This window comes from Chlorocebus sabaeus, unplaced genomic scaffold (genome assembly GCF_047675955.1).
Source record: "Chlorocebus sabaeus isolate Y175 unplaced genomic scaffold, mChlSab1.0.hap1 unalloc_scaffold_299, whole genome shotgun sequence".
NCBI lineage: Eukaryota > Metazoa > Chordata > Mammalia > Primates > Cercopithecidae > Chlorocebus > Chlorocebus sabaeus.
Genome location: NW_027327591.1, coordinates 267,549 through 320,804, shown reverse-complemented (window position 1 = coordinate 320,804; position 53,256 = coordinate 267,549). Strand labels below are relative to the sequence as shown.

At 48.2% G+C, this 53,256-nt stretch overlaps 1 protein-coding gene across 1 annotated transcript; it reads left to right on the top strand.

Moving 5' to 3' along the window:
• Positions 1 to 11,583: 11,583 nt before the first annotated feature.
• On the top strand, positions 11,584 to 52,032 carry LOC140711223 (uncharacterized). Its single transcript, XM_073014152.1, has 8 exons — positions 11,584 to 11,776; positions 12,176 to 12,264; positions 12,360 to 12,546; positions 46,428 to 46,495; positions 46,961 to 47,140; positions 48,087 to 48,274; positions 48,455 to 50,404; positions 51,711 to 52,032. Exons 1-5 carry the CDS (start codon positions 11,584 to 11,586, stop codon positions 47,066 to 47,068), a joined length of 645 nt encoding a protein of 214 aa, XP_072870253.1. The 3' UTR covers positions 47,069 to 47,140; positions 48,087 to 48,274; positions 48,455 to 50,404; positions 51,711 to 52,032.
• The last annotated feature ends 1,224 nt before the right edge of the window (positions 52,033 to 53,256 follow it).

Here is a 53,256-nt window from a genome sequence, read left to right as displayed (position 1 = left end):
TAATCTAGTCAAACTTTGGGATTTCTCAGGCACCTCAGGTTTGAAAGTCACCTTCTGTGTTACCCACCTCTCCCCTTGCCTTCCATCCTGAGCTCCAGGGCTACAATGAGAATAGTGGATCCTTCTCACTGCTGGTTGCGGCCTGCTCTGTCATGACCACGGATCCTGGGTCCATGCTGTCCTTGGCAGGAAGTGCCAAGGGAGGGACCCTCTCAGCTGCTGGAGTCAATCTGTGGCACTCTGTGAGGCTGGACACGAGGCACCCCTGCTGGCTCACTCTCTGAGCTGCTTACCAGAGCTGTCAAGCAGGAAGTCTGGAAACTTTACTCATCTGCAGGGCTGGCTACATATTTTGAGAAGCCCTGTGCAAAATACAAATGCAGAAGCCCTTGGTGAGAAAAGCAGTGGGAAAAGTTCAGTTATACCTACTCGACTATAAATATTTTTCTTGTAAAATATGTTATTATTTACAAAACATAATAGTACTGATAGGGCCGGGCACGGTGGCTCACGCCTGTAATCCCAGTACTTTGGGAGGCCGAGGCGGGCGGATCACCTGAGGTCAGGAGTTTGAGACCAGCCTGGCCAACATGGTGAAACCCTGTATTTACTAAAAATACAAAAATTAGCTGGGCGTGGTGGCACGCACCTGTCATCTTCTTCTCAGACACCCAACTACCGGCTCCCGAGCCGGGGCAGCTCCCTGTCAACTTTTCACCGCCCCCCACCCAGCCCCAAATCCCCGATCTAACCCCAAATCGCCGATCCAACCCCCAATCCGCGATCCAGCCCGGTCCACCACAGCCTTCGCAGCCTCCGACCTCTCAGACCCAGTGAGCCTCGCAAAGCCATTAGGCGCGCGCCTGCACCGCGGGGCCGCCGGCTCCCAGAAGCCGCTCCCAGGAGGTGCGCGCCGGCAGGTGGGGCTGCAGCCCGGGGCAGGCGCCGCTGGGCTCGCGGGTTCTCCTGCGCTCGTCCGGGCCGCCCGAGGACCACAGGCGCAGGATCGCAGGCGCGCAGCCCGCCCGGCCTCAGGAGGAGGGCCTGTCTGGCCGTGCGGCCCCACTTAATCTTAATAGCAAACAAAACTCAACAGTGTGCTGTGGTATATTCTACAACGATTCTACACAATTGTAGATTGCATTAGAATAAAGCTTTTAAAAATTATTTTCTTGGCAACAAATGGACACTCGAAATTTTATTTAATTATTATTATTCTTTTAAAACAGAGTTTCACTCTGGTTACCCAGGCTGGAGTGCAATGGCGCGATTTCGGGTCACTGCAACCTCCGCCTCCCAGGTACAAGTGATTCCCCCTGTCTCAGGCTCCCAAGTAGTTCGGATTACAGGCATGCGCCACCACACCCGGATATATATATATATATATATATATATATACATTTTTTTTTTTGTATTTAGTAGAGACAGGGTTTCATCATGTTAGGCTAGTCGTATACTCCTGATCTCAGGTGATCCACCCGCCTTGGCCTCCCAAAATGCTGGGATTACAAGCGTGAGCCACTGCGCCCGAGGAAAATTTTATTTTTTAATAATGCCAAGTGATTTCATTTTAAATTAAACTGCACCATAAATTGGATTATTGTCCTGCACGTAGTACCTTGCTCTTCAAACAAAAACATTTTTTAAAGACCAAATATATTGCATACATTTTTTAAAAAAAGCTCTGACTGGGTCATTGGCTTATGCCTGTAATCCCAACACTTTGGGGAAGCTGAGGGAGGAGGATTGTTTGAACCCAGGAGTTTAAGACTGGCCTGGGAAACACAGTGAGACCCTGGCTCTACAATAACCTTTCTGTAAAAGTTAGCCAGGTGTGGTGGTGCACAGCCGTAGTCCCAGACACTTGGGAGGCTGAGGCAGGAGGATAGCTTGAGCCTGGGAGGTTGAGGCTGCAGTGAGCTATGACTGCTCTCCAGCATGGGTAACAGCAAGAACCTGTCTCAAAAAAAATGTTCTTACTGTTTAAGAAATTATGAATGATATTTATTTTATGTTAAACCAGTGTATTTTATCTACAAAAGGAGTAAGAGATAATAATAGAGAAATTGGCACATAAAGGAACAAAAATGCTAAAAAAATTAAAATTTACCAATAATCCTATCACCTAAATTTATAATTGTTAATAGAATTAAATGTAGGATTTTAAAATAAATTGCTTTCAATTTACTTAAACATATAGATTATTTTTAGACCCTCTTCAGGCATCCCTCGTTGAGTAAGTTCCATGATTTACAGGCCTACTCTCTCTATTGTTAAACATTTTATTGTTCCAATGAATAACTTTTTTTTTGAGACGGAGTCTCACTTTGTCGCCCAGGCTGGAGTGCAGTGGCGAAATCTCTGCTCACTGCAAGCTCCGCCTCCTGGGTTCAGGCCATTCTCCTGCCTCAGCCTCCCGAGTAGCTGGGACTACAGGCGCCTGCTACCATGTCCAGCTAATTTTTTGTATTTTTAGTAGAGACAGGGTTTCACTGTGTTAGCTAGGATGGTCTCAATCTCCTGACCTCGTGATCTGCTCGCCCCGGCCTCCCAAAGTGCTGGGATTATAGGCGTGAGCCACCACGCCTGGTCAAATAACATTTTTTATAAACATTTTCACAGAAACATAATTTGGGCACATTGAGACATGTTTTCTTTTCAAAAAGTCCTACCACTTTAATTACTGTATAAAAAGATATTAGTGAATTTTCACACATATTGACTAACGTCCCTACAAAATGTTGAATCAATTTATATTTTCAGTACCAATCAGCAAATTAATGTCCATTATGCTTTCCCTTCACCAAAACTGACACTTATATTTTATTTTGCTAGACAAAAATACATACTATTTTAATTTGCATAAGTGTAATTAATAAAAAGATTACATTTTTTTCAGATGTATCATAGGGCATCATTTTTTCTTGAGTCTGGTGGGTGCTTAGTTCCTTTAAAGCACTAATCACGTATACATTAATTTTATGTGCGAAACAGTCATTAAATACAATTGGAAATATGGAAAAATAAATAGCTATATTAAGAAAAAAACAAATAGAGCTTCTGGAATTACAAAATTCACTAACAGAATTTCAAACCACAGTTGGAATCTTTAACAATAAACTAGACCAAGCAGAAGAAATAATTTTAGAGTTTGAAAACTGGTCTTTCAAAGTAACCCAGTCAGACAAAAATAAAAGAAAAAAGAACTGAAAAACAAAGCCCTTAAGAAATATGGGATTATGTAAAGTCACCCAACTTACAACTTATTGGCATTCCTACAACAGAAGAATAAAAAGTAACCAACTGGGAAAGTATATTTAAGGAAATAATTTAGGAAAAGTTCTCTAGTCTTGCTAGAAAGGTTGACATTCAGATATAAGAAATTCAGAGAACACCTGTGGGATAGTAAACAAGATGCCCATTCCTAAGGCATACAGTCATTAGAATAGCCTTGGTCAATGCAAAAGAAAATATATTAAAGGCAGCTCAAATAAAGGGCCAAATTACCTATAAAGTAAATTAGATTAACAATAGATTTCTCAGCAGAACCCCTGCAACCTAGAAAAGATTGGGGCCTAGCTTTAGCCTTCTTAAAGAAAAAAACAATGCCATCCAATAATTTCTTTTTTTTTTTTTTGAGACAGTCTCACTTTGTTGTGGGGAAAAGACAGAGAGCTCAGCCTGTAACTGTGTCTATATAGAAAGAAGTAGACATAAAAGACTCCATTTTGTTCTGTATTTGAGATGCTGTTAATCTGTGACCCTACCCCCAACCTTGTCCTTGCAAGAGACATGTGCTGTGGTGACTCAAGGTTTAATGGATTTTGGGCTGTGCAGGATGTGCTTTGTTAAACAAGTGCCTGAAGGCAGTATGCTGGTTAAAAGTCATCACCATTCTCTTAATCTCAAGTACCCAGGGACACGTACACTGCCAAAGGTCGCAAGGACCTCTGCCTAGGAAAGCTAGGTATTGTCCAAGGTTTCTGCCCATGTGATAGTCTGAAATATGGCCTCGTGGGAAGGGAAAGACCTGATTGTCCCCCAGCCTGACACCCGTGAAGGGTCTGTGCTGAGGAGGACTAGTGTAAGAGGAAAGAAGCCTCTTGGCAGTTGAGATAGAGAGAAAAGCATCTGTCTCCTGCCCGTCCCTGGGCAAGGGAACATCTTGGTGTAAAACCTGATTGTATGTTGTTTACTGAGAAAGGAGAAAACCACCTTAGGGCAAAAGGTGGGACTTGCTAGCACAGTGCTGCTCTTTATGCACTAAAAAGGTTTATGAAGATGTTTGCATATGCATATCAAGGCACAGCACTTTTCCTTAAACTTGTGTCACAGAGATCTTTATTCATATGTCTTACTGCGGACCTTCTCCCTACGATGATCCTATTATCCTGTCACTTCCCTTTTTCTAAGATGGTAAAGATAATTATCAATAAATACTAAGGGAACTCAGAGACCAGTGCGGCGTGGGTCCTCTGTATGCTGAGCACCGGTCCCCTGGGCCCACTTTTTCTTTCTCTATACTTTGTCTCTGTGTCTCATTTCTTTTCTCAAGTCTCTCGTTCCACCTAACGAGAAACGCCCACAGGTGTGGAGGGGCAGGCCACCCCTTCACTTTGTCACCCAGGCTGGAGTGCAGTGGCATGATCTCAGCTCACTGCAACCTCCACTTCCTGCTTCAAGCAATTCTCCTGCCTCAGCCTCCCGAGTAGCTGGGATTACAGGCGCCTGCCACCAGGCCTGGAAAATTTTGGTATTTTTAATAGAGATGGAGTTTCTCCATGTTGGCCAGGCTGGTCTCGAACTCCTGACCTCAGGTGATTTGCCTGCCTCGGCCTCCCAAAGTGCTAGGATTACAGGCATGAGCCAATGCGCCCAGCCGTGCAAGAATTTCATAACCTGCTAGACTGAGCTTCATAAACAAAGGAAAATAAAGTATTTCCAGACAAGAAAATGCTAAGGGAAGTCATTACCACCAGACTGACTCTAAAAGAAATGTTTAAAGGAGTTCCACTAGTGAAAATAAAAGAATGATACTTGCTACCATAAAAACATACATGAATACAAAAGGTACAGAACCTATAAAGTAATTAAATAATTGAGACTACAATGCAACAAGGCTATAAAAGGAAGAAAACCTAACATATCAATATTAAGCTTGAATGCAAATGGCCAAAATGCTCCACTTAAAAGACACAGAGTGGCAAATTGCATTAAAAAAACAAGACATTTCTGCTGCCTTTGAGACCCATCTCATGTGTAATGACACCAATAGGCTCAAAGTAAATGGATGGAAAAAGATTCATCACATAAATGAAAAACAAAAAAGAGGTATTGCTATTCTTGTATCAGATAAAGCAGACATTAAACCAACAACAGTAAAAATAAGAATACAAAGAAGGGCATTATATAATGATAAACGTTCAATTCAACAAGAAGACTTAACTGTCTTAAATATATATGCAGCTAACATTGGAACACCCAGATTTTTAAAATAAGTATTACTAGACCTAAGAAAAAGAGATACACAGCTGTACACTAACAGTGGAGGACTTCAACACCCCACTGACAGCATTAAGCAGATTATTAGTTGGGCAGATTATTAGGCAGAAAACTAACAATGAAACTGTGGACTCAAATTGGGCTCTTGACCAAACAGACCTAATAGACATCTACAGAATACTCCACCCAGAAACCATAAAATATACATTTTTCTCTTTTGCACATGGAACATTCTCTAAAACTGACCACATGCTCAGTCATAAAATAAGCCTCAATAAATGTTTTAAAATCACAACTATATTATCTTTTCAGACCATTGTGGAATAAAATTAGAAGTCCTTATCAAGAACTCTCAGAACCACAGAGGTACATGGAAACTAAACAATCTGCTCCTGAATGACTTTTGTGTAAATAACAGAATTAAGGCAGAAATTTTAAAAAAATTCCTGAAACAAATGAAAATAGAAACACAACATACCAAAATGTCTGGGATACAGCAAAAACAATGTTAAGTGGAGAGTTTTATAACACTAAATGCCTACATAAAAAAGACAGAAAGATCTCAAATTAACAAGCTAAAATAGCCAAACACACTAGAAAACAACAAACCAAACCCAAATCTAGAAGAAGAAAGGAAGTAACAAATGTTAGAGAAGAAGTTAATGAAATTGGGACCAAAAAAACCGTACAAGGAATCAGCAAAATTAAAAAGTCGGTTCTTTGCAAGGATACATAAAATTGATAGATTGCTAGTTAGATTATGCAAGAAAAAAGAAGATTCAAATAAGCACAATCAAAAACGACAAATGAGACATTACAAAGGATAACACCAACATAAAAAATGATCCCCAGAGACTGCTATGAATATCTGTGTGTGCATAAACTAGAAAACCTAGAGAAAATGGATAAATTCTGGAAACACACAAACTTCCAAGACTGAATCAGAAAGAAACCAAAAGTCCACTACGGCAGTGCCAACAGGAAATGTGGGATTGAAGCCTCCACAGAGTCCCCACTGGGGCACTACCTACTGGAGCTGTGGGAACGGGGCTGCCAGCTCGAGATTCCTGAATGGTAGAGCTATGGGAAGCTTCCATCCTGAGCCTAGAAATACCACAGGCACTCAACTCTGACCCAAGAGAGCAGCCATGGTGACCGTACACTGCAAAGCCAGAGGCAGAGCTGCGTAAGGTCTTGGGAACCCACCCCTTGCACAAGTGTGCCCTGGATGTGGGACATGAAGTCAACAATTATTTTGGAGCTTTAAGGTTTAATGTCTGCCCTACTGGGTTTCAGATTTGCCTGAGACCTGTTACCCCTTTCTTTTGCCCAACTTCTCCATTTGGGAATGGGAATATTTACCCAACACCTGTACTGCATTGAATACTGGAAGCAAATAACTTGGTTTTGATCTTATAGGCTCATAGGTGGAGGAACCTAACTTGAGGCTCAGATGAGATTTCAGACTTCTGAGTTGATGCTGAAACAACTTGAGATTTTTGGGGACTATTGGGGGAGGGTAATTATATTTTGCAATATGGGAAGAACATGAGATTTGGGGGTCATGGGGTGAAATGACATTGTTTGGACGTGTTTACCCTCCAAATCTCTTGTTGAATGTGATCTCAAATGTTGGTGGTGGGCCTAGTGGAAGGTGTCGAATCATGGGGTTGGATCCTTCATAAGTTGCTTAGCTCCATCCCCTTGGTGATGAGCGAGTCCTTGCTCTGTTGTTTCACATGAAAGCTGGTTGTTTAAAACAACCTGCCATGTTCCCCTTTTGGCTCTTGATTTCTCTCCTGATATATGATACAGTGGCCTTCCCTTTGCCTTCCTCCGTGATTGGATGCTTTCTGAGGTCTCATCCAAAGCTGAGCAGGTGCTGGTCCCATGCTTCTACTGCCTGCACAACTATAAACCAAATAATTTGTCTCTATAAATTAAAAAATATCTGAACAGATCGGTAGTTAATTATGAAATTGAATTTGTAATACAAATGTTTATCAAGCAGAAGCCTAGGACTAGATGAATTCACAGCTGAATTTTACCAAACATACAAAAAAAATAGATGGTATCAATCTTACAGCAACTATTCTAAAACATTGAGGAGAAGGGATTCCTCTCTAACTCCTTCTACAAAACCAGTATCATCCTGACACTAAAATCTAGCAAGGAAACAACAGCAACAACAAAAACTACAGGCCAATATCTGATGAACATAGATGCAAATATCCTCAACGAAATGCTAGCAAACCAAATCCATCAGCATATCAAAAATATAATTCATCATGATTACATAGGTTTTATTCCTGGGATGCAAGGACTACTTACCATATGCAAATCAATAAATGTGATTTACCACATAAACAGAATTTAAAACAAAAATCATATGATCATCTCAATAGATGCAGAAAAAACATTCAATACAATTCAACATCCTTGCCAGGTGCGGTGGCTTACACCTGTAATCCCAGCACTTTGGAAGGCAGAGGTGGGAGAATCAACAGAGGTCAGGACCAGCCTGACCAACATGGAGAAACCCCATTTCCACTAAAAATGCAAAATTAGCAGGGCATCATGGTGTATGCCTGTAATCCCAGCTACTCAGGAGGCTGAGGCAAAAGAATGGCTTGAACCCGGGAGGTGGAGGTTGCAGTGAGCCGAGATCACACCACTGCACTCCAGCCTGGGCAACAGAGCAAGACTCCATCTAAAAAACGAAACAAAACAAAACAAAACAAAGCAAAACAAAATCTGAAATCATATCAACTATTTTTTCTGACCAAAGTGAAAGAGTATTAAAAAATCAGTATAGGAGGAATTTTTTTCCCGACTGCCTTTGGCTCCCTCCCTCTCTCTTGTCACCACCTTTTTCTTCCTCCATCTACCCCAAAACTTTTTCCCCACCATTTTTTCCCCATTGTCTTTTTGCAAAGCCTTCTATACTCACCCGCTCACTACCGTTTTCCTGACCCATCTACCCAAAAACTTCTCCCCACCGTCTTTTCTCCCTCTCCCTGGCCACTTTTTCCCCCCTCCTGCTCTCATCACCCTCTTTTGCTCCTCCACCTTCCCAAAAACATTTCCCCCATCTTTTCCCAAAGCCTTCTCCCCACTCCTGCTGTTCGCCACCCTCTTTCCCCCTCCATCTACCCAAAAACTGTTTCCCCATCGTCTTTTTTTCCCTTCCTCCTTGTCACCCTCTTTCCCTTCTCCATCTACCCAAAAACATTTCCCCGCCGTCTTTTCACAAAGTCTCCTCCCTACTCCTGCTCACCACCCTCTTTTACCCACCTACCTCCCCAATTTTTGCCCGCTGTCTTTTCACAAAGCCTTCCCTGCTTCCCGCTCGCCCTCTTCTTTCCTCTACCCTGCTTGCCACCCTCTTTTTGCCCTCCATCTACCCCAAACTATTTTCCCCATCACCTTTTTCCTAACCCTCTTTCCCCACTCCCTCTGCCACCCTCTCTATTCTCCTCCCATTTGCCACCCTCTTTTCCCCTTCTATCTACCTAAACACTTCTTACCCACTATCTTTTCTTTCTGCATTTTCTTTTCTGCCCATTGTCTTCTTGCAAAACCTTTTCTCCTTCCCGCTCGCCACCCTCTTTATCCTTCTCCTGCTGGCCATTCTCTTCCCCCTCCATCTACCTAAAAGCTTCTCTCCTCTTTCTTTTCACAGAACCTTCTCTCCCTCCCTCTCTGCACCCTCTTTTCTCTTCCCACTTGTCAACCTTTTCCCCCCCCATCTACTCAAAATATTTTTACCAACCATCTTTTTTCCCTTTCTTTTCTCCCAACCTTATTTTTGCAAACCTTCTCTTTCTCCTGCTCACCCCTGTTCCCTCATCGCCACCCTTTGTTTCCCCCTTCCATCTACCCCAAAACTTTTTCCCCACTCTTTCCGTGAAACCTCTCTCCCTCCTGTCACCACCTTGTTTTTCCCCCTCCATCTACCCCCCAATTTTTTCCCCCCATCTTTTCCTCACCATCTTTAAGCAATGCCTTCTCCTGCTTCCCTCTACCCCTCCATCTATCCGAAAACTATTTTCCCCTTCCTACCGCTCCAGCCACACTGCAGTCTCTGTCACCACCAACCACAGCAAGGCGAGCCACGGTGCCGCAGACTACAGTCTCCAGCAGACTACAGTCTCCAGCACGTGGCAGGGGATAGCCCTCGTCCTGGTCCTCTAAGCCGGGCATGAAGCAGCTCGATGAGCAGACACAGCAGCGCCTGGAATGGCCTGACTCCTCTTCAGCACCATTTATATACTGAGGTTATGCATATGAGGTTTCTGGACTACACATTCCAGGATTGGATAAGAGAAAGCCCGGAGGCCTACTGGGATTGCACTTTATTATCATGTTCTGATTGGATAGAGCAAGTCTTAGGACAACCAATCAGAGTATGAAAATAAAGTCCAGCCCAGCGCGGTGGCTCAAGCCTGTAATCCCAGCACTTTGGGAGGCCGAGGCGGGCGGATCACGAAGTCAGGAGATCAAGACCATCCTGGCTAACACGGTGAAACCCCGTCTCTACTAAAAATACAAAAAAAAGAAATTAGCCGGGCGTGGCGGCGGCGCCTGTAGTCCCAGCTACTCCGGAGGCTGAGGTGGGAGAATGGCGTGAACCTGGGAAGCGGAGCTTGCAGTGAGCCGAGATCCCGCCACTGGGGGCGACAGAGCCAGACGCCGTCTCAAAAAAAAAAAAAAAAAAAAGTCCAATGAGAGAAGACCTAGAGGTTTCTCTCACCCAATCAGAACACGTAGTCCAGAAGCCCTGCGCATAACTCCCTGCGCATGCTCAGGGGGCCTCCCGCCAGTTTAGGCTCTCCTGGATCTCCCGCCCAGCCCTGTGTTCCCGGCTTAGAGGACCAGGAGGAGGGGGAGCTGGAGGCTGCAGTCTGCAACACCGCCGCTCGTCTTGCTCGGGATGGTGGTGGCAACAGAGATGGCACCGTGGCTGGAGCGTTAGGAGGGCGGCCAGAGTGTTAGTGCGGCCTGAGCGGTAGGAGGGGGCCAGAGCGGTAAGATGGCGGCCGGAGCAGGAGGAGGGGGCCCGGAACAGTAAGATGGCGGCCGGAGCAGGAGGAGGGGGCCCGGAGCAGTAAGATGGCGGCCGGAGCAGGAGGAGGGGGCCCGGAGCAGTAAGATGGCGGCCGGAGCAGGAGGAGGGGGCCCGGAAGAGTAAGATGGTGGCCTGAGGGGTAGGAGGGGCCCGGAGCGGTTTGATGGTGGCCTGAGGGGTAGGAGGGGGCCCGGAGCGGTTTGATGGCGGCCTGAGGGGTAGGAGGGGGCCCGGAGCGGTTTGATGGCGGCCTGAGGGGTAGGAGCGGGGCAGAGCGGTTTGATGGCGGCTTGACGGGTAGGAGCGCCGCGTGAGCTTCAGGAGGGGGTCCAGAGCCATAGTGAGGGGCCGGAGCAGTAGGAGGGTGGCTGGCAGCGGGAGCTGCTGTTGATCCGCTAGAGGTTTAGGAGAAGGTGGGGCCCGTGCCCGTTGCTGGCGGCTGAAGCCTTGGCCACTGCGGCTCGCTTGGCTGCGGTTGGTGGTGACGACGGAGACAGCAACCCTGTTAGAGAGGTAGAAAGGCGCAGGGTGGGTGCGCTCTTTGCGGCTGCACTGCCCGCTTGCGGGGTGGTGGGGAGCAGGTTTGGTGAGCTTTTGGGGCTGCACTGCCTGCTGTGGGGGGCTGGTGGGTGGCGCTATCAGGCGTTGCATCAGGCTGGCGGTGGGGCAGGTTGGCTGTGCTTAGGGTCTACATTGCCTGAGGTTGGGGGGTTGGAGGCAGGTTGTGTCCACTGCCAGCGGCTCGGGGCTCGGGTTAGGGGCCTTATTAGCTGCTGCACTGGCTGATGCAGGGGGCGGGTTGGGTGAGCTATCCTGGGCTACAATGCCAGCAGCCATGCCGACTGGCAGGCAGTTGGGGGTGCTTTAGGGGAACTGTCAAATGCTGCACTGCTCCTGGGGGAAAGGGGAAAGTGGGGTGAGGGGTTGGTTGCGTGCACTAACCCGGGTGTTGACTGCCCGAGACAGGAGCAGGTTGGGGTGCTATCTGGGACTGTGTTGCTTGTGGTCGGGGCATGGGGCGGGTTTGGTGGGGCTCTATTTGGTGCTGCAACGCCGGTGGCAGGGATGGGTTGTGGACACTATCAAGTGTTACACTGCCGGGTTTAGAGGAGTGGTTTGGGGGTGCTCTCAGGGTTACGCTGCCTGCAGCAGTCTCTGGGTGTGTTGTGGGCACAATCTGGGGGCTACGCTTGTTGGGCGGGGCAGGTTAGGGGTACTATCAGGGGGGCTGCTCTGCTGCTGCCAGCCTCCACCTCTGTGGAGGTGGCCGCGACAGTGGTGGCCTCTGAGGAAGGGCCCGGGCCGTTCTCCTCTTCCCGGACTCAAGGCTCTAGAGGGTGAACTTCTGCTCGTGTTGGAGCGCAGAGGGCACACAGAGTTTTTGCGGCAATCCCCTGAGCACCGCAGGGCCCAGGCACCCACCGTGATTCCCCGACCCTTGCCCTCTTGCTCCGTGTTGTGGAGACCATCTGGGAGCCCCAGTCATGGAGTAGTAGGCACCAGGGGGTCTCAGGGCCCTGTGGATGGAGGAGTCAGGAATGGGAACTGGTACTTTGGTGGGGAGGACTGGCTGGGTCTGAGTTTCCGCTATTTTTGCTCCCCAAGGAGCCCCGGGCACTGTGGTGTCTCCAGTCCCCACCCCAGGTCAGGCGGCCAGCTTGGTCCAGGAGGAGAGGCTGGACTTTGGAGGGTGGGTGTGAGTGCCTTCGCTGAAACTGGCCCCTGCCACCGAGTGGCCAGCATGACAACGTGAGGCTCTGACACTGCCACTTTCTGCATCCTGTTGTAGGTTTTTCTGGCTTTGCCTGCCCAGCTGCTCCAAGCCAGGCTGGTGAAGGAGGAGTCTCCTGTGGTGAGCTGGAGGTTGGAGCCTGAAGATGGCACAGCTCTGCAATTCATCTGTGGTTGTGGCGGTGACGGTGATGGAGACTGCAGCTCAACAGGAGCAGTGGGAGGATACCCATGGAGGCCAGGTGGTAGGAACCTTGGAGGGTGGACGGGTGCATAGAGGGTGACAGCAGAGCTGATTCCGTTGGCATCAGCGCTAATGGTGGCAACAGCAGCAAGTCTAGGGGCCAGGAAGGGGGAGTAGGAGAACTTTGGGGCCCAGCCCGGCCTGGGGTGGGTAAGAAGCTGCCGGTTCTGTACCACAGGCCTCAATGACAGTGGTGGAGGTGCAGCCAGGGCAAGGAGGAGTCGTTCCCCTTCTCCTGCAGTCTGTGGAGGGTGCCCTCCTGCTGGTGTCTGAGCCAGGTGTGAGTGCCAGCATTGTCTCATTCTTAACAGAATTTAGGGAGCGACTATTTGTGTATTTTTTTGTTTTTTGTTGTGATAACCCTTAAGGGACAAAAGGCTGCTTTGGCTGGGTTTCGGTGTGGTGGGATCCCCCATGTCAGACAAAGGGTGCTTTCCTGGCAAGGTGTGTGTTGGAGGGAGTTCACCAAAGGGAAGAAAGGGAACCTTCCAGGAGGGTGGCTGCTGTGGCAGATTCCCTGCTTCTGGGCACCCTTTGGGTCACCTGGTTTTCCCTGTGGAAGAGGCGAGGCTTAGACCGGTATCACTTGTATGGTCAAAGAGGCATCGTGGCTGGGCCAGTTGATTTGACCTTGCTGCTGCTTCAGCCCACCTGCCCATGGTGTCACTTTGGGAAAGTGGAACCTCAGGCCACAGGGGCAGAGGCTTCTCTGGCAGGCTGATTGCTGTAGTGGATTCTGTTCTGCCTGCTGTTCAGAAGGGCTTCTATGGCCAGGAACTGATGCTGGGACTCTCCTGTTGGTGTCCTGCTACCTCCGTGTTGTCTCTGGGTTCTCAGGGACTCTCAGATCTGTGAGGACAAAAAGATTTCCTGGCTAGTTTGCGTGGTGTGGTTGGGATCCCTTTTGCTACATGCCCCTCAAACACCCTAGTGCCTCTGGGGGAAAAGGGAATTTTAGATTTAATGGAGAATGTGTCTATGTTGGCTGTTTATTGTTAGCAAACTTCTGAACAATTCTAAGGTCATGGCAGAATGGTCGCCTCTTGTTGGGTAGACTCCAGCTCCATTGGAGAAGAGACGAGCTTACCTGGGCTGTGTTTTCTTGCTAGCCTGAGGGTTGGAAACACTAGGTTTTTGTCTCCTTTTCCAGTTGAGTTAGGGAAGTGCCATGCATTATCACGAAACAATTCCTTCAGTTCTGAAGTCCTTAGACTGTCATCTTACTAGCACTGTCCAGCATTCTCCTTTCAGTGAGATAATAAGGGAGGGTTCCTACTCTAAAGGGAAACGGAATGGTATTTTTATATTGTATGACAAGAAATACAAAATAATTCTGAAAAATTTAGTCATTCTCCTTTTAAATTTAGAAACCCCTTTATATTTATAATATTTAAAACTATTAAAAATTAAGATGTCATAATTAAGATAATCTTTTAATGTTTTATATGAATTAGCATTTAGCAGACGACCATAACAAATTATTTGAATTATGTTACATTAATTGCCAATTCAGATTTCTTTCTGATTATTACAAATCTGTTTGTAAAATTTTATTTTGTCATTTATTAAATTTTTGTATAATTAGTTGCTACATTGCAGGTGTAGGAACTTCCAACATTAAGCGTGATTACAAATACTTCAGTTTTCATGTCTTTTTATTAATAGTCTAAACTTATGAAATGCTTTGTGCATTAGTATTGGTAACTATTTTTAGTATGAATTATTATTTGAAAAATGTTAAGAACATAGCTTTCCCATATTATTTATCTTTTCGAGGTAGAGTCTCACTCTGTCGCCCAGGCTGGAGTGCAGTGGCATGACCTCGGCTCACCACAACCTCTGCCTCCTGGGTTCAAGTGATTTCTCCTGCCTCAGCCTCCTGAGTAGCTGGCATTACAGGCATGGGGCACCACGACTGTCTAATTTTTGTGTTTTTGGTAGAGAAGAGGTTTTACCACATTGGTCATGCTGGTCTCGAACTCCTGACCTCAGGTGATCCACCTGCCTTGACCTCCCAAAGTGCTGGGATTGCAGGCATGAGCCACCACGCCCAGCCTATTTTACATACAGGGTCTTCCTCTGTTGACCAGGTTGAAGTGCAGTGGTGTAGTCATAGCTCACTGCAGGCTCAAACGATCCTCTTGCCATGGCCTCCCAAAGTGCTGGGATTACAGGCATGGGCCACTGCGCCTGGCCTGAATTGTAATAATTTTACAGTTTGCCTCAAACAAGGGCTGACATCTGGGCAAGGTCTGCTGCGGGCCTCCCACATGCAGGCAGTCTCTGTGCTGCGCCCTCCACCAGCGCTGAGGGCCACTTGCCCACAGGCACCCCTCTCCTTTCCCCTCTGGGGAAGGCCAGAAGTGACTTTTGAGGTGACCTGAGGGACTTTGTCTGGAAAAGGGTGTGAAGCTGAAGCTGATGGCCTCAGTGCCCAAAGGGGAACACTTCACACTGGCGTTTGGAAGCCACAGGCCTGACAGTGGGTCCTGGTCTTGGGGGTCTCAGTCACCTGGCCACCCATTCCCCCCTCACCTAGCAGGCTGCCCACACCCCCTTCTATCTGTCTGTGCTCAGCCAATCAGGCAAGCCAAGGTTATAGCCCTCCCTGCCCTGGGCCCTGGCTCCATGAAGCACCATGGGCCTTGGAAGACCTCCCCAATTCATCCTGTCTCCCCAGTATCTTCCGCCAAGGCAGAAGTTTCCCTGGGCCCCTGCTCTGGCCGCTTCCTTGGCACAGTTTATAGCTGTGCCTGACACAGCCCACCTACCTGGCTTCTGTCCGAAACCTGCAACCAGGCCATGTGACAGCCGCTGCCTGTGCCCAAACATCCAGCCCCACCCAGGAGAGCCAGACACTCACACAATCTCACCCACACATCCTCACCTGCCTGGCCCTGCCGCGCCCCCACCCCAACCTCCCTCTAAACCTACTGGGGCAGCAGCTTCCCCTACATTCCTCTTGCTCCACCTCCTTGAGCTGGTTCACACACAGATTCCCATGCCCTTGGCAGGTTGGTCATGGCCCTGGCAGTTCTGAGGACAGGATGGGTACAGGACTGTGTGCACCATAGAAAGGTCAGGGAGTGCAGCCTCCTACTCTATGCCAGCTGCCAGCCCCTGGAGCTTTCCAGGCTGATGGGGACAAAGAATGCACCAGAGGGGATGGTGACCATTGTCCCCGGGTTAGTCCACCATGGGACTGATGGGAGGTTCACAGATGTACTGAGTGCCCTGTTGCATTGGTCCTCAGGGGCAGGTGCTGAGATGGAGTTAGGAGAGCAAAGGAAGGGAGCTGGGCATGGTGCCTCATGCCTGTAAATCCTAGCACTTGGGGAGGCCCAGGTGGGAGGATTTCTTGAGGCCAAGAGTTTGAGACCAACCTGGGCAACACAGCAAGACCCTGTCTCTACAAAAAAAATTAAAAATTAGCCAGGCGTGGTGGCTGTATTCCCAGCTACTCGGGAGGCTGAGGTAGGAGGAACAGTTGAGCCTAGGAGTTGTCAATAGAAATCAAGTGTCGGGATATTGAGAATAGCATTATAATGAGGGTCCAGAGTATGTTATTAATACTAATGGTATAATTTTGAGCTTCTGATATATACACAAGCATATGTATAGCTACACCAGGGATTGTGCTCAAGATTTGACTTATATTAGCTTGTTTAAGCCTCTTCCACACACTGTTTGAGGCAGGTACTATTATTACTGTTTTATGGATGACAAAACTGAGAAGCAGAAAATTTAGGAAACTTGCCCAAGATCACACAGCAAAGAAGCAGACACCAGAACCAGAACCCTCGGCTCACAGACTTCACTGCCTTCGCTCCTAGGCTCTCTGTTACTCTGACCATCTCTCAGCCAGGAAGTCACTCCCTATGGTTAAATATTTCTATTCTCAAAACATGTGAGAGAGGGAGCCTTGAGATGTGTTACCTAAGCCCTAAGGGTTTCTCCTACCATTTCAGAGAGAGAGAAGCTTTTCTTTGCCCCTGAACTGTGACAAAGAAAACAGGAGGAAACAGCCATCAGAAGAGTAAAAATCTCTTATCTTCGCAAATAAGAATTCACTGTAACTGAGCTCTTTTGCATGCAGCACTGGGAAAAGACCTTGTTTTTTATTCTATCAAGTTCCCCATTTAACAATTTATTGAGAACCTGTTGTGTACCCGATGCACTGCTGGCATTGGGCATGTAAAAATCAGTGTAGCATGGTCCTTTCTCCAAGCAACTCAATCTACTGCTTGGTTCTCTTTTCTGGATCATTTTAATTATGCTTCTCCTTTAAGTAAAGGACAGAGAAGTAGCACTGAGTCAGATTTTTGCCACTAGTCTTATACAGGTGACTTATTTTTCTTAATGCTCCCCACACATGGGATCTGAGCCAGCTGAGCCCAGAAACCTCCCAGGCTGAGAACGTAGTGTGGCACTTCAGCACATGAGACTGTGCAGGAATCGATAAAACTGGCATGTTAGCCACAGAAACCCTGCCAAGCGTTCGGGAATAGAAGGGGTGGATAGATTTTCCTAATCTCATGGATATCAGGCACCAGGCAGCCTTGCCCCTGGAATGGAGACATCTCAGGCAGGGGTTGTCACTGTTCCAAGCTCCCCTTTGATGCCATTTTGATCCTGGGTGTAGAGTTGCCACATGGAGAGAGAAACCACCAGAATATATAAGTGAGAAAGGAATGGAAAGATGGACAGATGCCTAGATAGATACATAGATACTTTGCTGAAGTCTGGGACAGTGGAACGTAGGAAGAGAACCTCAGATAGGGAGAGAACAGTAGGTTGATTGTGGTAAAGGGAAGGCTTCACTGTGTTATTCAATATACTTGTTGAATTGTTTAAACAGTATGTATATCTTTATAATTAAAAGAGAATTTGGGGCCGGGCATGGTGGCTCGCACCTGTAATCTCAGCACTTTGGGAGGCCGAGGTGGGTGGATCACGAGGTCAGAAGTTTGAGACCAGCCTGGCCAGCATGGTGAAACACCATCTCTACTAAAAATACAAAAAATGGGCCGGGTGCGGTGGCTCAAGCCTGTAATCCCAGCACTTTCAGAGGCCGAGACGGGCAGATCACAAGGTCAGGAGATCGAGACCATCCTGGCTAACACGGTGAAACCCCATCTCTACTTAAAAAATACAAAAAACTAGCCAGGTGTGGTGGTGGGCACCTGTAGTCCCAGCTACCCGGGAGGCTGAGGCAGGAGAATGGCATGAACCCGGGAGGCAGAGCTTGCAGTGAGCTGTGATAGCGCCACTGGACTCCAGCCTGGGCGACAGAGTGAGACTCCGTCTCAAAAACAAAATAAAACAAACAAAAAAACTAAAAAAGAGAGTTTGGGCTTTAGAATAAGACTGGAGTGTGAAGCCTGGCTTCCACTATTTCTGAGAGCTATGTGACTGTGGGCAGATTGTTTCAGATCTCTATACCCTCAATTCCCTTGTTTATGAAATGGAGGTCATGGGGATTGAATGAGATTAAGTCCTGTATAAAATGCTGAAGGAGCTGTCAATAACATCAGCTCTTTATAATTATTAATAGCATTAGGCGAGGCTGAGAGTCAGCTACAGAGGAGACCTCTGTGGGCAGAAGAGAACCACAGAGGAGGTAGCTAGTAGCAGTAGAGCCGAGCAAGGAATGGGTTCCATTTAATGCGGTGTCAAGTGCCCCCTTGTTAGGGAGATGCACCTCCCTCCCTTCTCCACCTGCCAGCACTTGTTTTCTCCTCGGGAAACACCCAGGATGGCAAGCTTTGTATACGGTAAGGTGGCTAAGAGCATGAGCCCTGGCTTCATTAGTTTTCCATTCTAGCTGTGCCACTTACTTGCTCTTAGTCAGGTTCCTCACCTGTAGTATGGGAATGGTAATTGTATCTACCTCAAGAGTTGTCTTACCAATTAAGTGAGTTAATGCATGGGAAAGGCTCAGAAGAGCCTGGCACAGAGCAAGTGATTTATAAATATGAGTTTATATTGTATACTCTGATTGTAGAGTAATCCTAAGACTTTCGAAGACCCTGAACACCCAACATTTTATCAAACATACTGAAAGTCACCCACATTTCATGTTAATTATTATTATTATTTGCTGTAGTATGTTTAAAAGAGGTTTTAATGATTTTGCTTGTGGAAGTGGTTGACTGTGACTAACTCATAGCTATGAGGCCTTAGCAATCGCTGGACATGTTTGAAATCCCTTTCAAAGTGAGTAATTCTAAGGAACAAATTGTTTTTAAGTGTAATACAATTTCTATGAACATCAAACTTAACAATTAATGATGTTTACATAACTTTCCATTATGTAGACATTTAAACTTTTTTTTTTTTTTTTTTTTTTTTTTTTTTTTGAGACGGAGTCTCGCTCTGTCGCCCAGGCTGGAGTGCAGTGGCTGGATCTCAGCTCACTGCAAGCTCCGCCTCCTGGGTTCATGCCATTCTCCTGCCTCAGCCTCCCGAGTAGCTGGGACTGCAGGCGCCCGCCACCTTGCCCAGCTAGTTTTTTGTATTTTTTTAGTAGAGACGGGGTTTCACCGTGTTAGCCAGGATGGTCTCGATCTCCTGACCTCGTGATCCACCCACCTCAGCCTCCCAAAGTGCTGGGATTACAGGCGTGAGCCACTGCGCCCGGCTTAATTAAACTTTTAAGTATTTCGATTTTTCAGTTTTCTCTTTTTGTATTTTGAAGCCAAAAAAAAAAAAAAAAAAAAAAATGTGTTTCAGACCTCAGGTAAGGGAATAGATGAAAGTGGTCAGCCAGGGACCAGAAAGACCTCTTGGCCAGCCTCCTGAAGCTGTGGTTCGGCAGAACCAGGCAGCGCCTGGGTGCAGAAGGGACCTGTAACCTTATCCACCCCTGTTCTTCCGTCTTATGAATGGAATAACTCATGTCCAAGAAGGGGAGTGACTTGCCCAGAAGATAGTGTAATTTGATTCTTAAATGCAGTCCTGAGCCCTTTCATACTTGTTGTTGTTTGTTTGTTTTACACGTTCCAAGGTGATATTCAAGGAGTGGCTCTCAAAGCCCAGGGGAGTGACCTCATGAGAGATGAAGGTAGCTGATGTGGGAAGGCTCGTACAGGTCCACCTGGGGTGCACGTCTGTGTAACTCAATGACCAAATCGACAGTGACTTGAACCCGCAGCCAGGGGAGTGTGGGTGAAGTACGAGCAGACGTTTCCACCAGCTGTTAAAACCTAGCAGGGGCATTAGGAATCAATCGCAAACTGTGCCTCCTGTGACTTGGCAAACCTCCATGAGGAAGGTTCAAGGGAGGGGAAGAGCAGTCACAGGTCTCCACCAGCCAAGAGTAAATCCGAGCAGAGAGCTAAGCACTTTTGTGCCCTCTGGAGCAAGGCAACCCCATAACCTTGCAGAGATTTGGGAATGATGGAAGCTGAGGAGCTACATGGCCGTGTCAGGAGGATGAAGAGATCGCCAGGCAGCTGCCATCAAGTTAGGATTCAGAGTGGTCCTGGAGGAGAAGGGGAGATGCCCCTGCCCAGGACCACACAGGACAGAAAGGTGTCTGGACAGTGCCAGGCCATGTTCAGAAAGTGAAGGGCCTTTCCAATAGGAAGGTTATGGGCCCAAACACTGAGTGCCTCTGTGTGGCTGGCATATTCAGTAAGTGTTAAAGGAAGGGAGAGAGAAACTGCGAGGGAAGAAAGGAGGAGTAGGAGCACCTGGACAGCACGTGCTGTCACTCTGAGGCTCCTCCATGTCTACAGTTGGTGGCTTCTACCTTACATCTTTATACCTTTGAATTGGACGAAATGTATTTTCTCTTGGTCATTAGGGCACTGATGCACAATTTCAGTATGACCTTGTTGGTTCGTTCCACCTGGTTGTTAAGGTTCTGGGGACTGTGTATGAAGCAGTATCATGCAGGAGAAGAAGGCAGGCAAACCTGGTTTCGAATTCCAGCCTCGCCACTGTGTAGCTGTGGAACCACAGAGACATTCTGTAACCTCTCTGAAAGTGAGTTTCTTCATCTGGGCAATGGGCACTAAGAATTTCTGCTTCCCAGGGCTCTAGCAATGTGCTAACACAGTCCCTGCTACATCGTAGCAGAGGCCCATTAGAGTTCCTTCTCATGTCTCATGGTCAAGGTGGTCTTGCCTGAAACTAAGACATAGCTCCTTGTACTGTTCAAGTCAGAGCAAGCCAAGTGTGCTTTGGGCAACTAATGTGCCTAAGCCTGAGTCGTGAGAGGCCTAAAAAGGAACAAGGCGTGGCTCTGGACCTCAGGGAAACAGAGTCAGATGTGGGGGAGACATAGATTTGAAGGGAAAAAAAAAAAAAAGAGCACCAGGCTTGAGTTCTGGAGTCTAGGTTATCTTCCTGGCTTTGCCACTAATTTGCTAAGTATCCTTGATGAAGTCACAGTAGTTCTCTGAATCTCAGTTTCCTCTTCTCTCCTGCAAGGGCAAAACTTGATGGTCTCTAAGATTCATCCTGGTTAAGCAAGTGCTAAGCTGCATGGCACAAATTTCAGATGCTTCTTTAAGTGTGTCCAAGAAGAAAATTCTCAGAGACGTTTGGAGTGCCTGGGAGCAGCTAGAAAAAGTTCGGGAAATGATGCCAAGATTTAGCCACAAGTGATACTGCTAACTTAAGAGTCTGCCCCTGATCTCATGGGGTCTTAAATTCTTCCCTCCAGTCCTTCTCTCTTGGGTTGTATTAGAAATATCACTGAAGTGACCTTAAGCACAACAGGTTGGATTCAGGTTAGATTTAAGGAGGGACTTCCAAACAAATGCTTTTGAAGGATGAGCTTGTAAGTGAACAGAGAGAAGGGCATCGTCTACTTTTTAGAAGCCTTAAGATGCTGGGAACAAGTATATTTTGCATTCCTGAAAAGCTGTGTGCTAAGAAAATAGATTGAATCAGTCCTGCCTAAAATGCACCGGAGTGTTCACTATTTAGAAGCATGGGGCTGCCCTTAAATTCACCTGTTTATAAATACAGCTTTGTTTAGCCTGGTTTTTAAGGTGAAGGTTCCCTAGCTGGATCTCTCTCACAAAAAGTTCAAATGTGATCTTTCTCAGAAGCTGAGAAATAAATTCAGTTCTTTCTCAAGGTTGCTTTCCGATCTGTGGGTCCAGGAATGCATCAAATATAAGGAAAATGCTTATGATGTTTCTGTATTGTCCAACATTCCTGGTTTCTGTCCCTGGAGGACCTGCAGAACCAGCCATCTCTTCCTTGCGTGTATCTCAATCGTGAGCACCAGGCCAAACCACAGGAGCAATACCCCTGCTCTGAAGAGTTTTGTCTGGGGCCTACTGGGTGTTGAGTAGAAGTTGGAATCTGATTTGACTTCTATTTACTCTGCACCTTGTACTTTGCAGTAACAAGACTGTCAGTACCATGAGGGCAGGGACTGTGTGATTTGCTTCTCATTGCTTGGCACGGAACGGGTACACAATAAGTGATGATGAATGAATGAATGAATGAAAATGGACACATCAATTCTAGTTGACTTTCTGGCCTTTGGCCGGGTACTTAACTGCTCTGAGTCCCAGTTTCTGCATCTGTAGCATGGGGGATAGTAAGAGTTCCTGCATCGCAGGATTGTCATCAGGATTCAATGAGACAAAATATACAAAGTACTTAGCGCATTGTTTAGAGCGTAATAGGCACTCAACCAGTGTTAGCTTAGTATTACTTTTTCTATGTAAGATTATGTTGTCCTTTCCACAGCCCGGTAAGGGGAAGTATACCATCCCCACTGAACAGATGAGAAAACCGAGGCTCAGAGGTGTCAGTGACTGCCCGAGGTCACAGGTGGGACTGGGACTCCTTGGTCTGTCCTCTTTCTACTGCTCAGCAGTCTGGTGAAACTACAGAAGGACTCATTCCTGCTAATGGGGCACTAAAGGCAATGCACGAGGAACTCTGAGGAGTATGTGGAAATTCTCCTGGGTTTTCCAGCTCCCGAGAGTACCCTGGCTTTATGGGGTGAAGTCCTTTCATTGTCTCAGGTTCCTGATCTGTTCATGACCCTGTTAGCCCAAAAGCTGGCAGAGCTGCATGTGGTGCTACTGTTCCTTTTGTCTCCTTGACTCTCCCCTGCTCCTCACCTGCATCGCCTTACGCGTTTCTGATTTCCTTAAACATGCCTATTTGCAGAGACACACTGAGCTAAGCCGCAAGAGTGGAGGTTTCCAGTGGGAAGTCCACTGTGAGGGAATAGGGTGTCAGGAGAGGTCCTGCCAGCTCATCCTGACCAAGATGCTCGTATGCTGTGCTTTGGAAAACACAAGCAGCGCAAGAACATTTAAAATTCACTCAGTGGGTATTCTCCCTTTGTGGAACCGAGCAGACATGAGTGCAGGTGTGGAACATGACGTCCATATGGACATAGAAGGACAAAACACAGTCTTTGTCAACTTGATTATCTGCCCTGTGGTGAGAAATGAGGGCCTGGCTGAACGGAACACAGGGAACCTGGAAACTGTTTTGCAAAAAGAAGCATCTACCCCATTGACACTTTACTGCACTACTAATAGCAAGGAGCTTGTGAATCTATTAGATACGGTCTTTGCTGCCTTTCATGATTCTAAGCTTGGATTTCTGGGGACAGTGAAAAGCCCCAAAGGTGGGAAAAGCAAGAGGAGGGCAAACAAAGTCTGCAAATTCCATCATCCGAATAACAGGGCCGATGGTTTAGAGTGTTCTGCTTGAAAAGCTTGTGTGCATCTTTAAATTATAGCTTTCCATACACAGGGCAGCTATTCCCTTTAGCCCAGCCCCCTTTCCCTCTTATTAAAATAGGGCAAAGGGGTGCTTATTTTTCCTGGGTTTCTTTTTTGGTATGAATTTACAAAATGTGGTTTAAATACTGATTTTATAGGAACAATGTCACATTTTAAGATTCAGTGTTAGGCATGGAGCTCTCTTAAAGATTGTTAAGAAAGAATTAGTGCCAGGAAAGAAGCTGGTGTGCAGCAGTGTCCAGCAGTAGAGGCCATTCAGACAAGATTGTTAAGAAAGAATTAGTGCCAGGAAAGAAGCTGGTGTGCAGCAGTGTCCAGCAGTAGAGGCCCTTCAGACAGGAGAGGCTGTCATTCATTGGCTGCCCGGTCACCCTCATAATTGGTTGAGGGCAAAGGGGTCTCACCTTTTCATGCTTCTCTGTTTTGCCAAAAATACTTAAGATAATGGGGGAAAAATCTAGTATGCTTTGTTTCTCTGAAAGATAATGTTTTATTAGCCTTAGCAACTCATGGTTGGTTAAGGAATGAGGCAGATTCCTAGAATCCAAATCAAACAGCTCCCATTAGTAAATTACTGACTTATAAAATATTTAGGCCTAGGACTGGGCAGAAACAATATATGAAAACGTAGGTAGCATGGCAGAATATTCTGATGAGTAGAAATCATGTATAAAAAGCCCAAACTGACCGGGTGCGGTGGCTCACGCCTGTAATCCCAGCACTTTGGGAGGCTGAGGCAGGCAGGCCATGAGGTCAGGAGATCGAGACCATCCTGGCTAACATGGTGAAACCCCTGTCTCTACTAAAAATAGAAAAAATTAGCCAGGCATGGTGGCGGGTGCCTGTAGTCCCAGCTACTTGGGAGGCTGAGGCAGGAAAATTGCTTGAACCCGAGATCGCGCCACTGCACTCCAGCCTGGGTGACAGAGAGAGACTCCATCTCAAAAAAAAAAAAAAAAAAAAAAAAAGCACGTACTATTCCAAACAACTCTGGGGGAATCAGAAGATCCAAACAACGTTAGGGGAATCAGAAGATCATTCTGCAGAAGCAGAACTAGTGCGATGGCTTAATGTTACTAAAAACAAGTTTATGGGTCAACATAAGGAAGAACCTTCCAACAATTCTGATAATCCACAGGGTGAGGGAATTTCTGATTAGGTAGAGATTTCTCCCTTTCTGGAATCTTGCAAGCAGAGGTCACTGGATCTTTTATTGGGAATGCATCAGAGAGGATCATGCGTAAGGGTGAGTGTTGGACTAAAGGACCTTAGAGAGTCTGTCCAGTTCTGAGGCCCCCGACTGTATGTTACTTGGCCTTGACTAGATACTTTACTAACAGGTGCCATCCTAGTTATTCCACATCCTTAGAGTAACTGTAGATACAGAAAGATCTGGAAGTGGTTCTGTGGAGACCAGGTAGAATGCTCAGAGGGCAAAATAGGAAATACAGTAGGATGGAAAAGTTTGGCCAGGAAAAGAGGACACAAGCATTTTAGAGAGCTGAGCCTGCATAGTTGGAAGGAGTGCAAACAGCTTGTTTGGTCTCTGTTGAGGTCCAGATAAGAGTAAATAGGTTAAATGAAATTTAACCAATGTAAAGCTAGATCATCAGAGACAGAGTGTCAGATCTCAGGCTATCAGTCCCTCAAAGAATTGTCTTTATCGAAGGTAGATGAGGGAAGGGTCAGGTTGAGCAGCATTTTATGCTTTTGTGAAACTGATTAGGGCAAGGTCTGCCCTGCCTTTCTTAAGTTCTTTTATAAGGACCCATGATAAATTTCCACCAGTGCATAGTTCCAGAGAAGAAAATAATGTGGTTCCTACAGAAAACTATGTATGCCTTCCATGTCAAAAGGTAAAAACTGTGTACATTGGTACCTTTTATTTTCTTACATGTTAGAGAATTCAGAAACAGATCCTTGGGTATTTATATCTGCTCAGTTATGGTGCCTGAAAGGTGCTGTTTCTGCTGCTTGTAGCAGATGAACTCTTTCCAGGCCATTAATAATATTAATATGTCTTGTTTTTCAGCCTGCCATTCATCTCACATCTTTTGGGAAGTGAGTCAGCTCAAATCTCATATACTCAAGATGATATGGAATAAAAAAACTTATTGATTGGAAAGAAACATGAGGTTCTAGGATAGGTTTTCAAGGTGGATTAGAGGATTTCTGTCACTTAAAATGATCAATAATGGAGGGCCAGTCATCTGACTCCACATTCTTGGCCTTCATTAGTCACCGCTACTGGTGGTGTGCTGTATTTGAGCCTCTATATTGTTGTCCATTCCTCGCACAATCCGTGGGTTTAGTTTCCATGGTTTGTTACTTGCAGTCAATTGTGGTCCAAAAATATTAAATGGAAAACCCACAGATAAATAATTCATAAGTTGTAAATTGTGCACTGTTCCGAGTCATGTGCTAAAATCCTACTCTCTCCACCTGGGATGTGAATCACCCCTTTGTCCAGTATATTCACACTGTACAGGAATGCATGTATAGGAAATATCATAGTATATAGAGGGTTCAGTATAGGCTGTGAACTGAATATATATACTAAGGTCCATAGTCTATATGGAGTCACTCTCCATGGATTCGGGCGTCTACTGGGAGTCTTGGAACATATCCCTGAGGACTAAGAAAGATGACTGTAACTGTCAAGGTAAACACCCCAGTATATTACATGAGTGAGTGATGGCCGTGAGACACTGTTTATGTCAACCTGGTGCCCATTTGCAATTTCATGCATGTAGGCAGATCAGTCATATGTCCTATAGTTGTCATTGGCCATAGATGAGGGGGCATAAATGAGTAGCCCCCCAAGGGCAATTAACAGATCATCATCATCTCTGATGTTTCCACACCTAGGATAAAGGCTGTCAGAGTTCTGGTATCTGTGAAGGTTTGTGGAATTAAAAGGAATGGAATATAATTGAAGTGACTTGAACTGCACTGAAAAGAATTAAATTGAATTGCCTAGTCTTGCCTTGCATCAAGGGAATGTCTTACCTTTGCTGGCTCATCAACTCTAACAACAGAGCAAGAATAAGCATAGCATGCTAGAGTGCAGTGGCGCGATCTTAGCTCACTGCAAGCTCCGCTTCCCGGGTTCAAGCCATTCTTCTGCCTCACCTCCCAAGTAGCTGGTACTACAGGCGCCCGCCACCACGCCTGGCTAATTTTTTGTATTTTTAATAGAGATGGGGTTTCACCGTGTTAGCCAGGATGGTCTCGAGCTCCTGACCTCATGATCCGCCTGCCTCGGCCTCCCAAAGTGCTGGGATTACAGGCGTGAGCCACTGCGCCCAGCCTAAACGTGTTCATTTTAAAAGTATTGACTGTGCACCTTTTACATCCAGGCACTGTGTTTTATGCTGGGAAAATGTGATGGACTAAGCAGACATTTCTCTGCCTCGAGGAGCTCCACCTAAGGAAAGGACACAAGCACTAAACAAGTCTTGCATAAATAAATATCTATTTAAAATTGTGACAAGTGCTAAGAAGGAAACTTTAAATAAAGTTTTGTAAGAAGAATAGAAGCAAGACGAGGCGCAGTGGCTCACGCCTTTATAATCCCAGCACTTTGGGAGGCCGAGGCGGGCAGATCACTTGCGGTCAGGAGTTCAAGACCAGCCTGGCCAACATGGTGAAACCCTGTCTGTACTAAAAAATAAAAAACATTAGCTGGGTGTGGTGGCGGGCGCCTGTGATCCCAGCTTCTCAGGAGGCTGAAGCAGGAGAATTGCTTGAACCTGAGAGGCGGAGCTTGCGGTGAGCGGAGATTGCACCACTGCACTCCAGCCTGAGTGAAAAAGCAAGACTGAAGAATAGAAGCCAGAACCTACTAGAACAAACCAGTTTGTCCACCTTGGAGAAAGCCGGTGTGTCGGAGTGGAGTGGTGGCTGATGAACCTGAGCTAAGAGCTTCACGCTTTATTGTGGCTGAGTAGAGATGTGAGTGATAGGACTGGGTTTTTAGAAAGTCTACTCTGGTTGCTCCCTGGAGGGGAGGGAGCAAGATTGGAAATGGAGGACAGTTAGGAGGCTCTTGCTGTAGGTTAAGGGAGACATGATGGTGGACTGACCTGGGGTGGAGAGAAAAGGAGAGAGTCTGGCCATGTTATAGGTGCAGTCAGAAAGAACTTGGTCAAGAGTTGGATGTGGCCAGAGAAAGTGGTAAAGATGTCAAAGGTTTCCATAGAGGCAGCTGGAAAGTAGGGGAGGATGAAGGTGCCATTTCCCAAGAGCAAGAAGAAAACCAGGTTTGGGGTGAGTGAAGACGTGCAGGTGAACTCCAGCCGAGCATCTTGAGTTTGAGATGCCTGCGGACATGCCACCTGGAGTTGTCAGACAGGTAGTTGTGTCTGTCACTCCATCTGCAAGAATGTGCTGAAAGCCTGATATGTGTCAGGCCCTGTGGTGGGTGTGAGACGAAGAGGTTAGACAAGATTCCTAACCTCTAGGAACATAACTGTCTATTGTTTGAAATGACCTGTTGGAAATACGGAGACAAAAAGTAGGGAATGATAAAAACCATGAGAGAGAGAGGAGGAAATAACTCCTACCATAGGAGTTGAAAGGGGAAGGAAAGCTCTTTGTTTCGAGATGACAAATGTCAAGATAGACATCAAAATGAGAAAGCATATTGAGGCCAGACTGGGGATGAGGCAGAATTCTCCTTGCCCAGAACAGAGAAAGCCTTAGCTCCCCTGTTCCTGCCTGGCTGTATTCTGCAAATACCTCTAGGCCAGGTGCGGATGGGAAGTGGAAGGGTGAGGGTGGAAGCTCTAGCTGGGCCAAGGCCAAGGGTGGGAGAATTGACATTTGGATGCTTAAGTGGGGCTTTGGGACTGTCTTTACAGTTACAGCTCCCATCCCTGAAATATCCACTGGGTTCCCCTGGAATATGTGTATCAGGAAACAACGCCTTCCGCTCCTCTGCTCTGTGTGTGTTAGGTGCTGTCACCGAGAGAGTCTGGGAGGGCCTGAGGATGCTCTTCGTAATGGTGCCTCTTTAAAAGGTCCAGCTGGGCTGGGTATAAGTTTATGTCCATGAACTGATGAGATGGATGATGACAGATCCATTATTTTCTCTAAATCAAATTAAATCCAACCCACAGCAGCCCTGACCTGACTTGGCTGGCATTGACAGGAACTCAGACTCACCTTCGATTAGGCCTCCGTCTGTCCGTCCCTGCTCCCTCCTGATCCAGAGAGTCATACAAAAGTCCCTGGGGACCTATGCTTAACAGTGCGTTCATGGTGACTCCTCTGGTCCTAGGCACATTGTGGTCACTGCTGATATTCTCCTTGTACAATTGTGCATGTCCCTTAGAGCTGGAGGCTTTGCTGGTTTGGTAGTGCTGGGCCCAGGGGCCAGCCATCGTAGGGGCACTTACACAGCCATTCCCCTCCAGGGCACATCAAGGCAGGAGTTACTGATCTTTGCTACACCGAATCTTAACCCACCCCCTCACCCAGTCTTGGGAGTCTCTTTTCACCCCTTCTTTGCTTCAGTTTCTGCCTCTTCCTCCGTACCAGCAGCATTTGTTCCTCTTCCTTCACCCTAGCATCATTCACTCACTAGAGATGCTCTCTAAGGCCCTGGCGCTTACCTTTGAGCACCCAGCAGAGTCCCTGGGAAGGCTGGTTAAACACAGACTGCTGGGTCTGCCCCCAGATGCTCTGATTCAGTGGGTGTGGGGTGGAGCCTGAGAATGTGCATTTCAAACAAGCTGCCTGCTGCTGCTGCTGCTCCAGGGCCCACAGAGAGAACCACTGCTCCAAGGGGCAGGAACAAAAGTCCGACCCCCGTGGAAGTGGCAGGATAAGATGGGGGAGAAGGGGAGGAGAATTACAGGAAGGTTGAGCTACAAATCAATATTTCCACCAGCTTCCCTGCCATCCACCACCATGTGTTGAATGATGAAAGTCTGCTGACCACAACATGATTCAGATGCGGATTTGGGGGAACTCGTCTGTGTGCAGAGGGAGACCCAGGGGAATTATGTTTTGTGCTTTATCCCCGGTGACCATACGCCTTTTCTTAGCCTGGAGTACAGGACTTCCGATTTGGGGCTTCCAGACTGTCCCACATCTGGCAGTTTCCAGAAAATGGTTCCACCCCCATCCCCAAGCTCAGACTGTAGATTTCTTTTCTGTTGCTCCGACCTGTCACTGAGAAGACTCGAATCTGCAGAATGTATGTGCAAGTAAAATGTTGAAGCAGCAGGGGAGAGGCCTGGGAAGGGGCAGCTAGACGTGGTGAACTGTGTCAGACAGGTGGCCCACAGGAGCTGGCAGCCCTCTGACCAGCTCTTCTGCTGGGAATAGAAACCCAGCATCTCTGCCTGCAGGGCTTCCTTTTGTCTCTTTTCTCAGTCCCCAGAGACAGGGCCACCCTTGAAGGGCCGGTGGTCAAAGATGGTAAGCCAGAAGTCAGCCCTTCTGCCTCATCTCCCTGTAGCCAGTACTACTGTGTGGTCAGGCTGGAGCTGTCCTGACTTCAGATCTTACTGGTGCCATGTACTAGCTGAGTGTGGTTTTAGATGCGCTGCCTCTCCCCTCTGAGCCAAAGTGTTCTCATTTATAAAAGGTGGATAATAATGGCATGTACTTCACAATGTTGCTTGGAGGATTCAAAGGGGAGCTGCTTGTGAATTGCTTAGCTAGTATCTGGCACACAGCACATGCGCAAATAAAGGTGCGTCTCCATCACTCATGACTGTTATTCTGTTCTGGATGTTGGCATTCGTATCTTAGTTTTCCTCATGGACCAGGAGCTCCTTGAGAGGAGGAGCCAGGTTTGATTCCCTTTTGAATCATGCCATTCCATCACCAAACACCTGTTGAGGTCCTACTGTGTGCCACTTACTGTGCTCGGGGCCCATCATCCACTGCTGCGCATAGTGTGTGTGACTTGATGGTTAATGAGTGAAGGGGAGGATTGTGGAGAAGGCTAACAGAAGATAGATTTTATTGAATACCTACTGCGTGCTAAGACAGTGCTGCTTAAATTTCCATGGGCCTGCTACCCACCTGGAGATCTTAGAATCCGATTCTGAGTCTTAGATGTGGGCCGGGGCTTGCGACTCTCCAGTTCTAAGGAGCTGCCAGGTGATGCTCATGCTGCTGGTCTACAGGCCACACTTTGAGTAGCAGGATAGAGACTGCCGTGCATTATGTTACTTATTGCTCGCCGAACCTTACGAGACGAGCTTAGAAACGAGAGTTTATAGAGATTAAATAGCTTAAGATCACACAGCTGACTAGTGTTGGAGTCAGGTCAGCATGCCTCATTTTTGTCTACTGAGCTCACTCACCCTTAAGAGCAGTGGTTCCCAGTGTTGCCACGTATTAAGGTCACCCAGGGAGCATTCAACATCCCGATGTCAGGAGAGCTGGGTGGCAGATAATTCTAATGTGTGGCAGAGTTTTAGAACCGTGGCCTCAGCGCCCAACCTCATCCGAGGAACAAGAAAGGAAAGGAGATTAATTTTGACATCGAATTTCAGGTACCAATTATAGACTTCCAGAATTTGGAGGTCTGGGTCTTTTTATGATGTTACAGATGAGGAAACTGAGGCCTATGGTGGTTAAAAGGTGCACCCAAAATCACTTAACTCATTGATGGCAAAGTTAGGACTAGAACTCAGGCCTCTGGGCTCTCACTTTTGACGTGGTTCCTCTGCTGGAGGAGGAATCCAGGGACAGAGTATCCATTGGAAAGGCATCTCCATGCTTCTCCACCAGCTGGGACCTCGGAGACTTAGAGGAGACCTAGGATGAAACCGGGAAACATTCACCGACCTCAGAAGAGCAGGAAGGTTTCCTTTGCAATATTCCACCAATCTTGAAATGGCAGTATGCAACAGAACATACCTTGAAGTTCTAAGGCCTTTAAAATTCCAAGATGAAACATATAATCCCATTTTGGTAGTAGCATAATTGGTGGCTTGATTGAGTGCAATAAGGATTTACTGTTTTAATCATAACATAATGTACATTGGTTGTGTTGGGGGGATCAGACCCAGCGCGAGGTCATGGGGGTGACGAAGTCCGGTGGAGTCAAAGGACTGAGGAAAAGACAGTTTGAGAGACAGTGGGACCAGGCGGCCATCGCGGATGTGGAGGCTGCGAAGGTCCGGAGCTCAGGAACCCCAGACTATTTATTGGTGATCAAACAGAGAAACAGGTGGTGAGAATGTGGGGGTTGAAAGGGCAGGTGCAGGATCTACAGCTGTGGCAGTTGCCCATTTATACGGAACACGTTCTGCTACTTGAGATAATGGGAATACAATCGATCTAGGAGCTTAGGAGGGCAAGCAGCAAGGAGCCAGCAAGTCCACACACATTCCAAAGGCCACGAGGGGTTTTGTGCCCTGAGCCCGGGAGTCTTACGTGCAGGCCTACCTCAGCTTCTCCCAGTACTCACCTGCTTCAGGCCCTACCTCAGCTTCTCCCAGTACTCACCAGCTTTCCGCACAGGTGGGTTGCTTCATTACAAAGATAGAATGGGCTGCAAATGTGCACAAGAAGGTTTTTTTTTTTTGTGGGGGGGTCAAGGGAAAGGCATGACTCAGAGTTAAACAGCCCCAAATCTTAGCTATGCCTGTGTAGCTTTACCATATAACCCATTGATAACTTAGTCCTATGGTGAGCTGGTATGCTTCAGTGTAACCATTTGTTGAGCACTTATTCTGTGAGCAGAGTGGCATTATCCACTTAAGGGATGTAATCACATTTAATCTATATACGATCCCCATGAAGTCAGCATTACTTACAGAGGCCTGCACAGTAGTAATTGGAGGAGCTGGGATGCAGATTCAGCTGTGGGTGAATTCAAATCACCACACTCAGCATAGGAGCTGGTTCCATACCCTTACATTACAGGTGAGGACCAGACAGGAAAAGCAACCCATCCTGGGACACAGGGACAGCAGGTGGCAGGACGGAGCTGAGACTGTGGTCTCCTCACTCTGGGACCAGTGTTGTTTCCTACTACGTCCGTGGAAAATACGGCAAGAAAGAATGGCCAGTACTCCACATGCTGTTCCCCTTTCTGCTCAGGCTCAAGCCATCATGCAGTGAGGAAGTTACTTTCCGTACAGACCAGGCTTGTCTAATTTTTTTTGAGGAACCTATTCGATTAAAGAGAGCCCTTCACCAATCCATGTCCCATCAAATTGACTTAAGTGAACACATGCTACGTAGATACACTTTCCCAGTCTATGTCCCACTGAATCTTCCATCTGAGATCATACTATATATCCATTCATTGAGCAAGCAATGGTGAAGTAACTCCTATGTGCCAGGCACTGTGCAGGTGCTGGGGATAAAGAGATAAGGAGAAAATAGGACACTGAGCCAGTCTCTGCCTTCCCAGTCCTGAGGTCGACAGATAAGGTGAGTTCCTGAAAACTGCCATCATTGCCTTGAAAGTGATATGCACAGGGACACGAGAGCTCAGAGGAGGGCCCCCGTTCCTGCTAGGAATGGAGGAAATCCCAGAAGCTTTTCCAGATGAAGTGATTTCAGATACGGGCCCTGAAGTTCAGTAGAGGTGACTAGGTCAATCGTTAAAAGGTAGGTAGATGTGTGTGTTGGCTCAGATGGAGAACAACGCTTCTGGTAAAGGGAGCAGCATGTGGTCAGGCTGTCAGTGGTGATCAGAATGTGATTTGGATATGCAGATTGGAGGGGAATTAGTATAAGTTCTGTGTGGCTGGATGGTAAAGTTTAAAGGGAAGAGTAGGAAGAGTGGAGGAAATGAGGCTGAAAAGGGAAGAGGGGCCAGGTCATGCAGGGAACTGAACACCGTGCTAAGAGGTTTGAATTTTGACTCTCTGAGTAAGTGGGATCCATTTAAGTGGGAGTGAGACTTAGTCTCATTTCCATTATAGAGAGCTCACACTGACTGCAACAGGGAGAATCCATTAGAGGGGCCAGAGTGGGAGGCAGGGGGTGCATTTAGGTAATTTTTTTTTAAAATTTCAAGACAAATTTCTAAATCCCCAGGGCTTGGTGATTTATTGAAAGTGGGAGGAGCAAAAGAAAGGGTGGAACAAGGACTATGGCTGGATTACTGCCCTGGCCAAAGTGGCTGGGTGTGAGAGGAGCACGAGAATGAGGAAGAAAGGTCTGAGGGGAAGGATCATGTTGACATGTTAATACGAGCCGCCCGTGGGGTGGAAATGTCCAGGAGGAAGTTGGATGCTGGATGCGTACGTCTGAAGCTTGAAGGAGAGAAAACCTTCCTAGAATCCTCTTTACTTATCAGAAAAGACCCCAACGCTGACAACAGTTTGTAATCTCATGATCAATGGCTGTGAAAGAATTAGAGCTTGACCCCAATTGTAGACTGGTGGTTTCAGCTTGTCATACGGCTCAGGGCACTCGACTGAGCTTCAGCATCCCTGTGAGCACTGGGACAGCTGAGAAGATCTTTGTCCTTTAAAACCACAGCAAATAAGGCAGTCCTCTTAACCTCTTTGATGGGAGTCCAGCACTCCCTCCTTGGTATATTTTTACTGAGTGCTTTCTATGTTGCAGGCATTGAGGATACAGGATTGGGAAGAAGGTTGCTGCCCTTGAGTGTCTCCAGGGCCACTGGGGCAGACACATCAGCGTAGGATTAAGATACCACGTTACAGGCAGAAGAAACTGGGGGTCAGTGTTCAGCGGGTCCAAGTGTTCTTCGACTTCGGCGTGGTAAATACCACTATGGAGTTGGTGCAGATAATTGTGGGATGGTTTTCGTTTTTCATTTTGGTGAATGATGTGCAAAGCTCACAACTGCAGAAAGACTGAGACTTCAACTTCAGCTTCGAAATCTTCACATTTTTCAATTTTATCACAATTTTGACTTCCTCTAGTTATTGGGAAGGGTGCTCCCTGGGTCAGCTCACTTGATGCTGTGTTAATGGTGATGAGCAAAGTAAAAGGAAGAATTGAGTGTGGTTAGAACACAGACAGACTGCCCTGTTCTACCTGGTACCGGGAGAATACAGAAGGCTTCCCAGGGGAAGAAATGGCACTTGTGTGCGTCTTTAAAAATGAATTCTGCACTTCAGGAGGCCAAGGCAGGAGAGTCACCTGAGTCCAGGAGTTTGAGACTACCCTAGATAATAGCGAGACCGTGTCTTTACAAAACATTAAAAAAATAGTTTGATCTGGTGGCATGTGCCTGTGGTCCCAGCTTCTCTGGAGGCTGAGGTGAGAGGATTGCATGAGCCCAACAAGTCAGGGTACAGTGAGCCATGATCACGCCACTGCACTCACCCTGGGTATCAGAGCGAGGCTCTGTTTCAGAAAAGAAAAATGGCCAGGAGACGGTGGCTCAAGCCTGTAATTGCAGGACTTTGGGAGGGTGAGGCGGGTGGATCACTTGAGGTCAGGAGCTCAAGACCAGCCCGGCCAACATGATGAAATGTCATCTCTACTAAAAATACAAAATTAACTGGACGTGGTGTTGGGCTTGTAATACCAGCTACTTGGGAGGCTGAGGCAGGAGATTCTCTTGAACCCAGAAGGTGGAGGTTGCAGCGAGCTGAGATCGTGCCGCTGCACTCCAGTGCAGCCTGGGTGACAGAGTAAGACTCCATCTCAAAAAAAAAAAAAAAAAAAAAAAAAAGAGTTGGACTTCGTTTGTGTCAGCATCCATGGCTTTTGCGAATGCCAAGGAGTGAAGAGAAGTTGAGAGCAGGTGGTATGTGGGAGAGTGGGGAGAATTCTGAGCTGACAGCTCTGCGTGTCGTTCTGCAGAGACAGTCCCCGGAGGGGAGTGGCGGAGGCTGTAGGGAAGAGGTAACACGTGCAGTGTCCACAGGTTCCAGGCAGATAACATCAGTGAGAGAACTAGGTGGGGTGACCAACTGTCCTGGTACCTAGGACTGAGGGGTTTCCCAGGAAACGTCCCCCAGCCGACCAAGATGAGTTGGTCACCTTGGAATGAGGCCCGGCCTTGCCTGCCTAGAAAGGGCCTGCTCTCTCCATGGGGCAGCTCCTTGGAAAGGCTGGGATTGCTGGATCTTCCAAATGTCCAAGAGAAACTGAATATCCAAAATTTAATGCAAATTCTTTTGGTTTTTAAATGTTGACAGCAAATTCAAATGTTTTAGAAACATGATGCTGGCCAAACCAAACATTTCTGTGGGCTGCGTGAGGCCTGCAGTCTGCCCTTTTGAAGATCTCTGGCTACAGTGATGAAAGTGAAGCCTCGCATGTCCCACCCTGTTCCTGCCCTGAGGCTCCTTAAAGCCACATCCAGACGATTTTCATTATGGAGAGTGATTTCGGTGATCAGTCATTTGGTTTTTAATTTGATGTTCTAACCAGATTTGGATGCTGTGCACAGAATGTGATGGACAAAGCGGCAATGAATAGTGGTAATAGGGACATGCATTCTATTTGTTTTGAAAGATAAAATAATTGCTGAATGGCTTGTTCTGCCCCAAATCTGGAAACCTATTTGGTCAGAAAAATAAGAATGTATTTTTCAAATATCAGCCTTAAGGTTCTTGTATCTTGGGCACCTGGACAGCCCTCTGGCAAAATAAGGCTGGGAGAAAACAATCCCTTTGTGGGAAACTTGGAGGTTCAGGGGACTGCTGTTTGAAGGTGGTGGAGGGTGATAAAGTCAACTCAACACGGTGATCGCATGCCTGGGTTGTAATGTGACTGTGGGGAAACCCCCCAACCCCTGTGGTCCGGGGTTTCCCCATCTGTGTGGCAGGGAGGCTGGCTTGCAGGATCGTTCCCAAGAAGCATCTACCCCGTCAGCTCTCTAACTCTGAGCTTTAACTTTGATGAGACTTTTGCTGGGATTTCTCTGGCCCTGCCAGGGCGACAGAGTCAGGGGAGATTTTGAGGAACAAATCAGTCTAAACAACTTTGACGTCTTTTTTTTCTAGGTGGAATTAGTAGATATAGGGCTTTAATAAGTTGATCTGATGTCTGGGCTCCACCAGGCCAGCTCTCCGAATGGCATTTTTCACTGTGTCACTTGATTTTTCTTTGAGTGTGGCTCAGAATATAGATGCGGGAGCTGGGTGCAGGAAGAAACCTTCAAAGGCAGGGGTTTTGCAGTCAGGGAACTATACGCTCCAAGAGATGGGGGGTAGGGCATGTCGGGGAGGACCTGTATTCATGCCAAGCTGCAGTGTCACCTTTATTAATGATGACGGGGAGAGGGAGTCTGGGGACTGCAGAGGATGGTCATCGGCAGGTGTTACTACTTTTCCAAAGGACAGGGAAGTGGGACAAACAGGACTCTAAGAGGTGAGAGGTGAACAGAGGGAGAGAAAGGCAAAAAAAAGAAAAAAAGAAAAAAGAAAAAAGAAAAAAAATTGAGTATGATGTCATCTGGAAAATGGCAAACAGATGAATCCATGAAGTGTCACTCCCAGAGCAGGGAGGAAGCTTCCAGAGAAGGAGCCAGCCTGCCGGGGAGCTGAGGCCTGAAAGGAAGCACAGGCTGGGTTGGCTTTGCAGTGCCCTAGCCAGGGGTCAGCCACAGCTGGCACGTGAGCCCAGGCGTGGACTTCCACTTTCTTCTGGCCCTTTCTGCCCAGAGCCCCCTTTTGTTTTTTCATGAAAGACATCAGATGGAACGCTCTATCTAGAAGGCTCTTTACCAGAGCTCGTTAATGTGAACCATTGGAGTCAGCTTTTTAAACAGTTCTCTGAGTTCAGCTTCGTAGGATTTTTCTCCTCATGGGGATCAGCTTCATAAAAGCCAGAGCATGATGATTCTGCCAGTTTTTGCTGTGAACAGATGAAATAGTACTCCCTTTATGAAAATGAAGTGCAATGACTTCAGGTAGCTTTGTTTCCAGGCATTCACGGCCGTCCTCATCGTGATCCATTTCCGTGCGCTGTCCTCTTGTGGCCAGCCTGGTTGTTCACTGCTGCTTCCACAGGGTTTTCCCAGCTTCCCTCACTGGGACCAATGCAGGTGTTCACAGCTTTGCACATTGGGCTCAGGCCATGGGTTCATAGCCGTCTTCATCAGAGAAATCCAAGGTGTTCACAACTGTCCTTTCCGGGTGCAGCTGAAGTCGCCCTCACTTGGACCCAGCCCAGGTGTTAATAGTCGTCCTCAGTGGGGTTAGCCCAGTTGTTCACAGCATCTTTCTCGGGGTGGGTTTAGGTGTCGAGAGCCATTCGTCTTGGGCCCAGCCAGCTGTTCATAGGCATCCTCATGGGGGCAGGCTCGGTCTCTCACAGTGGCTCTCACTGAAACCAGGGCAGGTGTTTTTGGCTGTCTTTACTGGGCCCAGACTAGACATTCATAGCTGTGCTCATGCGACCAGCCACAGTGTTTACAGCTGTCTACATGGCAATCGTCCCTGGTGCCACAGCTGTCCTTACTGGTTTAGCCCAAGTGTTCTCAGCTGTTCTCTTTGGACCCAGGCCAGGTGTTCACAGCTGTCCTCGCTGGCCCTGCCCAGGTTTTCATGGCAACTCTCACTGGGCCCAGCTCAGGGGTTCACAGCTATTTACTTAGGGCTGAGCCCAAACACTCCCAAGTTGTCCTTATAGAGCCCAGCCAAGGCGTTCACAGCTGTCCTCCTCGGTATCTAGCCCAGGTGTTAGTACTTGTCCTCACTGGGCCCAGGCTACGTGTTCACAGTCATCCCCATCCAGGTCAGCCCAGGTGTTCACAGCCTCCCTCGTTTGTGTGAGCTCAGCTCTTTATAGCAACAGTTTTTTATAGCTGTCAGTATGAAGGCAAGCCCAGGAGTTCACGCTTCCTCTCAATGACATGAAGCCCAGGGTAAGAGCCATTTTCATTGGCCTGAGGCCACCTGTTCATCGCCATCTTCATTATGTCCAGCCCAGGGTTTCCCAGCTGTCTTCATCCAGGCCTGAACCGGTGTTCACAGTGGTCCTCATCTAAACCAGCCACGGAGTTCTCTGTCCTTCACATGACAGCCAGCCCAGATGTTCACAGCCGTCCTGATCGGGCCAGCTAGTTTGTTCACATGTGTGCTAATTGGTTCCAGCCACCCTCATAGAGGCCATCCCAGGTAATGACAGCCATCCATACTGGGCCCAGCCCTGGTGTTCATTGCTTTCCTCACAGGACTTCTCCCAGTTGGTTCCAGCAGTTTCCATGGTCCCAGGCCAGGGCTTCCCAGATGTCCCCCATGGGGACAGCCCATCCGTTCACCATCATCTTAATTAGGCGCGGTGCAGATGTTCACAGCTGTCCTCATTCGGCTCAGCCAAAATGAACAGAACTGTCCTCCTGAGCACACACCAGATGTTTCTAGCTGTCCACATTGGGGTCAGCCCAGGTGTTGATAGCCATGTGTTCTGGGCCCATCCCAGTTATTCCAGGCTGTCCCCTTGGGCCCAGCCCAGGTGTTCACAGCCATCCGCATTGGTCCGGGCACAGGTGTTCACAGCTATCCTCCTTCACCCCAGGCCAGATATTCACATTCAATCTCACTGGGCCCAGCCAAGGTCTGCAATGCTTTAATTACCGGGAGTAGCTCATGCTTTCACACCCTTCCTCACTGGTGCCTACTAAATTTGTCAAAGGTGTCATTGGCCGCTGCCAGGGGTTCCTTCAGAACCTCATCCCCCAGGAGCTTGCTACAAGTGCCAGAAATCTGGCCACTTGGCCAAGGAATGCCCGCAGCCCGGGATTCCTCCTAAGCCGTGTCCCATCTGTGCGGGACCCCACTGGAAATCGGACTGTCCAACTTGCCCGGCACCCCCTCCCAGAGCCCCTGGACTCTCGCCCAAGGCTCTCTGACTGACTCCTTCCCACACCTTCTCCGCTTAGTGGCTGAAGACTGACGCTGCCCCATCGCCTTGGAAGCCTCCTGGACCATCACAGACGCTTTGGATAACTCTTACAGTGGAGGGTAAGTCCGTCCCCTTCTTAATCAATATGGAGGCTAGCCACTCCATATTACCTTTTTCAAGGGCCTGTTTCCTTTGTCTCCCTAACTGTTGTGGTTATTGATGGCCAGGCTTCTAAACCCCTTAAAACTCCCCAACTCTGGTGCCAACTTGGACAATACTCTTTTAAGCACTCCTTTTTAGTTATCCCACCTGCCCAGCTCCCTTATTAGGTCGAGGCATTTTAACTAAATTATCTGCTTCCCTGACTATTCCTGGGCTACAGCCACACCTCATTGCTGCCTTTTCCCCCAGTTCAAAGCCTTCTTCGCATCCTCCCTTTGTATCTCCCCACCTTAACCCACAGGTATGGGACACCTCTACTCCCTCCTTGGTGACCGATCGTGCACCCCTTACCATCCCATTAAAACCGAATTACCCTTAGCCCGCTGGATGCCAATATCCCATCCCACAACACGCTTTAAAAGGATTAAAGCCTGTTATCACTCGCCTGTTACAGCATGGCCACCTAAAACCTATAAACTCTCCCTACAATTCTCCCATTTTACCTGTCTAAAAACCAGGCAAGTCTTACAGGTTAGTTAAGGATCTGTGCCTTTTCAACCAAATTGTTTTGCTTATCCACCCTGTAGTGCCCAACTCGTACACTCTTTCGTCCTCAGTACCTTCCTCCACAACTCACTATTCAGTTCTTGATCTTAAAGATGCTTTTTTCACTATTCCCGTGCACCCCTTGTCCCAGCCTCTCTGCTTTTACCCCAGACTGACCCTGACACCCATCAGTCCCAGCAGCTTACCTGGGCTCTACTGCTGCAAAGCTTCAGGGACAGCCCTCGTTACTTCAGCCTCCAAGCTCTTTCCCATGATTTACTTTCTTTCCACCCCTCTGCTTCTCACCTTATTCAATATATTGATGACTTTGTAGTCAAAGACTTTGTACTTTGTAGCTCCTCCTTTGAATCTTCTCAACAAGACACCCTCCTGCTCCTTCAGCATTTATTCTCCAAGGGATATTGGGTATCCCCCTCCAAAGCTCAAATTTCTTCTCCATCCGTCACCTACCTTGGCATAATTCTACATAAAAACACCGTGCTCTCCCTGCCGATCATGTCCGACCAATCTCTTAAACCCCAACACCTTTTTTCTACAAAACAACTCCCTTTCTTCCTAGGCATGGTTGGATACTTTCACCTTTGGATACCTGGTTTTGCTGTCCTAACAAAACTATTATATAAACTCACAAAAGGAAACCTAGCTGGCCCCATTGATCCTAAATCCTTTCCTCACTCCTCTTTCCATTTCTTAAAAACAGCCCTAGAAGCTGCCCCCACACTAGCTCTCCCTAACTCATCCCAACCCGTTTCCATCACACACAGCCGAAGCTGCAGGGCTGTGCGGTCGGAATTGTTACACAAGAGCCGGGACCGTGCCCTGTAGCCTTTCTGTCCAAACAACTTGACCTTGCTGTTTTAGGCTGGCCCCCACGTTATTCCTGATACCACACCTGACCTCCTTGACTGTATCTGTCTGATCCACCTGGCGTTCACTCTGTTTCCCCATGTTTCCTTCTTTCCTGTTCCTCACCCTGATCACAATTGGTTTATTGATGGCAGTTCCATCAGGCCTAATCGCCACTCACCAGCAAAGGCAGGCTATGCTACAGTATCTTCCACATCTATCATTGAGGCCACCGCTCTGCCCCCTCCACTACCTCTCAGCAAGCCGAACTCATTGCCTTAACTGGAGCCCTCACTCTTGAAAAAGGACTACGCGTCAATGTTTATACTGACTACGCCTTCCATATCCTGCACCACCCTGCTGTTATATAGGCAGAAAGAAGTTTCCTTACTATACAAGAGTCCTTCATCATTAATGCCTCTTTAATAAAAACTCTTTTCAAGGCCGCTTCATTTCCAAAGAAAGCTCGAGTCATTCATTGCAAAGGCCATCAAAAGGCATCAGATCCCGTCACTCAGGACAACGCTTATGCTGATAAGATAGCAAAAACAGCAGCAAGCTTTCCAACTTCTGTCCCTCAGGGCAGTTTTTCTCCTCACTTGGCCACTCCCACCTACTCCCTCACTGAAACTCCACCTATCTCTTCCTGCACAAGGCAAATAGTTCTTGAACCAAAGAAAATATCTTCTTCCAGTCTCACAGGCCCATTCTATTCTGTCGTCATTTCATAACCTCTTCCATGTAGGTTACAAGCCGCTGGCCCACCTCTTAGAACCTCGCATTTCCTTTCCATCGTGGAAATCTGTCCTCAAGGAAATAACTTCTCAGTGTTCCATCTGCTATTCTTCTACTTCTCAAGAATTACTCAGGCCCCCTCCCTTCCCTACACGTCAAGTTCGGGGATTTGTCCCTGCCCAGTACTGGCAAATTGACTTTACTCACATGCCTCCAGTCAGGAAACTAAAATACCTCTTGGTGTGGGTAGACACTTTCACTGAATGGGTAGAGGCCTTTCCCACAGGGTCTGAGAAGGCCACCGCGGTCATTTCTTCCCTTCTGTCAGACATAATTCCTCAGTTTGGCTGTCCCACCTCTCTACAGTCCAATAACAGACTGGCCTTTATTAGTCAAATCACCCAAGCAGTTTCTCAGGCTCTTGGTATTTAGTGGCTCCTGGTTTTACCTCAATCTGCCACCCTTAAGTCTCTCTTGAAGTGGATAGATCTTCAGTGGCAAGGTACCCTCCAATACTTTCACCCTGATGAAGTCCTATTCTTTACTTTTATACTTACTCTTATTCTGGTTCCCCTTCCAATGCCACCCTCTGCCTTTCCCCAGCCATCTCCACCACACTATCAAACTTACTCTTTCCTGGCCGTTTCTAATCCTTCTTTAACAAAAAAATGCTGGCTTTTCATTTCTCTTTCCTCCAAAATTGCTGAGGCCTTGACTTACTGCTGAAAAAAGAGGACTCCATATATTTTTAAATGAAGAGTGTTGTTTTTATCTAAATCATTCTGGCCTGTTACATGACAACATAAAACCCAAGGATAGAGCCCAAAAACTCACCAGTCAAGCAAACAATAACGTTGAACCCCCTTGGACACTCTCTAATTGGATGTCCTGCATACTCCCAATTCTTAGTCCTTTAATACCTACGTTTCTCCTCCTCTTACTTTATTCGGAACTTGTGTCTTTCGTTTAGTTTCTCAGTTCATAAAAACTGCATCCAGGCCATCACCAGTAATTCTATACAACAAATGCTCCTTCTAACAACCCCACAGTATTGCCCCTTACCCCAAAATCTTTCTTCAGTTGAATCTCTCGCACTGTAGGTTCCTGTGCTACCCCTAATCCCGCTCGAAGCAGCCCTGAGAAACATCGCACATTATCTCTCCATACCACCCCCCAAAATTTTCGCTGCCCCAACCCTTTACTGCTATTTTGTTTTATTTTTCTTATTAATATGAGAAGACAGGAATGTCAGTCCTCTGAGCCCAAGCTAAGCCATCATATCCCCTGTGACCTGCATGTATACATCCAGATGGCCTGAAGCAACTGAAGATCCACAAAAGAAGTGAAAATAGCCTTAACTGATGACATTTCACTGTTGTGATTTATTTCTGCAGTACAACTGATCAATGTACTTTGCAATTTCCGCCACCTTTAAGAAGGTTCTTTATGATCTTCCCCACCCTTAAGAAGGTTCTTTGTAATTCTCCCCACACTTGAGAATGTACTTTGTGAGATCCACCCCCTGCCCCTAAAACATTGCTTTTAACTCCACTGCCTGTCCCAAAACCTGTAAGAACTAATGATAATCCCACCACCCTTTGCTGACTCCTTTTTTCGGACTCAGCCCGCGTGCACCCAGGTGAAATAAACAGCCTTGTTGTTCACACACACACACACACACACACACACACACACACACACACCCCTGTCGTTGGCCAGACCCCATTGTACACAGTCATCCCCATTGAGCACAGCGCAGGTGTTCACAACTATCCTCATTGGACTGAGCCCAGTTGTTCGTTGCAATCATTACTTGGGGAAGTCCAGGTTTTCTCATATGTCCTAATTGGGGACCAGCCCAGAAGTTAATAACCCTTTTCATCTGGGCCAGCATGCTCAGGTATTCACAGCTATCCTTGTCCTGATCAGTCCATCTGTTCAAAGCTGCCTCCTGGGCCCAGCCTAGCAGCAGTTTTCAGTGGGCCCAGGCCATGTGTTCATAGCCGTCCTCTTCTGAGAACACTCAAGTTTTCATAGACATCCTCATTGTGTCCAGCTGATGTTGTCCCCGGGGCAGGGGGCGGGCTCAACCCAGGTGTTAATCATCCTCAGTGGGATTAGCCCAGTTCCCAGCGGTCTTCATTGGGGTGAGTCCAGATGTCCGTCAAGAGTCATCCATATTGGGGTCGTTGAGGTGTGTGTTCATAGCCATCCTCCCAGCACAGGTCCATGACTTCCCCTTGTTAGAGGTGAATGTGATCCTGGGCATCATTTCTCTGGGGGAAAAATTGGCCTCTCTGGGGCTCCAGTTCCTCTCTGCTGCTGGCTCTCCTAGGCTGCCAGTAGCATATCACACTTCTCCTGTGTAGAGGGGGCAAGGGCACCCCCTTCACACTTTCCCCATGAAGCTGAAAGTAGCCAACTTCTCCCTTAGAAGAAGTTTACTGCTTCTTTGAGTAAACATAGAAATAGATCTTTCCAGTCTCAAAGAAAGTTAGATTTGTTTCACTGGAGTTGGTTTCTCCACCCAGGTCGAGTGGAGTGTGGAGTGGCCCACACCCATGTCAACCAGTGGCTCTGAATTGTTGATGGGCAACACCACTAAGGTGCTCATGGCCACTCTGTGTCCTCCCAGTTCCTGCTGAGGATCCCCTGGAAGGCCTCGACAGTGAGCTCAGATGAGGATGCCCATGGCATTTGAAGGTCAGGGCACCTGGTTTTATCCAAAAGTTATTTTCTTATTAAGATATGATCATATGTATCATAGGTGACTTGTATGGTGTCCTTGGTGGGGGAAATTCTGAATGAGCGTCTGTTCCACACTGAGGCTTGACTTAAGGCAGCAGGAGAAAATGACAGCATCGGCCACACACTGAGTGGCCGTGAGCTTTTCCCTTAGCAGCTTGATTCTCCCCTTGGGGCAAAATCACTTAACTGCCAAGCAACATGTCCTTGAGAGGAAACATCCTCCAGGAAAAACTTTAGCATGAGTCGGTTCGTTCTATTCTTCTGTGTTCCTTTGAACACGATTTCCCATCTGGTTTTCTAATGTCACCAAGTGAAGAAAAGACGTGTGCACACAGGACACAGGATGGTCTGAAGCTCAGTGTCTTTCTTTCTGTAAATGCAGGCCGACAAATGCGCCAAAGAAAAAGGTGTGTGTTCTGGAAGCACTGCTTTCTAAGGAGAGAGCTTTAGTGTTGCCAAAGGTAGCACTTCCTAGCCTGCTTTTGCGGAGAGCCACTTCAGTTTGAGCTTCCTGACAGAAATGAGGTTTGGACAGTTCGGTGTAGAAAACACTGAGTCCAATAAAGAACTGTGACCATCCACTGGAGTCTAGGGAGGCAGGATTGTCAAGTAGATGGAATAGTGTGTGCACAAGGTGGGGAGGGAGGCAGGATTGTCATGTAGATGGAATAGTGTGTGCATCGGGGTGGGGAGGGAGGCAGGATTGTCATGTAGATGGAATAGTGTGGTGTGCATTGGGGTGGGGAGGAGTGATTGGGAATGTCTGGGGAGTGCATGTGCATTTCCCCAGAAAGCATGTTTCCCCATGCAGAGCACAACCCAGGGAGCACTTTTCTTAAAAAATTGCATCACCACTGCACACTTCACATAATTAACCCATTGATCCTCCACCACAGCTGTCCCTGAAGGTAAATTGTACATCCACACTGCTCAGAGGTGGTACAGAGATGAGTTTCCCAGGCTCTCGATCTCCTAAATGGAAGAGGCGAATGTGAACTCAGGAATGGATGGAGGATTGATGCAATGGGCTACTGTTGTGCACTCACCAGCCAGCCCTGGTGTAACTCGTCATGCCAGGGAATTCTGGCATCTGTCTGCGTGTGGAAGGATGAGAGCCTAGACAGGCCCCAAACACTGTCGGTGTAGGGAGGTCTCAAAGGTTCCCTAACCCAGGGTAGGAATAGTTACATTTTCCACTGGACTTTGGTGTGATCATTAATGTGAAACACACATAGAGAGCTCACAGGCTGTCAGTAGCAGTGGTGGGGTCATTTCTCAGTTTGTGGTCAAAAGCAGAGAATAATCAGGGACCTGCTCTATTGTGTTTAATAACAGGATCATCACAAGCCTCAGAAATGCTCCAGTTGGCCAGGTGGGTGGCTCACGCCTGTAATACTAGCATTTTGGGAGGCTGAGGCAAGAGGATGGCTTGAGTCCAGGAGGTAGAGATCAGCCTAGGCAACATGGTGAGACCCCGTATCTATTTAAAAAAAAAAATTAGTTGTGTGTGGTGGTGCACCTATAGTCCCAGCTACCTCGGAGGCTGAGTGGGGAGGATCACTTGAGCCCAGAAGGCGCAGGTTCCAGTGAGCAGAGATCATGTTACTACAGTCCAACTTGGGTGACAGAGACTGTCTGTCAAAAAAAATATATAAAGAGGAAAAATAAATGCTTTAGTTGAGGAGTAAACACAGTGAAGACCCAGCACCGAATATGGTTTCAAGGAACAACTTGGGTGTTAGCCTACCACCCATCTCCCCTGCACGGCTGGGTTGGGGAGGGTCCGCACCCTCACCTGCTGCCCCCATGATGGACTGTCCCAGTGTCAAAGCCCCTGTGAGTGTGAGCAGCAACGGACTCCTGACGCACACAGACATTGCATTGAGAAGGCTGAGTGCCAGGACAGATAGCACTTGCTAAGTAGGAATTATCTTTAAATGAGAAGATAACTTCGCATTTTCAAAGCTTTGTTTTATTATCTTTAAAACAAAAGATTAGTGAATATATAGAATATTTTGGCTAGAATGAAATGTTCTCTTGAACAACAGTTTCTTTTTACCAAGTATAAAACATTCTAGAATGACAGATACACACAGAAGCACCACAGGTGGATTCTAGGGAGGAAATGACCTTGGAAGGACTCAGGAGGGGAGGGCAAGTGAGCTTGGGTCTGATTAGGAGGCAGGAGCCCTGAGAGGCTGCAGGGACGCCCAGCCTGCCCTGGGTGCTGTGCCCTGTTCAAGATGGGATGTTTTACCTGATGAGGCGGCCTGGGGCTAGAAAGCTGTTTTTCCTGCTCCTCCCTGCACCTGCTGATGGTCACACTTTGTCTTCCTAGATTCCACCGAGGACCCAATGGAGGAACACCTCAGGGAGAAGAAAAAGGAGGCCCCATGGAAACTGAAGGTCAGACCCCTGCATTTGTCTGAGGAATACAGTTGCTTTCCTAGCTTTATCTTTCTGAATGAGCCTAAGAGATGAGAATCTGACCGTATGTATTATAGACGACTTACACCGTGTCCTTGGTCGGGTGAATTCTGAGTGAGAGCCTGTTCCCCAGTGAGGCTTGATTTTAAATAGCAGGATAAAATGACAGCATCAGCCACGCACTGTGTGGAGTGAGCTTTTTCCTTAGCAGCTTGATTCTCTCCTTGGAACAAAATTACTTAGTTGCCAAGCCACATGGACTTGAAGGAAACATACTCCAGGGAAACTGTGTCTGTAGTGTGAGGCGGTTTGTCCTGTTCTTTTGTGTTCCTTAAACACAGTTTTTCATCTGGTTTTCTAATGTCACCAAGTGAAGGAAAGACCTGCGCACACAGGCCACAGCACAGCCTGATGCTCACAGCAATATGTTTTCTGTTATTACAGGAAGTTTCAGGAGTCAAGGAGAACGGTGTATGTGGGGCAATCCCTCCCGTGTGGACGAATAATCCAGATGATGAGGAATGTGCCACTGTCTCGCTGGCTTTCCTGTAGACAGGCAGCCGGAGCTGAGCTTCCTGTTGTGACTGAGGACCCAGGCTGTGGTGGGAGAAGTGGTTGCTCCAGGTAAGGAGAGACGGGCACATTCTGCAGTCCCTGGGAACTGCTGCGTTCTCTCTATGTGGGGTGGCGTTGTGTGCATGGGGCTGGTGTGTGGGCCAGAATCCTGTTTAACTGGAGGGAGCCTCACAGCTCCTGGCCAGGGCAGCTGCTTCACACTGGTTGCAGCAGAGGTGGGAGAGGATCCAGTTCCAGTGCGGGATGAGCTAAGCAAAGGGAGGGGCTGCCCCAGAGGCCAGTTGTTTCTTGCAAATCTCCCTTGTGACCCATAAGATGTCACTTTGCTTGTTTCTCTGAGATAGGCTTGGACTCATCAGTGCCAAAGTCTGTGACCTGCCACCCATGGGTGGAGGGATCCTGGCCATGGCTGGTCACTGTGAGGGTAGGGGTCGTGTCCTCCTTGTTTTCTCATCCCAGAGCTCAGCCCCGGGCAGCTCATCTTGGGGCCCCAGTGATGTTCTAGTACACACAGCCGAGCGCTGAGATAGACCAGAAGTGTGAAAAGGCTTCCTGCTCACCCTCCGCAGTCTGCTGAGCCCCACACATTTCCAGGTTCCTGTGTGGATTCTGATTCAGGGTCAGGGGGAAGTGCCTGGGCTCCCCTCTCTGTCTGCTGTTATGGTCCTGTCTGCTCCTGGATCGTGAAATTAAGGATTAAAAGAGTAAATATTGTGTGTAGCTCACCATATTTTAAAGTCCATTAAAATAACTCCAGTAGGAGCATAGGTATTTTTAGGAAAGTTAGATGACGTAGTAACATTTTTACAAAAAAGAGGATATTTACCAGGCCTCTTTCTGTGAGGAGACCCTGTCCTGGAGTGATGTCCTGCATTTGTGTGCTGCCTGTGTGAACACTGCCTACTTCACAGTGATGAGGGTGGCTTAGCCAGAGACCCAAGGCTCTGTCTCCCAGGGCTCTCCTGATGGTCTCCTCTGCCTCCTTCACCACCAGGGAGGGTGGCCCAGCAGCAGCTTGGCTCGTGCTCTCACCCACCTCCTCCACACACACCAGCCCTGTGTGCTCAGCACCCAAGACTGCCAGAGGTCCTTCAGCAGCTCCCACGGCTGACAGTGACTCTATGTTTCCTAGCGACGGTGACCAATCCGATCATCCCAGAAGCGGTTGTAGCTCGACGCAAGGTAAAGTCTTCTTTCTTTGTCTAAGATGGGAATTTTATTTCTCTTGGTTTCTTTCCATTTTATTTGCATTATGATATGCAAATCTCACCATGGAAATTATAGATGAATTGCAGAATTTCTTGGTGAGCAAATGTAAGAGTCCATTACCAACTAAGCCCTGATTCAAGATGGCACCCACAGGTGACAGCTTCAGGGACAGACTGCATGGCAGAGAGCATTTTCCTCATGAGAAATGCTGGTTTTTAAAAAGAATGTAGAATTTGCAACCAAAAGACGTTGGTCTAGATGGAAGCAGCTGGACCCCATAGTGTGGCACGTGTGTGTTTGAACATTCTACGGTGACCTGCCACGGAGGTCGTCTGAAGATGGAGCCCTTGTCTATGGCCGTAGCACCCTGAGTGCATCCGCTGTCATCTCATGATGAAGGTCCTGCCTCCGTCCCAGCTGCCACTCTGTGAACTGCCGTTTGACACTGTGCAGAGCCAGGAGACCAGTGATGAAGACGGGAGGCGACCTCTGCTGCTCTTCTCAAAGTGTGCTCATTTCCCTCTTCTCACTGCAATTTCTTCGGATCAGCCACTTGTACTTAAAATGTCTCCCTGATTTTTTTTTATTTCCCCAACTCCAGTTTGTCTATAGATGTTCAAATTTTAGAGTTTTACAACTCAATTTGTATTCTTGATTTTTCTATCAAGATTTTTGCCGTAAACATTTTCCTCTATTTAGGAAAATGTCCTGTTTCCCATGCCAAGTTTATGCAGGCATTTTGCTAGAATAGATCCGGAAGGAACACAGCAGCACTGCCTTCACCAGATCCGGAGAATCTTGATACCAAGTGCGGTATGAGACAGCCCATGAGAGGGAGATTACAGGCCAGTCTTCTGAATAGAGACATCCAAAGCTGAAACCAAATATTAGAGCAGGCTGAATGCAGAGACTGCTACAAACAATGATGAGTTATTTCATGATTTGAAACAATATTGCCTCGTTTAACAGTTTTGGGGATTGTTTTAAAGAAAAATTTAAAAGATAAATACAACTGAATGAATGTAAACAGTTATAAAACAGAAAAAGTTATGGGGTGGTAAAAGGCTTATGAAACAAATGTTTTATAACCTCATAATTTCTAATCCCAATCAAAACTGGGATAGATTTGTTTATAAGGTCTTATTAAAATTAGCTACAATGTTAAACATACGCTAATATCAAACTAGAATTTTGGTTGAAAAGTAAGCTGTTCTTAAGATACGAATTTGTTCTCAATGAGAATACAAGAGGTAACAATTTTTCATTCTGAAATCTATTTCTTCTTAAAACTTCTCAGACTGATGCCTCAGAAGTTCGACCTTTACTGTGTTCTTTACACGTAATTTACAGGTCACACATCATTGTCTTCTGTTTCTTTTTTCTTGGAAAAGTTGCATCTTTATACTTGGCTGGGATGAGAACTCTCCTTTTCTTTCTTTTTTTTTTTCTGTTTGTTTGTTTTTTGAGACGGGGTCTCCCCCTGTCGCCCAGGCTGGAGTGCAGTGGCACAATCTTGGCTCACTGCAACCTCTGCCTTCAAATTTTCGTCAGCTCTGTCACCATCCCCCAGGTTCTAATTCTGTCACTGTAACACCAACACGCTTGCCTTCAAGGTCTAAAAAGCGGACATTGGTCTGAGCTGTCACATGGTTTTGTGCTCTTGGCTTTTGGTCTATCTGGGTTGTCTCCTGCGAGCAGGCGGAGGCACTCGCTTTCCTGCTCACGGTCCTCCTTTCTCTTTTTCCTCTCCTCTCTCTGGCCAGAAGCTTCACCAGGTTTACCTTGGTCCATTTCACAAGTGAGGGAACTGAGGTATCCATGGTCAATGAACTCTGGTGCTGGGGGAAAGGACGCAGGAGCTCCCCAGCCTGGGTCCTCTGGTTTGCTCCAGCCCCTTCTCTGGGCCAGTGGTGAGGGTCCAGGGGTGGGGCTGAGTAGGGCTCCCAGATGAGGGAGGTGGCCCCAAGCCTGCCCATTCACAGGTAAAGCATCTGTCTCAGGCTCCAGTGCCCTGGAGACAGCCTGGCCCAGATACAGGAGTGACACGTGGAACTGTGCTCAGAGGCTGACATAGGAGCCCCGGGGTCTCAGCTGCTTTCTCAGGTAGGACCCTTGCTTTAGCTGATGTCAAGGAGTGTGGTGGGTCTGGGGACCAGACGAGGCATGGCCACATCAGAGGAGGCCTGAGGGAGGGGCGGGAAGACATCTCTGCCAGGGGTGGTGCAGGTGTGTGGCGAGGAAGTCAGGCTGTGGCCCTTGCAACCTGCGTTTGCCTGCCTGGAGATCTGGCATCTGATGGAAGCTGCTGTGCTGGGGACAGGGTGGAGGGTGGAGGGTGCAGGGTGGAGGCTGGGCGGCAGGGGGCAAGGGGTCAACTGTGTTTCCTTGTCCAGAACAGGACTCCTTCCCACGTCCCAGCTCACCCTGGGAGAAGGAACAGGGGCAGAGTGGAGCACAGCCCAGCCCTCACCTTGACGCTTCTCTCCATCTCTTGGAGTGGAGGGGGCTGCGTGTCTATTGTGACAGCTCCCTCCAGGGGGTGCCGGGAGACCATTTCCTGGTGCTAGAGCTGTGCCCCCAGCCCCCACCCTGGTTGTGCCCTGTCCACCCCACTTCCCGCCTCTCCACAGCTTTTTCCTTGTGAGTGACTTAGGAGAATCTACGGCAGCACCTGTCGGCAGCCCAGGAGCACTCCTGGGGTAGCCTCAGCTCCTGCCGGTCTGTGCTCACCCTGGGGAGACAGCAGCAGAGACCTCACAAGCTGTCACTTGGCAGGGAGAGGCAGCAGTCAGGGCCCGGTGCGGTGACTTCTTCCACACGCCTGTGTGGTGAGGTGCGGGAGATTGAGAGCTGGCTACCGGACAAGGAGCATAACGTGGCCACAGGGGACCACAGTGGTGGGGCTGTCTCCCCCCGACCATCTGTGCCTGGGCCTGCCAGTGCCGTCTTCTGTGCTCTGTGGGGTGGGGTCTTTGGCCCCCGGGAGGCCGTGGGTCAGTGTGACTCAGAAAGGTCAAGCTCACAGGTCCCCTGGGGTCTCTCACCCAGGCACTGTGCCCTTGGGGGCTGGGAGGGGTGAGAAAGTCCCAGGCCTCCCAGAGCCCACCTGGCTCCCCCACCAGAGTGGCAGCCTGGCCCAGGCTTGGGGCTGAAGGAGGTGATGCTGTGCCCCCGAGGCGGGCTCCACCTCCCCCAGGAGACCTTGGAGGACAGGCCCTCTCCCAACCCAGGCTCCAGGACACTTGGCAGTGCCTGAAGTCCTGCCTTTCCTCCCCACTTCGGTCTTACCTCCCTATGGTGAGGCCCAGGCACATGGATGACTCTGAGCAGACCTGGACCTCCATGGAGCCCTAGCCTCATAGGTGTATGATCTTGGGGGCCTCAGGGACCCCGTTCTCCCCTTCCCTAGAGCCTGGAGGCTGTGAATCCTGTGGATCCCTGAGCTGTCCTCTCTGAGACCCCAGGCGAGGAGGGAATGCGTGAGAGCGGGCAGCGAGGTGTCTATGTTCCCGTGGCTCCTCCCTGTGAGACCCCAGGCAAGGAGGGAATGCGTGAGAGTGGGCAGCGAGGTCTGTGTTCCCGCAGCTCCTCCCTGCTTGGCTTCTGCGTCCTAGAGAGCCGGCGGCAGGGAGATGGCACAGGCAGGACCTTGAGGGCTGCAGTTCAGGTGGCAGCACAAAGTACAGCAGCCCAGGCACCACCTCAGAAAGGTCACCTGTGCCCCTGGACAGGTGTGCGCCCACCTGGCGGGATGGTGGATGCATGCTTTTCTCCCTCATATTGGGGATACCCGGAAGGCCTGGGGCCAGCTCAGGGAGATGTCTCTGGCGTGCAGGACTAGGTCCCAGGGCCCTAGAGCTGCCTCTCAGATTCAGCTGCTGGCAGTGGCACTTCCATTCCTGGCTCTGGGCTCTTCTATGCCCTGGGCTGCTGACGTCTGTGCCCTGTAGAAGCCCAGGGTTCCAGGGAAGTGGTTGAGGGTCAATGTGGTCCCAAGCAGGAGGCAGGACAAGGGCCATCCTAGTTGCTTCCAATTCCCTCCTGTGCCTCTGTGACTCCAGGAAATTCTCTCCCTTGTGTTTCAGAAAGAGAAAAATAAACCATGTTATTTCCTAGAACGTAATGAATGAACTGGGAGATGCTGGGGCAGGTGAGTACACCAGGTGCCAGGACCCATGGGTGAGTGAGCTGGGGTACAGCAGGACCTGGGGTGGGCGTCCAGTGGAGGGAGAGGGCTCACTGGGTTTCTTGCCACTAAAACCAGTACAGACTCAGCAGCCAGGGGCTGGTCCTGGGAGGGCCGGGGGCTTCCTGGTCTGCTCCCCTTCCTGCTGCTCCACTATTGCCTGTGGGGCATCTGCTGTGCCCAGGGAAGCCTGAGCCCCCTTCCAGTCACTTAGCTGAGGCAGGGATCTGGGTATGGCCCTCCTCACCTGGGGAAGCGGGGTTCACAGGCACTCAGAGACATGGGCACGATGCTCTGCCATCGTGAGGGGTCAGCCTGGCTGTGTGACCCAGCACCAGTGGGCAGCCCACAGGTGATCTCTGCAGGAGACTCCTCTGGCAGGTCACAGGACGCCCCACAGAGCCTTGGAACATCGTGACTGAGGAAGGGCTCACATCTTGTTTACTCCCCAGCCTCCCCACCACCTGCATCTGCAAGGGTAGGTGAGACCGAACTGGGTGGCAGAAACGCCCCAGTCTCAGGGGCTTAGCACCGTCCTCTGTGTCCTGCTTGGCACAACGGCACAGCCTGGCATGTCTTCCAGGCCCTGGGGTTGGTGGCCACACCTTCCAGCTCGTGTGACCAGCCATTTGCGCAGAAGGGCACAGAATTTGAGGAGGCTGAGGCTTGAGGAGCTTTGAGGCCTGGAAGGGGGGCCACCATCACTTTGTGTTTCAGGGGGTCCTGTCACATGGCCCTTCTCACTGCCAAGGAGGCTTGGAGTACAAAG

Bases quoted from the DNA above. Each gene is read 5' to 3' on its own strand.
- LOC140711223 (XM_073014152.1), top strand. From the start codon at position 11,584: ATGGGGCGGGTTTGGTGGGGCTCTATTTGGTGCTGCAACGCCGGTGGC. The intron at 11,777-12,175 runs GTTAGGGGTACT...TTGCTCCCCAAG, and splicing joins ACGCTTGTTGGGCGGGGCAG to GAGCCCCGGGCACTGTGGTG. The intron at 46,496-46,960 runs GTCAGACCCCTG...CTGTTATTACAG, and splicing joins AGGCCCCATGGAAACTGAAG to GAAGTTTCAGGAGTCAAGGA.